Genomic DNA, 72089 nt, shown 5'->3' on the forward strand with positions numbered 1-72089 from the left:
TTATGTATGCAATGCCTTTGAAACGCAATAAATAAAATGGTATTATAAAAACACAGCTTTGTCAATGCAGTATGCAATTTTAGTTAAACAGCAGTCAACAAACCTTTGCCGTTTGCTTGACAACTCCAGTTGCTTGTTTTCTGGTTAACTGAGAGTCTACTGTACAATGATGAGACAGCAAGAAGGAATAGAAGACCCGGAGCTCCAAGGAAGAAAATACAATACCTTCTGCAACTGGACTGTTTCCACAATGGAATTTTTATATTTTATAGAAAATTCAAAACTAATATAAAATGAGGGAATTGTCCAATAACAGCTGAATGACCCTTTTCTTAATGTTTTATTAGAGAACTTTTGAAAACTGGTAGCTTCAGGTCATGACATGGGCTGGTCCATGAGGTCATGAAAAGTCGGAAGCGACTGAACAAATAAACAACAATAACCCACTGTGAAAAGCTTTGGCTTCCCATATCCAGTAAACAGAATATGGGGAAAATGAGATTGCCACAGGTCACTTTGCTAAAATTCATAATCCGTCATTCAGGGAGCATCACCCTTCTTTGTCCATTAATTCTGTATCCACGGATTCAACCTTCCACGTCTTTAAAAGGTTTTAATTCAAAAATCCAGAAAGCAAATGAGTGATCCAATACAACAGCCAGCAGAGTGATCTTGTCTGCTGTGGACTCTGGAATGTGTCCAGAGGAGGGAGACTAAAATGATCAAAGGTCTGAAGAACAAGCCCTATGAGGAGCGGCTTAAAGAGCTGGACATGTTTAGCCTGAAGAAGAGAAGGCTGAGATGAGAAATGATAGCCATGTATAAATATGTGAGAGGAACTCATAGGGAGGGAGCAACCTGGTTAACTCATGAATTTTAACTGGTTAACCAAATCCCCATGCTAAGTCTATGAAATTGCACCTGCAGAAAAACCATCAAATGCACTGGAAGCATATCTTGTCTGTGATTGAGAGTTTTTTTCCGAATGTGAAGAAACTTCTTTAAATGAAACATGCCAGTTACCCTTTGTAGTCTTTTACCTAAGTCATTGCTATCTTAAATGCTGGTTATAAGTTTTAATCCATGTTTAATCAGTTTTATCTGCTGGGTTGTTGTAGGTTTTTTTGGTCTATATGGCCATGGTCTAGAGGCATTCTCTTCTGACGTTTCGCCTGCATCTATGGCAAGCATCCTCATAGGTAGCGAGATCTGTTGGAACTAGGGAAAAGGGTTTATATATCTGTGGAATGACCAGGGTGGGACAAAGGACTCTTGTTTGCTGGGGCTAGTTTTATCTGCTGTTAATTCCACCCACGTCATGTGTTTTAATCCATTTTGGCTATTTTTGGCCTTACTAACTTTGCATACCTTTTACAGAGCAATAAGGGTCTTTGGATTGTATTAAAAATGTTGTTGTTGTGTTATCAAACTACTCTTCATGATTTGCTAAAAAAAAGTTTCAACACCCACCCCCACCCTGTAATGTGGTGTTCAAACTGCATTAGCCAGGGCTTAAAAGCTGGGACACAAACTCTGCCGCGCATGCGCGTCCCACCGGCTCGTCTGTTATGCAGCCCACGCGGAGGGGTGGGGAAGAGGGCTCGGGCCCCGTTGCGTCACCAGCGCCAGCGCGCGAAGCAGGAAGGGCGTGGCTTAAAACTTTCCATCGTCAGACCTGCGATGCCTTCCTCTCGCCTTGGTGCGGCTGTTCCTTTAAGGCAGCAGGGACGGAGCAGCAGCGGCGGCGCCGTGCGCCTGCGCAGCAGAGTCTTGACCTCGCGCTCCGTCCGCTGCGCTGCTCGTGACTACTTCTTCGTGTTGTTGTTGTTTTTTTGAAAAAGAGGGGGAGGGGAGGAAAGAGGGGGGGGAGCTGCCGTTTGGCATTCGGTTCTTATCGCTGAGGCGGCCGTTGCCATAGCGACCCCGCGTCGGACGGGCCCGGCCTAGGAGGCCATGGAGGAAGACCCTGGAGCAGCTGCCGCCGCTTCGGCTTCTGAAGTGACGGAGATCCGGGTCCCCGGCCCGCAGCCTCTGCGGCTCCTCGAGTGGAAAGTCTCAGCCGGGGCGGCGGTGAAAATCGGCTCGGTGCTGGCGGTGTGCGCGCCTATCGCGGCCTCTGAGGCGCGGGGCCCGGAGCGGAAGGTCAAAGCGGAGCGGCCTGGCGTGGTGCGGGAGCTGTGCGCGCGGCCGGGACAAGTCATCCCGCCCGGGTGAGTCCGGAGGAGAGGAGCGGAGGGAGGGAGGGAGGGCAGCCGGGGCGGGACTAGGCCTCGCCGCGCAGCTCATCTGAGCAAGCACCACAGCACTCGCCCCATCCCTGGCGCAGGAAGGAGGAGGAGGAGGAGGGAGGGAGGGCGCCAAGAACGGCATCAGCCCGCCCCTCCTCCCCCGCCCTCTCGCGCTCGCCCTGACTCTGGAGAAGGAAGCCAGCTTCCTTCCCCCTACCTCCGCCTTTCGCAGCCTGGGAGGGATCACGAGGGGGTGTCAGAGGGGGCGCCGAAGACTATCAGAAAACAGTATTTCATGCGGGTTCTGTGGGAGAATTTTGGTCCAATTCTATCCTTGGTGAAGTTCACAATGCTCATTGATTGTAGGTGAACTATAAATCCCAGCAACTACAACTTCCAGTATCCGCTGGGTAATGGAGAAAGGCAGGGAGTTTCAGGAAAAACATCTATTTCTGTTTTATTGACTATTCTAAAGCCTTTGACTGTGTGGATCATAATAAATTGTGGCAAGTTCTTGGTGGTATAGGTATACCAAATCACCTTGTCTTTCTCCTGAGGAATCTGTATAAGGACCAAGTAGCAACAGTAAGAACTGAGCATGGAACAACGGACTGGTTCAAGATTGGGAAAGGCGTATGGCAGGGTTGTATACTCTCACCCAACCTATTTCTGTTTTATTGACTATTCTAAAGCCTTTGACTGTGTGGATCATAATAAATTGTGGCAAGTTCTCCGTAGTATGGGGATCCCAAGCCACCTTGTCTCGCTCCTGAGGAATCTGTACAAGGACCAAGTAGCAACAGACTGGTTCAAGATTGGGAAAGGCGTACGGCAGGGTTGTATACTCTCACCCAACCTATTCAACTTGTATGCAGATCACATCATGCGATGTGCAGGGCTTGAAGCATGCAAGGCTGGGGTGAAAGTTGCTGGAAGAAACATTAACAACCTTAGATATGTAGATGATACCACTTTGATGGCTGGAAGTGAAGAGGAGCTGAGGAGCCTTCTAATCAAGGTGAAAGAAGAAAGTGCAAAAGCTGGGCTGCAGCTAAACATCAATAAAACCAAGATTATGACAACAAGAATGATTCATAACTGGCAAATAGAGGAAGAAAACATGGAAGCAGTGACAGACTTTGTATTTCTAGGTCCAAAGATTATTGCAGGTGCAGACTGCAGCCAGGAAATCAGAAGACGCTTACTTCTTGGGAGGAGAGCAATGACCAATCTCGATAAAATACTGAAGAGTAGAGACATCACATTGGCAATGAAGATCCGCATAGTAAAAGCAATTGTATTCTCCATAGTCACCTACGGATGTGAGAGTTGGACCATAGGGAAGGCTGAGCAAAGGAAGATAGATGCTTTTGAATTGTGGTGTTGGAGGAAAATTCTGAGAGTGCCTTGGACCCCAAGAAGATCCAACAAGTCCATACTTCAGGAAATAAAGCCCAACTGCTCACTGGAGGGAAGGATATTGGAGGCAAAGATGAAGTATTTTGGACAGATAATGAGAACACAGGAAAGCTTAGAGAATACAATTATGCTGGGGGAAATGGAAGGAAAAAGGAAGAGGGGCCAACCAAAGGCAAGATGGATGGATGGCATCCTTGAAGTGACTGGCTTGACCTTGAAGGAGCTGGGGGTGGTGACAGCCGACAGGGAGCTCTGTCGTGGGCTGGTTCGTGAAGTCACAAAGAGTCAGAAGCGACTGAATGAATGAACAGCAACCATGCAACTTCCAAATGACAATATCAGCCCTCCCCCCAATCAAAGAGCATTCTGAACTCCACCAACGATGGAATTGAACCAAATGTGGTACACAGAACTCCCCTGACCAACAGAAAATACTGAAAGACTTTAGTGGCCATTGACATTGAGTTTTGGTTGTAGTTCACCTACATCCAGAGAGCACTGTGCACTCAAACAATGATGGATCGGGACCAAACTTGGCACAAATACTTAATATGCCTAAATGTGAACACTGGTAGAGTTTGAGTGAAATAGATCTTGACATTTGGGAGTTGTAGTTGCTGGGATTTATAGTTCACCTACAATCAAAAAGCATTCTGAACCCAGCCCACAATGGATGTTTACTAAAATTGGCACACTACCTACATGGCCACCATTGAATGTTGGTGGGGTTGGAGGGGGCTGTTTTTGAATACTGGGAATTGTAGTTCCCCAACACCAAAAAAAGAAGAGGACAGGTGGAGATATTTTCAGTCTTTTCTGTCAAAGGGGTTCCTAAGACCATCAGAAATATATGTTTCGGATGGTCTGTGGAGCCCCCTCTGAAACCCCCCTCACAACTCCCCCAGAGGTCCCAACCCCCAGGTTGAGAAACACTGTGTTAGACTCAAAAATAACTCAGGTGGGGTGATTCCACCATAAATACTTTATAGCAGAGTACCAGAATTAAACTCTTTAACCAGCAGAAACTTACATGTAGTCACATGTAAGTTTCTGCTGGTTAAGGAGTTTACATGCTGGAATAGGCTTCTATTCTTCAGGATGGCTTGGGATTGCAGAGTCAGATCTTAGGTTCAAAAGTATTTTATGAAGTAATGCTAAGTGTCCATTGACCAGAAGCTGGTCACTTGGAGTGCCTGTGGTGTCGCTGTGAGAAGGTCCTCCATTGTGCATATGGCAGGGCTCATGATGCATTGTAGTAGATGCATAGTCTGTGGTTTGCTCTTCTCCACACTCACATGTTGTGGACTCCACTTTGTTGCCCCATTTCTTATGATTAGTTCTGCATCTTGTGATGTCACAGCACAGCCAGCTCAGTGCCTTCCAGATCGTCCACTCTTCTGTGTGCCCAGGAGGGAGTTTCTCATCTGGTCTCAGCAACTGATTGAAGTGCTGGTTTTTAGCCTGCCACTTTTGGACTCTTGCTTGCTTAGGTTTTCCTGCGAGTTTCTCTAGATCCTAGGAAGCATTTTTTTTGGTTTAAGGCATTGGCATGCTGGCTGATATCCAAACAGATGATGGGCCAAAGATGTCAATGCCCTGGTCCTTTCATTGTTGGCTGCTACTTCCTGGCAGATATCAAGTGGTGCGATGCCAGCTAAACAGTGTAAGTTCTCCAGTGGTGTGGGGCGCAGACATCCTATGATAATGTGGCATGTCTAATTAAGGGCCACATCCACTGTTTTAACATGGTGAGATGTTTTCCGCACTGGATATGTATATTCAGCACCAGAGTAGCCAAACACAAGGGCCTTGAAGTGAAAAGAAATACATTCTTGATATAAAAGTTCTTGGAGATAACTAGGTTACTACATCTTCTCTTTTAAAGGAGGTAAAAGGTAAAAAGTCCATACATTTTGCCTAGAGAGAGATAAAAATGTGTCCTTACTGGAGGGAAGAAAAAGGCAGAAGAGACTGAAAAGGGGGGGGGGGACACGCATATTGGAGTATACGCCCCCCCCCTCTTGTGGGAAAGCTTGATTCCACAACCCCTGTTATAATGAGCCCTCCTCTGCAAATAACGTGCTTCTCCTTTATCTCACCCGAGTTTTTAATTAGTGTTTAATCAGTTTTCTTTTAATTATTACATGTAGCCCACCCATTGTCGCTGTGTTTGTGCTTATTGTAATTTTATATTGTTATGTATTCACGTGTTTTATGTAATTTTGATGTTGTTTATTGTTTGTGTTTGCGTTTTACTCTGTTGTAATTTGTTGTTTGGGCTTGGCCTCATGTAAGACACCCCGAGTCCCCAACGGGGAGATGGTAGGGGGTATAAAGTTTATTATTATAAAAATGGTGTAGAGACCACATTGTTAACCCAGTGCAATAACACTTAAAAGAGGAAGTTCCCTCACAGAATTCCATTACTGTATCATCAGAGTGGGAGAAGACAGTAGCTAGCAGGAAGAGTAAAGACAAAGCCCTTTTTGGGAAACTTGCATAGGAATGTGTCGGGAGGAATCCCTCAGCTTAGTCCTGTCTCTAGCCTAGCTACTCATTGACATCTAGAAAGTTGATGACACAACAAACTTGTACAGTCCAGGAATGAAACCCAACACAGAGATATGCTGGACCACTCTAACAACTACCATGTCTGACTACACAGAGAAGCCATGAAATCCACAAGCATGTGGACAGTTTCAATAGAAAGGAGGAAACCATGAAAATGAACACAATCTGGCTACTACTATATATAAAAAGCCCCTCTAAAACCTGGACAGTAAATCAAAAGCAACAGGGGAATTCCAGACAAGAAACAATCAGGGCCAGTTAACACCTCCCAACAAAGAATTTCCCGAGGCAGGAAGCAACCAGGCTTTGAAGCTGCAAGGCTATTCAATGCGAATCAAGCTGGCCAATTGCAACATTCACACTTGCCTCAAGCAGACAAGAGTTCTTTCTCCCTCCCAGGACATTTCACAGATATATAAACCTCACTTGCCTAGTTTCAACAAACCCCTCAACCTCTGAAGATGCCTGCCATAGATTTGGGCAAAATGTCAGGAGATCATGTTTCTGGAACATGACCATACAGCCTGGAAAACTCACAGCAACCCGACCACAGTATTATAGTAATCATAATAATAAGATTTATTTGTATCCCACCCTATCTCCCCATTGGGGACTCAGGGCGGTTAACAATATACAGCCGCAAGTGTTCAGTGCCTTTAGTAAATTAAATAATGACACATTAAACATTGACCTCAGACAATAAAAAAAACATTACAGCAAGTTAGACAGCACATGATGGTAGAGGTTGAGCATCCCTTTCCCTGAAGTTGTTGGGATTGGAAGTGTATTAGGTTTTTTACAAACAAATTACAAACACCAAACTTACAAACGACTCCTAGTTAAGTACAGGGCTGAGACAGCACCAAGTGAGAGAAATCTGCCCCTCGGAAGGGAAATTCATAGCATCGGCCCAGACTGCTTGCTACAGCGGGTCCCACAGTACACTCGAGCGAGAACTCTCAGATCTAGTGGGGAAAGGTTGGTGTTGAGTTAAGGTCCGTGGTTCCCTTAGGTTAAAGATTTCCAGAGAGGCATTTTTTTCAGGAGTAGCACCCCTCCTTGGGAATGCTCTCCCAGAGGAAATTAGAGCAGTGCCCTCTCTGTTGGAGTTTAGGAGGAGCCTTAAAACATATATGTTTAAGGAAGCCTTTGACTGAACTCAGGACTTAGAAAATTGAGAAAGAACCTGATATATTTAGGGTTGGTTTAAAAGTTTTAATGTTTTATTATAGTTTAATGTATGTATTATGACATGTGGCAGAAACTACTATTTGGTTTTAAATGTTTTACCTTTTATTATGCATGATTTTATCTAAATTTCTTAAATTATTATTATTGTTATTATTCACTCCTGAAAGAGTTACCGTGTGTGTGTGTGTGTGTGTGTGTGTGTGTGTGTGTGGAGTTACACCTAAAAAGTGCCTGTTCCGAATTACAAACAAATTCAACTTAAAAACAAACCTACAGAACCTATCTTGTTCATAACTTGTAGCTTGTATTTGCATGTATAGATATAAATTTGGAAATGGAACACAAACCTAAACATGGGCTTCATTTGTGTTACATCTTTCTACACACTATATGCACATAGCCTGAAGATAAATTATATTTGTGTATATGATTATCTTCATGCTATGTGCATACAGTGTGTAGAAAGATTTTTTAAAAAAATCATGTGCATGAAACAGAGTTTGTGAAAAGAGAACCACTGGAAAGCGAAAGGGTCACTATCTCAATCATCCATATGGATAATTTTGGAATATTTCGGAATTGTAGATAAAGCATGCTCAGTTTGCATTATCACTCCACTGTAACTGTATGGTTTTGTCATATGGAATTATGGCAAGTATTGCACTTTGTTGTTGTTTAGTGCCTTCAAGTTGTTTCTGACTTAATGGTGACTCTTAAGAGAACCTGTCACTTGGCAAAATTGGCCCAAGAGGAGTTTGCTGTTCTCTTGGTTTTAGAGAGTGTAGCTTGCCTAAGGCCACCCAGTGGGTTTCCCTAGCCAAGCAGGGATTTGAACTATGGTCTCCAGAGATATAGTTCACTATTCAAACCACAATGCAGTCTATTGTAGTCCAGGGAATGGCATTTCTCAGCCAGAGAATTCTAGTACTTAACCAAACTACAACCTTTGGTATTACATAGGAAGAAGCCAGGGTAATTAAAGTGGAATCATGGTGCTGTGATTGCATTATTTGAATGGGATTCATTTACCTGGAATTTCTTTTGGCTTTGCACAATGCTTATGATATCCTTTTGTCTCCTCTTACATGAATATGCCACAGTGAGAAAAAAGGTTGGGTAGCATGAGAAAAACAAAACTGAAAATGGCAGTCAGCTATCTCCAGAGAGATGACAAAGCAAACCCCTGTCTATCACAGTGGCTGCATTCTGGTAAAAGGGATGGGGTTTGGACTGGGATTCACTGCATAGCACTGTACCTATAGTACTGAAGCATCTAAAATCTGACATAAGAATCCAACCATTATTTATTAATATAACCTAAACATATAAATTGCTCATCTTTTGCATCTTAATCATTTTTCATTTCTGTATTTGTAATGACTTAGTCTCTTTTACATCATGGAAAGCTTCTTGTTAACAGTCAATCCTGTTGCAAGTATTTTCCAATTGTATTTTTCAATCTGTTCTAATTGAATTAAACTGATTGTAGCTCTCACGGTGTTGTCTACACAAAGTTTTTTCTGATTGCAAATTTCTGTAAGGGATGATTAGCTAAGTGTACTTTAACTATTTGGCCAAGCAGGTAAAATACTCTAAAAACATATGTCTATATGTTAACTGGTTCTATATGATAATGTTACTGGTAATGTTACTTTTGTTTTAATAATTCTATGGTCCCTTCTACACATGCCAGAAATCTGAGAGGAATTGGGATTTTAAATCCCACTTCCTCTCAGGATGGAGGCCACATAGCTGCCCCAAACCCTGGGATTTTGCAATGAGGGTGGTGGCTAGATGCTCTTTAGTGCTGATCTGTGATCAGCTCAGGTAGTCAGGGGCACTGCTGGCCTGCCCCTCCCTGGTTACCAGCAGAAGAGTCCAAAAAGACCTGAAGCCTTTCTCTCTCCTTCCCCACTCCTTTGTAAGAGCCAAAATACAACTGGGAGGGGAGGGGGATTCATCCTCCAAGACCCTCTGAGTAAATTTGGTTCATTCCAGTTTGAAGTGGCTTAACCTGAATCTTCATCTGGTTGCCTCAGGCTCATCCAACTTCATTTGGATGCCTCAGGCTCATCATGCCCAAGTTTTAGGGCAGTGTAGAAAGGCTCTATATTTGGGGAAAGGATGATTTGCACCAAGGGAGCAAGGAAACACACACTGAGGCCGAGCTTAACTATCCCACCAATTTGGTTTCCTCACAGCAACTCTGGTGTCCATGAAATCCCTGTTAAAATGGCATAGAGCAGTAGTGGCGGTGGTAGCAAATGTAGTAATCTTTGAATAATAAGCTACAAGAATGCTTTATTCTCAAATATGGAGAGCTGACTGTATCACTATTGTGCTGTGAATGTAATATAACATTTTATGAAACCAGTTTTTATCTAAATCAGATTTCTGCTTTCCCTTCCAGGGGTGTTCTGGTGAGATTGGAAGCATGCAGCCATCCTGTTGTTATGAAAGGCTTATGTGCAGAATGTGGCCAGGATCTGACACAGTGAGTACTGCTTCTTGGCATTGGACATGATTTGATCATATTTTAAAACTGAGGACTGTGACCATTATTCCCTCCTCTAGAATGAAGATGGAGTTAAGCCTATTCAAACTCCATTAGAGCTAGAAATAACTGGTCAAGATAGTGACCTGTATATGTATTAAAAACATTGATTGGTATCTGTTTCAGCAACACAACACTGCAAAATGCAAGAGTTTGAGCATAAGCGGTAGGGAATACATGGACATTAGGAAGTGCTTCCTAATGTTCAGGTGAAATCTCCTTTCCTGTACTTTGAACCCATTGCTCTGAGTGGTAGTTTCCAGGGCAGAAGAAAAGAAGCCTGCTTCCTCTCCCTTATGATAGCCTTTCAGATATTTATACATTGGTTTCATCAAGAGAAGACCAAGAACATGATAAATATTTAAGCATAAGCATATTGCCTTATATTTTCCATGACTTACATGTGAGCGACTCTGGGAACTTTTTAGGTCAAAGAGAATGAAATAAATGTCACAGGACTGACGTAGTATCTAAAATAAATCTTGGGGTACAGATCTTGTGTTATATATTCTAGTACAGAGGTTTCAAAACTGTGTCGCAACACGTAGTGTATCGACTGCAGACTATAGATGTGTCACATGAACATAAAGCTGGACATTCATCAGTTGATAGCAGCACATCATGTTCATCCTTCTTGTTTAGCCTTATTGTAATTAAAGAAAATTGTTCCCAAAAGCCTCTATGTCAGGGGTCCCCAAACTAAGACCGGATCCGGTCCCCCAAGGTCATTTGCCTGCCCCCTCTCTAAACGTTATACTTAGGGTCACCCTAAGTCTGAAACGACTTGAAGACATGCAACAACAACAATCCTAATTCACTTGATTATCTCATCAGCCAAAAGCAGGCCCATACTTCCAATTGAAATACTGGTAATTTTATGTTGGTTAAAATTGTTCTTCATTTAAATATTGTACTTTAAATACTGTAATATGGTTTTGCACTACAAATAAAATATGTACAGTGTGTACAGGAATTCATTCATTTTTTTTAAAAATGTAGTCTGACATCCCCCCCCCCCCCCATTTAAAAGGTTGAGGACCCCTAATCTATGTGAAATAATCAATAAACCATATGTTTTCATGAGATATTTTGTATCCCCATAGATTTCATTATTACAATTCATGTATCTGTCCCTATCTCTGGTTTAACTTTTGGTTTGCTAGTAAAACTAAATTACCATGTTGCAAAATGATGCAACTGTAAAAACATGTCAACAACATAAAAAGTTTAGAAACCCCTGTTTTAATACAATGTTGATTCACTGATCTTCTCTGAACAATCTCAATTTTGCTTACTAAATTTTGTTTTGTGTTTTTTTTTTAATCAAGTTTCTACAGCAAAATACATTTTGCTTGGCTTTACATAATGCTTATTGAACTTTCCCCATAGTGAGCAGAGAAACCGATCCTAACTCTTCCTTCTTTACTGCTTCCCATTTACAGTGTAGCATTCTGGACATTGAAACATTCATATGTAATTCAGAGATCATAGTATAAGTAACATTTAAGCATGAATACTTCTCATTTGCTTTGAAGCATACAAAACCGATGGTATGCTGTTTATCTGGTTCTTCGGTCTTTCAATTAAGTATGATGTGCATTTATGCACTTCAGTTCGCTTGACCTATATGTTAAATAAAGTGGTTATGAAAATTAATACCACAGTAAATCAATTAACCTTCTTAGGTTTTTAGAAATTTTATTATTACATTTGTCTAATATATTTCTTTCCTTCATTGATTTTAGGTTACAAAGCAAGAATGGAAAACAGAATATGCCAGTATCCACAGCAACTGTATCAATGGTTCATAGTGTCCCAGAACTGATGGTTAGCTCTGAGGCAAGTACACTCCCACTGTTTTTCTCTCATTTTCAACAGATGTCCAAAGGTCAGCTGATTTAACTGGAAGAATTTCTTGTGCAGCATGCATGTATATGATGCACCAATTTGTTTAAGCCAGGTTTTAATTAGAAAGCAACTCTAGAATTTCAAAGCATATATATTCTGTTGAGCTACTGACAAGTTTTTTGAAAATACTGTCAGTCTGATGTTTTTAGAAAAGGTACTTAGAAAGCCTTATTAGATATCAGACAACTTAAGCCACTTCCTTCATAGAAAACTGTACTGAACATACTAGTTGAATTTGAGATTAAACTTTTATAGGATTGGTTTGATAGAATTCTATGAATAAACTACAAGACGGTTTACAGGTCAAAATCACTCAAATCCATACTGATTTTGATGCTGTAGTTGCTATACATCCAGCAGATTTATCTTTGTTTCTCCTTATCCTGTATTATTAGATACATTTGTGCAGCCTGAGATTGTGGACAGGATCCTTGAAGAGATGAGAACTACCATGTAAATACTGGACTCATTCCAGAGGAGGGCTGAGTGGGGATTCCTCACTGCAGAAAAGTTTCCTTTGTGCCTGAAATAGGCACAAAGGAAACTTTACTGGGGGGAGGGGGGAATATCAACCATGATATCCTTCTGACCTGCCTTTCTAGGGTGGGACTTGGTTTACAATGGGTTCTGCTCTTCTTTGAGGGATACACTGACATATTGATATCTGATTCCCTAGTTTTTGTGTCTCTTAAAGTTCAGTTTTGACTCCCATGCTGTTTAACATACACTTGAAACTGCTGAGACAGATTATGCGAGAGTTCCTGTGTTTAATAGCATTAGTATGTTGATCATGTTCTAATTTATCTCTACTTTCTGCCAGATTCAAGGGAAACTGTTTCTGTAGATATTAGGGCTATGCAGAAAATGGTTTCTGTTTCAGATGCCAGGTCTATTTTATAAGATTTGTCTATATGAACACAGAGAGAGCACCGCATTCTGGGAAATGTAGTCTGGGAAGGTGAGGACCACTGTGGCAGAGAATTCAAGAGGCTCTGCTCAAAACCACATTTCCCAGAATTCTGTTCAGCATCAGAAAGCCCCAATTAGGATAGGGGAGAGCTATTTTCTCTCCAAAGCATTAGCCACACAGCCAGTCGCACAATTTACAATTCCAATACATTATTAAATCTGGAAAGAGGACTGATAGTAAGCAAATCTGTGCTATTTATTTACTGTGTCAGGAGCAAACCAAGCAGTTGTATTGCATTACAATGAAAAAAACCCCCACAAAATTTGCAAACTTGGCATTCTATTAAATGTCCTTTGACCAGTAGCTGGCTACTTGGAGTGCCTCTGGTGTTGCTATAAGAAGGTCCTCCATTGTGCATGTGGCAGAGTTCAGGTTGCATTGTAGTAGGTGGTCTGTGGTTTGCTCTTCTCCACACTCATGTGTCGTGGACTCCACTTTGTAGCCCTATTTCTTAAGGTTGGCTCTGCATTTCGTGATGCCCCAGAACGCAGTCTGTTCAGTGCATTCCAAGTCTCCCAATATTCTGTGTGCCCAGGAGGGAATCTCTCATTTGGTATAAGCCATTGATTGATGTTCTGGGTTTTAGCCTGCCACTTTTGGACTCTCACTTGCTGAGGTGTTCTGAACTGGAAGGAAATCTCTAAGTTGAAGTTCTTTGGTTATGTTGTGTTATGTGTCATTTGGAGACATTCAAGGGGATTTCTTTTCTGTGTCAGGAGCAACTTGAGAAACTGCAAGTCAGTTCTGGTGTGAGAGAATTGGCCATCTGCAAGGATGTTGCCCAGGAGACACCCGGATGTTTGATGTTTTATCATCCTTGTGGAAGGCTTCTCTCATGTCCCCGCATGGGGAGCTGGAGCTGACAGAAGGAGCTCAACCCGCTCTCCCCAGATTCAAACTGCTGACCTGTTTATCCCATTGTGCCACTGGTGGCTCTAAAGTGGTAGCTGTTGTGGCTTTTAAAAAAAAGGGGGGGAACAGCTGTTGTAGCTTTTTAAAAAAATTATCAAAACTTTTAAAAATTCTCAAAAATCAGTAGATGTACAAATCTTTCTGAAACTTGGGGGGGGGATTATTCCCTGTTATCTTGTGTCATTGTATAGAAAATTCAAGGAGATAGCTCTTGTGGTTTTTTAAAAATGTAGACTACAAAAACTTCAAAAATTTCCCAAAAGTCCGTGGTTGAGTGAAACATTCTGAAACTTGGTGGGCTAACAGTGGTAAATCTTTGCTTCGATTATTGCATGTTTCAACCCGATAATTCTAAAAATGAGGGAGAAAGGAGCCCCAGAAGCTTACCCGTTTATGCAATTACTTAACAAAAAAAGTAACCAAAAAGTAGTTACCTCATTATAGTTCTGACACAAACCCCATCCAATTTTGGAAATATTTTAGAAATGATTCCCCCACCCCCAATTTAGTAATGAATACTGAAACTTTTTTTCATTGATCACACAGTCCTAGTAGGGTCTGTTGTCAATAATGGGCTAGGAGAGAACAAACAAATTTAAATGTAATCCAGAGAAGACAGGTCTTCTCAGTAAGTCAGAAGACAGATCAGAAAATCAAAGTTCAACATGTGGTGAATGAGGTGGCACTTCCCCTAAAATTTCAGTTTCTGAGCTTGGATTTACTCCTGAACTAAGTACACTAAGCCTTGTTTTAGGTGGTTGCCATGATTGCATTTGCACATCTAAAACTCATTCAGTGACTGCATCATTTGGAGGTGTCAGGTTGTGACACATGCCTTGTTTACATTCCATTTGGATTACTGTAATGCATTCCAAATGGGCCTGGATTTGGAAACACTTCGGAAATTTGTATTGTTGTGTTTTTCTTTTCTTTTCTTTTGTATGTTTGGAGATCTCTGCAGCCCTTCCAGGATCTTGTGAGCAGAAAATTTGCCCAAAATCTAATGTAAAGTCACCTACCTAAGAGTACATAGAGAATTACAAAAATAGCTTAGAGCAGAGGTTTTCATACTGAGGGGCTCTGCAGTTCCCTCCTCCCTTCCCCTCCCCCTTTCCAGGCTTCCCCTCTTTTTTCCTGCTCCTCGTCCTCCCTCCTGCCCCAACTTCCTTGTTGCCAAAAGCCTTTTTCCCTCCCACCGCTCTGGAGGTGTTTTAATTGTGCTTTTCCTGCAAGGCAAATGGGAGTTGAACTAGATGGTCCCTGGGATTGCTCCTATTATTATTGACACAAAAGCACAGTACTTCACAGCAAACGAGATCTATATGCTGGATTTCATATTACAAAATCACAAGTCGGACGCTTCCCAAGCGTCTAGGACCGTGTGATGTATTTTCGAATGATGCGCGCAGATCCAAGTAAGGTGGCCTTTTGCAGCTGACAGATTGTGATTTTATCGATGTTTATTGTTTCCAAATGCCGGCTAAGATCTTTTGGCATGACACCCAGTGCGCCAATGACCACTGAGACCACCAGTACAGGTTTATGCCAGAGCCTTTGGAGTTCGATTTTGAGGTATTGATAGGGGCTGAGTTTTTTCTATTGTTTTTCCTCAGTGCAACTGTCACCTGGAATGGCGACATCAGTAATCCAGACTTTTCTTTTCCACAATCGTGATGTCTGGTGTATTGTGTTCGAAAACTTTGTCAGTTTGGATTCGAAAGTCCCACAGTATTTTTGCATGTTCGTTTTCTACAACCTTTGCGGGTTTATGATCCCACCAATTCTTTACTGCTGGCAGGTGGTACTTGTGACATAAGTTCCAGTGAATCATCTGGTCCACAGAGTTGTGCCTCTGTTTGTAATCCATCTCTGTTGTTGTTGTTGTTGTTGTTGTTGTTGTTGTTATTACAAAGGCTGGGTGGCTATCTATTGGGGGTACTTTGATTTTGTTTTTCCTGCATGGCAGACTGAATGAAATACTGTTAAGTTTATGTTGGTTAAAATTGTTCTTAATTTTAAACATCATACTGTTCTTTCTTTCCTTTTTTGCACTACAAACAAGATATGTGCAGTGTGCATAGGAGTTCGTTCATTTTTTTTACTTTTTCAATTAGTTTTGATTAGCTCTTCATCCATTTGCCTCTGGCCCGGCCCATCTATCAAACTTTTAAAAAATGCATCAAAAAGTTTGCCCATGCCTGATACATATATAAAGTTGCCTTTACCTCTGTTTGTGTCTGTCTGTTCTTGTTAATTGTATAATCGACATTGAATGTTTGCCGTATGTGTGTTCTGTACGCTGCTCTGAGTCCCCTTCGAGTTGAAAAGAGCGGGGTATAAAAACTATCTGTATATATATATATACAGACACACACATACACACACTTTATATAATATAATATATAATATAATAGATTAAAATATCTTGGGGTTCCATGAGAAGCTTTTGCTTCAAAAAGGGCTCCGTAGTTAAAAACATTTGCTAACCCCTGGCCTAGAGTATTGTTGCATGGAAAAATAAATAATAAATAAATAAAAATGATCATGTAGAAAAATAATATCTTGCTCTTCTGCATGTCGCATCTACTAGGTGATAGCAGTAAAATACTTGCCAGAAATGCCACAGTTTAGATATGCAAATATAATGAAGTCTTTTTTCATAAATGGCTAGGAGATCCTGATGGCAGCTTTAAGATACCATTCTTTTTTCTCAATCAGTTCCTTGGTTTGACTAGGAGAAGCTACTTTTTCTGTGTCAGCACATTCATTTTGTGATTATTTTTTCTCTTTCAAATTAGTTTCTAGTGAGGAATTTTCATCAATTTTATCAATTTTGTTAATTTTTTTCTTGAATGTACTTAACACACCCTTTTTTTCTTTTTACTGTAGCAAGCTGAACAGTTGGGAAGAGAAGATCAGGAGAGGCTACGTCGAAATCGAAAACTTGTGCTAATGGTAGATTTGGACCAGACATTGATCCATACCACAGAGCAGCATTGCCAACAGATGTCTAACAAAGTAAGGCAATATTATTTTTTATCACTCTTAATGCACTCAGCAGTGTTTTGTATAAATATTTTATGAAAAGTCCTTTTAAGTGCAATTGACATTTGGAAATATGTTTTTAATTTTTTTAAAAAATAAAACACATTGTGTTATGTTCCAAGATATTTTTTTAAAGCCAATACATTGCCTATAGGTTGGCCTTCTTTATGAATTTGTGCATTTTTCCTGGTTCTCTTACAACTTCTCATTCACAAGTGAGAAATTTTTCCAACCATAATTGAGGAGGATAACTTCTAGGACTTCCCTATAGGTCTTCGTCTATTTCCAGTTCACTTCACATTTCAAAACAGCTCCTCCTGGGTTAAAAAAAATGCCAAACAGTCCAAAATTTTTCAAAGAGAGTTGTTATATTTGGAATTCAAAAATGTGAAACATTTTTGAAGGTTCTGTCCCCCTTGTGTTTCACAGAAATGGCCACCTACATAGGACCGTTTGCATCATATAGATTGCACTTTAGAATCACCTAAATAACCCCTTAATAAACATAATAAATAGATCTTTACACTTGCATCATTTTAAAAGAAAGTGGAATCTATCCTACCACAGCCTTTGGAAACTGCTTTTGAGGATACAATGGCTGTGGCCTAAATCCAGTTGCTAATCCCAGTTAAAGTTGATTCATTGAATCAGGTGTTGAATAGGAAGTCAGCAAATACATAAGTCCCATTGATTCAGATGGTTTACTTTAGCAATTGGATTTAAACCATCTGGCTCTGAGCCAGGGTTTTTCCTTCTCTGTGCAGGTCTCTCTTTGTTAGAGATAGTAAGGAAATAGTAGCTAGCCAGATGTCTTCCAAATTGTTTTCATTGTGTTTCTTATTAAAACCCACACAATTCCTTTGTGTGATACATTGTGTATAGAAAAAAACATATTAGTATATAGTGTTCAAAATTTATTGCTATTAAAACTTACTATTGTTTAAGGTTTTCAGGGCTGGAATCACTGGGGTGTTGTGTGGTTCCGGGCTGTATGCCCATGTTCTAGCATCATTTTCTCATGACGTTTCACCTGCATCTGTGGCTGGCATCTTCAGAGGATTCTGTGATGATGCCAGCCACAGATGCAGGGGAAAATGCTGCTAGAACACAGACATACAGCCCGGAAACCACACATCACCCTTATACTATGTCTTGTCGAAGGCTTTCATGGCCAGAATCACTGGGTTGTTGTGGGTTTTCTGGGTAGTATGGCCAAGTTCCAGAAGTATTCTCCCCTGACATTTTGCCTGCTTCTATGGCAGGCATCCTCAGAGGTTGTGAGGCCTGTAAGAAACTAGAAAAATGGGAGGTGATTTCCCCCAACCTCCCAACAAAGGATTCCCCAGGCAGTAAGAAGCCAAACCTTGAAACTGCTCTGCCATTAAATTCTAATCAAGGTGGCCAGTTGGCAACATTCACACCTACCTCAAACAGGCAAGAGTTCTTTCTCCCACCCTGAATATTCCACAGATATATAAACCCCATTTTCCTAGTTTCCAACAGATCTCACAAGCTCTGAGGATGCCTGCCATAGATACAGACGAAACGTCAGGAGAGAATACTTCTGGAATATGGCCATACAGCCCGGAAAATTCACAACAACCTTACTATGTCCGTTTAGAACTTTTTCCAGTGCAGATTTAAAAATTAAATCTGTCATGGTTGATCTCATTCCATGGTTGATCTCATTCCATATAAGCTGAAAAGTGCATTTTACTTACATAACATTAGTAAATCTTACCTGTGTATTCTTTCTCATTTAGGGAATATTTCATTATCAGTTAGGTCGAGGGGAACCTATGCTACATACCCGTTTACGTCCTCATTGCAAGGAGTTCCTAGAAAAAATTGCCAAGCTGTATGAACTACATGTTTTTACCTTTGGGAGCAGACTATATGCACATACTATTGCAGGTAAAGATCATGTTGTGGCATATTTGATGTTAAGGACTTTTCCAAAGTAATTTTCAAATCTACATGTACAAGAACTTTTAAAAGTATTATGATACAGCAGTCTTAAAAATCAGTTTAATGCTAATACCAAACAGCTGTGTTTTGTGATGCATTAGTGTAGAAGTGGTACGATCAGGTAATTTTTATTTCATGAGAAATCTGATGTCAAGATACCAAAGGGCAGTGCAAGTTGAGAATCCCTTATCTAGAATTCCAAAATCCAGAATACTTCAGAATCCAAAATTGTCCACATAGATGATTGAGATGGTGATACCTTTGCTTCCTAATGTGTTAGTGTACACCAGTTCTGTTTCATGCGCCAAAGTATTAAAATATTTTTTAAAATTGACTTCAGGGTATGAAACATAAATGAATTTTGTGTTTAGACCTGAATCCCATCTCCACAATATCTTGTTATGTTTGTATAGGAAAATACAGATATTCAAAAATCTGAAAAAATCCCCAAAACTTGTGGTTCGAAACCATTTAAAATAAGAAATACTCAGCCTGCATCACTAAATTATTTTATATTATATAGAGATATATATTGATAGATATAGTCGCCTAAAGGCTGAGAAGAGCGGTATACAAATAAAGTAAATAGATAGATAGATAGATAGATAGATGGATGGATGGATGGATGGATGGATCTCCTGCCCTATATCATGAGAGCTCAGGGCAGCAAACAATTTAAATAATCTAAAGCATTTCCAGAAATATAAATTTTGTCCCAATTTGGGGAAAAGTTGTATAAATACAGTTAATAACAAGAATAAATGACATGAAATCATATTACACACATTAAGCAAGCAAAACCACATTAAAAGCCCCAACCATTAAAAACCATGTACATGTCCTCTTTGAAGTCAATTAGTTCCTAAAGGCTTCATTTATTTTATTTTTTAAAAAATGTTTTGGCTTGGTGCTGGAAAGAAACCAATGTGGACCCCATTTGGACCAAGGGCAAGGCATTCCACAGTATGGATTCCACAACCAAGAAGGCCTGTAGTAAAGCTTATGTATCATTTATTGTGCCTGTCTTACATGGTTATGATTTGTTGTTGGAAACGTCCTTATATATACCATTGCATTCCTGCATCTTGTTTTTTACTTTGGCTAGACTAAAACACTACTTTTTTTACTAATGATTCTTAACAGAAGACTGGAAAACTATAGCAAATATATGAGCATGTAGAACCTTTATTACTTGAACAATTATTTCTTCTTACTAGCCTCACCTCTAGGTTTACTGTAAATGCAAACTATGCTGACCCTAGCATAAATTATAGCAAAATTAGATCTTATGTGATCCAGTAACACTATAGAACACAATTTTTGTTCCTGGGTTATAAATGTCATTTCCTTATTGGTTCTATCAAACATGGAAGAAGTTTATAAACTTGCAAATACTTTTCACAAAAGGTTAAAATGGTGTATGAAAAGTTAAAAATTGCACATTGAAAGGATGAGAATGGCAGCCACAAAAATGAAATTTCTGGAATATAAAAACTACTTTCAAAGTGAGCACTGCACAGTTTAACAAGAACACTTTCAAACCAGGAACAGAAAACTTCACTTTTTATACCAACAGAGCACAAAACTGCATGTGTCTACTTAACTTCACTAGTTCTTCCTCCTAGTTACAGAGTTGTTTTTGCAGCATGAAATCTGCTATCCATAGTTCTGCTAGTTACTTTGTTAACTTGCCGCTCTTTTCTTAAGTTACTGTTGCATATTTAAATACATGGTGAACTATTTAAATACCCTTAACTCTTGGAGAAAGAATCTTGTTATACTATAACCCATACTATACCATAACATACACTCTGAATTAGCTTGATATTAACACTGAAATATAATAATTAAAATCAAATTAAGATAAATTGATAGCACAATATAACATTTAGACTAAGGAGGTTGTGTTTAGAAAGGGAGCATAGAAATAATAAAAATAAACATAAATCATTCATTATCCCAAGAATACACACATATACACCAGCTTCATAAATGTGTAACCTTTTGACCAACAACGCATAGAGTGAGAAGGCAGGCGTAGCATTTTTTTTTCAAAAACTAAAAGGAAGTCTCTACCCATCAAGTAACTGCTAGTACCTATCACCCAGAAAAGGTATGACTTTGCCTTCCTCTTATGAGAAGTCTAGAATACCAACAGTTGTGATTATCTTGAAAAGTGATGGGAACATGTCATCTGTGAGTAAAGAGTCTCCTGTTTTCTTCTCCCTTCGCTTCAATATTTTGGGAAATGTCGTTATTTATTTTTAATGCTCTAGAGGAGAAAAGTACTTTCCATTGAATATATGGTAGAGAGAGGCTTTTGCTTAAAGCACTGCATGCATACTTGAAACAGTAGATGGCAGTACTTTACAGATAATTGTTTTATTAAAACATTTAAAAACATGCTGCTTTCTTGTAATTTTAGATTCAGCTGCTGGTTGAATCTAAAATTACAAAAGGTTCCCATTTTCTAATAAAACAAAAATTGAGATTTCATAAAGTTCAGCAAAAATTCTTTTAAATTGATTGGAGATGATGACAATGAAAGTTTGAGAAACTGAAATCTTTATTCAATTTGTTGGAAAAGAAATATCTTCCTTGTGGTGAAGTACAGATATATGTATATGTGTTGTGTTACAGTGGTGGGAGGTTACATAAAGTTGTAAAGTGTCCAGGAGCACTTCAAGCAAGTCTTGCTCCTACAAGCATGTCGCCATCTACAACCAGCGTATCTTATGACAGCAGCGAACACTATAGAAGTATTAGTCTTAAAGGGGAAAAAATGTTATGCTTTTATTCAGGTTCAGGTCATGTGGTGTTAGGGTGTCAAGTCTATATATTCAGTTTTCTTTTCTTTCTAAAATTCTTGAACTAAACAAGAAAATAATATATATGTTCCTATTATTTACTCAGGCTTTGTTTATCTGAACTGGAGTGCTTTACAGCTTTTCTTTTCAGTGTCTTCATAAAGATTGCAGATTTATGGTTCCTAAAGCAAATTTGTTTTGCCAACTAAGAGTGCATTAATTCATATGTGCTGACATTTGGTAGTATAAATTACATTGAAGGACCTAGAGGTGACATTTTTGTATTTGATGAAGTAAGATGGAAATCTGAAGTTGAAAACACATGTTATAGGAACATGGGATTTGAGAAGCATAAATATGTGGAAGCTAGATGTATAAAACAAGAAATGGAATGTATAAGCATTGCAGTACTTGGGATGAGCAAGCTAAGGTGGGCAGGAATTGGACATTTTTAGTCAGTTAATTAGAGTGTTTTACTCAAGGAATGAAAATTTTAGAAGAAATTGAATAAGAAAAGATGTAGAAAAAGCAGCCAAATAATATAATGCAAAGTCTTCACCAAATCATATCAATAAGATGTCAGGGAAACCATCAATATAACCATATTCAAGGTTATGCTTCTACTACAGAAGCAAGAAAATGAAAAAATATATGCTGAAGTCCAAAAGTATATTGATCATACACCAAAGCATGACTTCTTGTTAACCATGGGCAATTGGAACACAGAAGTAAGAGACAATAATATCAAAAATTGCAGGAAAATTGGTCTAGGATTACGAAATGAAGCAGGAGACCAAATGACTGAATTTTGGGAAGCAAAGTTTGTTAATCACAAACACGTTCTTGAAACAACAAAATAGGTGACTAATAGCCAATGTAGACATCAAGTAGTAATGATCCAGAGTGGCCCAAACCTGCCAGTTATCCACATTGTGTGACACAAAGTTGGCCTAGTGGCTGACACTAAGTTGGCCCAAATAGGAAGCAGTCCAAATGTTTACACTGACTCAAAACATGAGCAAACTGCAGGCATCCCATTAGTTTCTTGAATGTGGAACAAAGATATGTTAAAGCAAATGGACTCCATGTGTTGTGTGTAGAGTGTGGAGACCATTCACCTCTGAGCCAACTCATGGTCTATGTAAATGTACCCCAAGTAGACATATAAGATGATGGAAACAATACAATGAAAACTCTATAAAAAGATGAAAGGATAATGAGAAGACCATTTAAAGACAAATGTATTTTCGAAGGCTTTCATTTGAAGATGCACTTACAAGTTTAGAAGTTGAAATGGAAGTTGCACTCAACTTTTGGAAGAAATAAATCACCAAGAACAGATGGTATACCAGTCGAGGTGCTTCAACCTACAGAGACAGAATCTACTCCAGATCTAATTGATTTTTATCCAGCTGGTTCCTAACTTACATCAGCAAACATCTTAGCTACTAATGAAAAGGAGATAGAGTTAACCTCAGATATATTGAACAAAAAGTAAAGATTATTATACATAATCTTTACTTGGACGTCCTCGTGTTCTGAAGTCTTTAAAATGACATTTCAGTTTGAGAAGAAAAATGCATATCTTTCATTTTGATTAATTACCCATTAAATAACCAGTACATACTACTGTTACCTGTAGCTGAAAAACCACATGTGATGCATAGAAATGTAAGTTGCCCACATGTGAGGCCCATTCTTAGGGAAATCTCAGTTGCAAATTATTTCAGCAGTACTACACTATTTAATGCCTAGCACCAAAAATAAAATATTTCCATTCCACAAATGTGTTGATTTTTGCATCTAATCTGTTTTTCCTGCAGATTGGTCTTTTAAGTAGAAAGACTTGCAACTGTTAAAATAATAAAAATGTTTAATTATTTTCATTTTCTGTTTATTTCTAATCATAGTAATGTAAGCAAATATGTATTGTTAATACATGCAGAGATATTTCATTGTCAACTCTTAGATTGCTATCAGGTATTCTTAATCGAGACCTCCTGTAGGAAGGAAGTCTAGATTATTGCTTCTTAAACAGTGTGTCCTGGCCTCAAGTGGGGTTCCCTGAACTCAATGTTGGGGTCACGAAAAGGCTTCTGAATGCCACTCATGTCCACAAAATTGTTAACAGCAACTTGCAGTGTTTACAGAAGACTGCAGAAAATGCTTCAGTTATACTTGGTTAAAAGGAAAATTAGCCTGTTTCACAAGCCATTCAAATGCTGAATTATCCTCAGTAAATGTTTGAATTTTTATACCTATTTTATATACCATATATCTGGGATTACACAAAAAATTATTGGCCAGAAGAGGTCACAGGTGGGAAAAGTTTGAGAAGCCCTGGTTTAGATTAACCATGGACCAATGTAGCTGAAAAGCTTATTTGATTAATTACGTTATGGAAGAATAATAGACTGTATTTGGACATATTTTGTTAAAGTAGTTTATTTTTATCCATCTCCCCTCACCCCCAGACTATGTGGGTTGTTTCACTTCAGCAAACTAATGTATCTTTCTACATTTACTTGGTGATGGTTCTCTCTAGCTAATGCTTTCACTTCATTATGCCTAGGTACTGCAAGGGTCTCACAACAGGGATGATTCTACATGAATTTGCTGAAATTCTTAAGCAAAATCGGGTGAGTTAAGGTTGAATTTCTATCCTTAACTCTCAAATTTTCTTGCTGTCATGGGTTTTAAGTTATTCGTGTAAGATAAAATAGTTTGGCTTACTTGCACAAATTTTAGTGAGTGACCAGTGCTATTAGGAGTTTTGTCATTAAAAGTATTTTACCAAGACTTGCAGAATGTACTATGTAGTCACTCCTGTATATAAAGTTCGTTCAAAGTGGGAATAACCCCCTGAATCACCACTAACTATGGAAATGGAATCTGCACATTAGAAGACATGTGACAGTTTTATGTTTCTTAGAAACTTTGACAGCACCTGTTTTTGTACAAGTTTGCAGTGGTCATATTTGGGATACATAATAAAGCATTTTATGACCAACAGAACTGAATTTAGCCTATGACATTAAATCCTAACTTGCCAGCTCTTCAAATTTTGTAATGCTAGCCAGAGAACAAAGTCAGGAATTTTATCAAACTGCCATATATGCTACGCTGGCCATATGTTGTGCAGGCCTTTATTAAAATTAATGATTTCCCTCCAAGCTTGGCTTAAACTGTGATTTCTTTACATAAAGAAATCAGGTGCATAATTTTTGCTGTTTTAACAAATGCCCAGATGCTTTTTGGTGTCAATTGATAATAGCCTATATCAAGGTAGCTTAGAAGTATTTTTTATAAATCTTACAAGTATAACTTAAAACCTGCAAATGCAAGAACTTCTGTTCCAATCTTCCCTTTAACTTGTCCATTTTGCTTAAGCATTATCACACATTTTCCACTGTTTTAATTACCTGCAGTCTCAAGGCATAGGGCTGAACAAATAAGGGACATGGTCCAGTCCTAGCACTTGTTATTAAAGCATTAATATTTACAGCCAAATTTACAAAAGACAAAGAGTTGGATCCACCTTTACATGCATGTAACTGAACTGATAGAAGAATTTCCCATCTTCTTCCCACAGCAATTATAGAACTAGGGAATATCAGCTAAATAGGATGGGCAGAAGTCCCCAAAATTAGAAATAGGAAACTTTGTGATGAGAGTTTTTAAGCTAGCAAAAACCAGGTTTTGGATCCAACACATTATGATGCTTACTAAGCCTATATCATTGTTCAAAAGTTAAGTATCTGAATATTTCCTTATATCATTAATTTTTAAAATATGTTTTTGTTTTCAAAACATTCTGACATTCTATAATGTTGATCAGAATTAAACAACTTTTAGTCTCTTCGAACCAATGTCTTGAAGTTTGTGGTTACTTAATTCACATTATTTAATATTTACCATATATTAGTGAGTTGATATGTTTGAGAGTCTCGGTAATGATTTTTATACATGCAGAATAATTCAGATTAAAATAGTTCAAAGAGAATTGTGTGTTATATTAGGATCATTCTGAGAAATAAAATAAAATACATAACATACTATTGACATTAACTTCAGGTTTTTTTCCCTTGAAAGCATTCTTAGACTCTGAAAAGAAGCTATTTTCTCATCGAATATTATCAAGGGATGAATGTATTGATCCATTTTCTAAAACTGGGAATCTTAGGTATGTATTGGAAGCCTAATGTTTCTTGTGTGATACTTGATGGGATATTACTTGAGGAAAAAAATGAACAATAAAGATAACATAAGAATGTAGTACTTGCTTAACTCTATTCATGCAAAAAAAAAATTATCTCAATACCTTTTTATTCTGAATAAATCCCATATTAGCTAGGTTGCTTACTCAGCATCCTGAAAGTCATTATGCTCTCCCATCTTTAATTTAGTGTTCGTGCATTTTGATTTACCAATGAGTATTTTAGTATTCAAGATTAGTTAACCTTGGTAAACTTGATATGTTATCGGCAATTAAAAATATGGTTATATGTGGAATTCAAACTAAAGGGCTTGGTGTTTCTATTGCTTTTGATATATTACTGTCATTATTATTGCTTATTTTGGCACCTGAAAGGTTTTAAGCAAAGCTAATATTAATAACTGTGAATATATAGATGGCATGGCAGGTGTCTCACAAAAACAAACATCATCTGAAAGCAATGGTAAAAGAGTGAAATTAAAATATATTCCTGTTATTATGTATTTGCCAAATAATATTTCTACATGGTCACCTGCTTTATGGACTTCCTTTTCTTTGTCTAGAAATTTATTTCCTTGTGGAGATTCCATGGTTTGTATTATTGATGACAGAGAGGATGTCTGGAAGTTTGCACCTAATTTGATAACTGTGAAGAAGTATGTATACTTTCAGGGCACAGGAGATATTAATGCACCACCTGGGTCAAAGGAAGCCCAAATAAGAAAGAAAGGTAAGTGTTAATATGAACACAAGTTATTAAATAATAAATAATCCAAAAGCAGTTTTTAAAAATCAATATAATAAGGAAATTATAATTTATCCTGTCATCTATCTAGTAAATATGGGCATTGTTTACTTTTCAGAATATACATGAGAGTGTGCAACTTCCTGGTAGATCTATACTATGCATTTGTATGGTTACATTGCAGATAGGAGGTTCTTCCAGTTATCCTTCAAATTCAGGATAAGCAAATAATTCAAGGGTACATACATCTTGATAATGTTCCAAGAAATGTTGAGTGCAGAATCAAACTAATATTCAATTCATTGAAAAAAATATTATAATTTAAAGTTGACAGTGTCTCTTATTTGCTACATCTGATGGTTAGTCACAACCAAAGTAGACCCACTGAAGCATTGGGAAATCTTTAAGTCAGAATTTCACTGATTTGCGGGGAGGGGGTCTAAAAAGTGAAAAGCAGTCAAATATGCAAGTAAAATCAAAATGGTATTGAGTTTAGAGGTGTCTCATGTTCTCAGCAAGAATGAAGAGTATGTGCTGCAGGTGGCTCATTAGGAATTCTTCCCCCCCCCCCCCCCCCTACTTCTATACCAGGATATAAGTGTGCCTTTGGGCTTTTTTGCTCCTTTATCCAGCCTTTAAGGTTTGTGGAAGATAGTGTATTAAAAAATCATGGAAGTAATAATATCCAGTGAATTACCTGGTGGTCATAATGGATTAGTACTCTCTAGTTAAGGACAATTAAGAACCATTTTTGCTGTTCTTACTTGTTGTGAACCGCTGTGAGTTGCCTTCGGGCTGAGAACAGCGGTATATAAGTAAAGTAAATAAATAAATAAATTATGGTTCTCTTTCCATTAACTATATGGTCCCCGACTCATTATTTATTTGGGGGGCGGGATTCAGTTGATGGCAAAATAATATTTCCATTCAGTATAAATACATACATTACAATCCCAAATCTTCCTTATATGCTCATGTTGACATATTGCAAGGAAGAATAAGTCTAGTAATAACCCTTGCTTCTGGCATAAATTAGAATAAATATTAAGTTGTTTAACTCTAAGGGGATATAATTATACACATTTGCTTGTTTGTTCAAAACACTTTAGCTGACTTTTCAAGATTGGAAAATAACCGTTGTTCATGTATCTGTTTAATACAGCAAATCATTCCTCAAAATTAAATGAGACATCTGATCCGATAACAAAAGACGCAGAAGAAGTAAAGAATGCTGCAAATATAGAAGAACAAAGCAATGGTGTTAGAAAATCTACAAAGGAAATAAATGGCAATAACTCTATCAGTAGTGAAGCCTCGTCGTGGGATTTAAATTCCATTGACAAAGTTAAAGATTGCTTAAGTGATCCTGATCACATAGCAGATGTTAAAAGTGCAAATGATGATCTGATGAATGCCAAGGAATCTCATGTGTCTTCACACCAGGATAAGAGGACAGTTACAGAGAAGCAGCAGGCTGCAAACAAGACAACAAATTATTTGGACTTTGAATTGTCTACTGATAGTGACAGTGACAGTGGATTGGATGCTAGGAAATCATCTTCCTCTTCTGCCTCAGATAGTGAAAATGAAGGGAAAAGAAGCTGGAGAAAATCGAAGCAGTCTCTACAGGAAGAGAGAAAAGTGCCTCTTTTGGAAACAGATACTAATGTAGAAAAAGATGGACAGGAAAACCATTCTGGAGACACTGTATCCTCAACTAGTAACAATCCCCATCCCAAGCCATTTGATTTGGAAGTACATGAAGAGAGTGAACAAGATAGCCTTTGCAGTCTAGGAAATGGATGTGTAGACAAGAAAGAGGCTGAGACAGAATCACAAAATAGTGAGCAATCTGGGATAACTGTGGGAGAATCATTAGATCAAAGCATGGAGGAAGAGGAAGATGATGATACAGATCAGGACGACCATTTAATATACCTGGAAGAGATTCTTGTGCGGGTCCACGCAGATTATTATGCAAAATATGATAAATACGTCAGGAAAGAAACAGATGAAATTCCAGATATAAGAAAAATAGTTCCAGAACTGAAGCGAAAAGTATTGGCAGGGGTTACTATTTTATTTAGTGGACTGTACCCAACAAATTTTGCTATAGAAAGAACCCGGGAAAATTACCATGCTACTGCACTCGGAGCCAAGATTACAAAAAATCTAGTATTGGATGAAAATGACCCCAATAAGACAACCCATCTTATAGCAGCAAGAGCTGGTAAGTACAACGTATCATGGGGCCAAACCAAGGATTTAAATGATGGGTCCATGTGAATAGATTGGGACAATGGCAGTGGAATCAGCCAAAAATTGTAACTGGGAGTAATTTCCAATTACAGTTTCTGGATTTGGCAGAGATTGAAGGGATCCTAGTGTTAACACACCACTCCAGGAGTAACGTGGATGCATTTTGAAGTGGAAAATGTATTTTAAAAAACAGTTTAGTGTATCCAGAGGATTTTAGATGCCTAGGGAGAACCTCAAGTGGAAAAAAAGCTCTCGGAAGGCTTGAGCTCAGCAATTTCAATTTCTGGAGTGAGTGGCCATCTGAGGCTTCCAATATGGAGTAGGTTTTCAGAATTGATGTTCAGATATTTCTGAACACAAATACATTAAGAAATACCTTAAGGAGCTTTATTCTTTTATACTGAGTTGTTGTTCTTGAGTAAGTTTCTGTCTAAAAATAAACAGGCAATTATTTGAACTTTTGTTGAATCTCATGTTACTTTTACAACTGTATTTTGACTTGCAAAACATTTAACACAAGTGAGGCTCCAAATCTTAGTTACTCCCATTATTAAAACTTTCTGAATTAGTTTTAAATGGTTTTGTTACAATTAAGAGTATAGCCCTTGTAAATTTAAAAACATTGTTAATGGATTGAAATGGATGTTGTTTGACTTATCTTCCACATCAATCGAATTTGCTTTCCCTTTAAGAAGTATTCTTAATACATGTGCATCTTGATTTTTTCATATTTTTGTGCTAAAACTAATAATTGTAATGAATTTAATTGACATTGTTACTTTTTATGCACACAAGATATTCAGGACTGTGAAGGTGAAAAATATTTTTTATTGTGGCCTTGTAGGGTAGCACTGCTTCTGACAAATTGCATCCATAAACTGACTTATTACAAAAATGTTTCTTTTACAAACACTTACAGTCAGTTGTTTATATAGGCACTGAAAAAGTCCGGCAAGGTCAGAACTGTAAAAATCTCCATATTGTAAATCCAGACTGGTTGTGGAGCTGCTTAGAGCGTTGGGACAAAGTGGAAGAACAACTGTTTCCTTTGAAGGATGATTACCTTAAAACGCAAAGGTAAAAAAGTAATACCTTAACCCTGACCATGCCAAACTTTACAGAGAGCCAGCTTGTACATTCTTTATCCTGTTTGAATAATCTGACTGTACCTAAAATGTAATCTTTGCCATTCAAAGGGAAAAATAGAGAAATATTTATGAAGCCCAACAAAAACAAACATAAGAATGAATAAAGTGTTTTTCTTCCCATGTGTTTGATTTTTTTAAATTACCGCATAATATGATACAGTAGTTCTTCAAAAGATTTATCAGTAAAAATAATATCATGTGGGCAGTCCCTTTCAAGAGAAACCTGGGATGACCTCACCTTCCAGACCATTCCCGTAGAAGAAGAAAAATGCTTTTGAGGCTAACTTCTTCTCCTGGAAGTTCAGGTCAGACTATAGAAATGTCTGATTCACTGACAGAACTCTTTGTGGGAAAGTTTGACCTTCTTCTACAGCCCCATGCGGCTCCAAAACCTGATCCGGAGGAAACCCATATATATGCTGAAGTGTGTTAACTTACAGATTACCCCTTGATTGAAAAGTGTATGCATTATACAGGGTTAGTCAAAATGAATAGGCCAATAAGAAAATTAATTGTACCCGAATTGGCCTATTCATTTTGACTAACCCTGTATTACATTTCATTTGGACTGCTGATAGAATGATTCTTCAAAGCCCCATGTTTATTTCAGTGCTGGAAGCATATGCCGCTGTAGTTTGAAAAATTGCTCTGGCCTCATTTAATGTAAACAACAGATTTTGTTTGATGCAAAGCAGTGTAAAACCTGATGGACAAAATTGAATTCTTCTAGAAATAAGTGTGATTCCACAACTGAGCATTTGAAAAAAATAAAGATTTATGCATAAGTGGCAAGAGGGAGTGTGCACTTTGGTTTACACATCAGTTAATTGTGTGACAGTTTATATCTTACTGATAAGAATATATAACAATGCTGTATATTGTTAGTAATAGTTCTAGTTAAAATAATACTGTATTTCTTCAGTTCTAAGACACACTTTTTCCCATATAACCATCTCTAAAAATGGAATGCATCTTAAAATTGTATTTTTGTTGATGATGGTGGTCTTACAAACAATGACAGTTTACAACGGAAGAAATGCAGTAATAAAACTTACAGTATAAAACCTTGCTATAAAAGTAATGAAATATTTCTATTGAATTCAATTCAGGGAAAACGTCAGTTTCTATAGGAAGATGATTTTTAAAAATAGAGTGTCACCTTCATTATTTTTACATGTCCAGCCTTCTTTTAAATATTGTGTGGCAGTGAGAGAAAGAGAAATATTTTATGTCTCTTCTGATACCATCCATGAAGTAATTGTGAATTCTGGTTGCAAACTTCTAATGAACAAAATTTAAGAATAAATTCATTATTTCCAAATATAAAATAAACTGTATAGATAGCTATGTTTAGATCACCTTACTTACATAGTCAGTTGCTGACTGACTAGGTATCATTTACAATTTTCTAAAGGCATGTAGAGATGACTGCTAATCTAGTAAATATTTTAAATATTTTAATAGGGAGAACAGTCCTGCCATGTTTCCAGATATACACAGCGCTTTCCAAACTGCGCTTTTTCATCCAACTCCAATTCATCCGAAATGTCAGCCTAGTCCTGAAGTTCGGCTTTATGATCCCAACACGGGAAAATTAATTAGAAAGGGATCTCAGAATTCCAGTCAGTCTATGTATATTCAAGCACCATCTCCTTCCCTCAATCTACCAGTCCACGGAGAGCATTCCTTGTTCAGGTACCTACATAATAATACACATAAGCAATCTGGGAAGTTTGGGTGGTATTATGTCAACAGAGCTGCAAAAAAATAATTCCATGATTTTGCCCCCTTGCCATTGGTACTAGAAAATGTAAATTTGTTATTTTTGAATTTTTGTTTGCTTTAAATTTTCCACAATACCTGATTTACTGAAAACTTGAGAATGTAATTTTCTGCTTTTTATTTCTCTTCCAGTGCAAATAAACTTCATGTAAACACCAGTTTGAAATAAATACAATGCAATTTTTTCGTTTCTGTAAACAATTTAACAATTACAATTTTGTTTATCTGGATAATTATATATAATTTTACATTAAGTCAGGTTTCTCATTTACATTTTTATATGAATCTTAAGTGTTTACTGTAAATTTGGTTTTTATTTTTCCTTAATCAGTGATTTATTAAAGATTTAACAGTATTAGAATTTTGTGCTACCTATTTTTATCTCAAAGGGTGCAAGCACCACCTATTCCACAACAAAGCATGAATTAGGTATAGCTCCAAGGCAGCCTTTGCTGCTCTAGAAGAATACAGTTTGGCACCAGTTTATTTGTCACAACTCAGTGCTATGAAACATGAGATTTGTGATTTGGTGAAGCACCAGCATTCTTTGGCAGTGAAGGTTAAAGATTTTGGTAAAATTACAACTCACATAATTATATAGCATTGAGCCATAGCAGTTAAAGTGGTACCAAACTACACTCATACTACAGTGTGCATGCACCCTAGCTCTTAGTAGCTACCATTAGTCAAGCTGGTGATAGGTGCACAGAAACAGAAAAACCTGGTACCAACAGTTGACAATGACAAACTATGTGCGTTACTATTACTGTGTCTTGTGGCATCATCCATGTTTTGCTTATCACTGGAATATCATATTGATGGCATCCAGTAAACAGCATTCTGAATTCACCAAATCCTCTCAATGCATAGGCACCCTAGATCTGCAGGCCAAGGTGTGTATTGTAAGCCAGGATCAAGATAGAGAAACAGGGATCTTGCCCACTATTTGATATCTTCCAATTTCTATTAAAAATTCTGTGCTTCAAAGGGAACTATCTATCAGTGGGAACTGTCCATCTAGAGGTCTTATTGAAGGGATCAAAATGATAGCTGAAGGAGGAAACTCTAGTTCTTGATGATTTGGGTGTAAATTGAATTAATATAGTGTCTGAACATGAAGAGAGAGACAACGAGAAAGTAAAACCAAGTTGATCACTGGTTTATAGTGAGCAGCTTCTTAGATGGCCATTTATCTTTATAGATTGATGTTTTTGGGACTTAGACTCTGGCTTCCAAATTGTCTACCTAGAGTGAGCAAAGTAAGGGCTGCATAGTTTTTGTTTTGTTTTGTTGTGTCAGGAGTGACTTGAGAAACTGCAAGTCGCATAGTCAAAGCAAAGAATGAACAGAGCTGTCAGACTAGAGGATTCTTTCTAAATTTTTATCCGACATACATAGATGTTTGATGGGATGGAAAGAAGGAGCATAGGATTTATATGAAATCTTCAGTGTTAAGCTAGTATTTTTTCAGTGTACACGGCACTCAGAAAGAAGAATTGTCCAAAGAAGAGTATTTTCAAGAATATTTTGAGAACATATTATATTATTATTCAAAACATAAATATGAGTCTAACATTCTAAACATTTTTTGGATTTTTAAGTGATGCTGTGGGAAAATTGTGTCGATTTTAGTGACAAGAATTTTACTGTAAACTAGATAAGACATGTTGTATCATCTCACTGGATAAGAGTCAGTTATGCCCAGGTGCATTATATAGAAACAAAAAACTTAAACACGCACATATGTCATATTATTCTTCAAGGGACTTTTGTTCTGAGTTGCCTAGATTAATGTGTTCCCCAAATTAGACTGTTCCCAAATTTTGTTTCACTGTGGTTTATGTCCTTGATAAGACAAATAGAAAGGATCAAGGTCATGAGTGAATCTTTTTCTAATTAACAGAGCTCTGGCGTTGTCTATGGAATTCTCTGAAATGGGGGAGAGAGAAATCTAGTAGCAACATAATTAATGAGGCACATATTTCCAACATAACAGTTTTGAAATAGATCTGTGCTAAATCTGACAATCTGACATTCTCCGCAGTTCAAGTCATAACATTTTTATAATATAGAGCTTCTGAAATGTTTCAGAATTGTTCAACCACATCAGCAGCTATTTGACGAAGATGGGATGCCAACAAGTGAGAATGAAGAGCCCGGCCCTTCCAAACGGAAACGCCAGCCAAGTATGTCTGAAACAATGCCACTATACACCATGTGTAAAGAGGATTTAGAAAGTATGGATAAAGAGGTGAGTTAAAGTGACAGTGTATTAGAATCCAGATATTACTGAGTACTATTTTTGGTGCTAGCTTCTTAGTGTAATATTGGTCACAATATAAAGAGGGGGGGGGGGTAAGATCACAGATGAGAAATTTAACTATTAAATGATAAAATTGAGCTTAATCCAGACAAGAAAGAGGTGCGCCTGGCCAGTCATAAGACAGATCTGGGAATAGGGAATCGGCCTGTGTTAGATGGGGTCACACTCACTTTGAAAACGTAGGTTCATAGTTTGGGAGTACTCCTGGATTCAGCTCTGAACCTTGGAGGCCCAAGTATCTGCAGTGACCAGGAGTGCTTTTGCACAGTTAAAGCTAGTGTGCCAATTTCGCCCATTCTGGAGAAGTCAGAACTGGCCACAGTGGTACATGCTTTGGTTACATCCTGGTTGGACTGGGGGTGAAGGGAGAGGGGGATTGTGAATTTTAAGGCTATTTTAAGGGTCTTTATTATATTTTAATCTGTTTAACCACATTGTACTATTTAATTGTTTTTTTTAAAAAACTTCTGTATTGTGCTTTTTAAAACTTTGACTAAAGTGTGGGGTTGTTAGCTGCCTTGAGTCCCCACAGGGAGAAAGGTGGGGTATAAATAAAATTAATAATAATTAGGCTACCACATGTTCCATGACTGCCTAAACATGGATTATTAAAGAATGACGAAAAATTATCCAGAATGGTGGGTTCCAGGAAGGCTTTTTAGAAATGCTTTTATCACAGCCTCCTACAGGCAAGTTGGAATTATATCTTGCTTTGGGGAGGCATTAACGCCTCAGTCCGCCCACTCAGCCAGCCCACCTCTAGGTTTCTTTAATGAGCCAGGAAGGGCAGGAATCTAACATGCCCATGGTGACTTACATCTCTCCAAAAATCCTATCCTCATAAAGTCATCTAGCTGGAGTGCTAATATTCAGCTTTATATTAGGCATTTATAACTTATTTAAGAGTATATAATATAAATTTCTCACACTGTTTTTCCTCAGGAAGGAAAGCCAACAGCAAAACCTCTCTTTCTCTCTCTCCCCCCCCCCCCTCTCTCTCTATATATATATATAATGTGTATGGAGCAATTAATAAAATCTGTAAGACAGAAAAAAAATGTCATAATTCAAACAACAGATTTATCCTTAAAATTCTGTCAGTTTTCTTACTGGGCTTCAGCAAGAAGTCATACTTTACTATAAGTTTCTTCCTTTGTTATTTTAACTAACATTGACTTTGTTGCGTGTACATTACTCAAAACTCCTTGCTTCAAAATTAATACCTTATTATAGTCTCCCTACTCAGCTTTTATTCCTTTTGCTGAATTGCAGAAATGCTAGGCCTTCCATAGGCAATTATGAGGCAATCTGTGTAAGCTTTTTTAATAAATAGGTTGAGGCTCAATTCCTACTGCAATAGTAGAACTGCAAGCAACCTATAATGTGAAGATGGATTGCTCACCAAGTGACCCCATTTAACAGTGGAATTCCCTGCAGATGACCATCTCTGCAAACCTTTGCATACTTTTACAGGAATGCATTCGTTCTAATACCAGTAATCAAGAGCACTTTTCAGTTGTGTTCAGCTGGAAAATGCTGGAAACTTGAATATTTGTTGGTCTCCTCCTGGTCTATCACTTGGCAACAGAATGGCTTAAAAACTGCATTGCTTGTGTTTCAGCATGAGTATAGCAATGTTCCAGTGAAAGAGTATCTGCCCTTTCTTAGAACATCTCTCATTCGTGTAGCGCTCTTATGGTTAGCATTAGGAGTGAAAGGAGGGAAGGATTTTGAAATGGAAGGAAAAAGATTGTTTTATAACTGGATCCCACAAAGATAGGAATTATTAGTGTGCTCTTATTCCTTTTAACCCTTTCCCCTATAATTAAAAATAATATATTCTGATTGTTAACTATACACACATTTTACTGGGAATAAATGTTCCTAACTTAACTTAAAACTTCCCCAGCAACTTCATGTTGTAAATTTTTCCTTTGATTTGGCTTTTTAATGATTTTGCCGTATTATCACATTATGATGCTCAGAATTGTTTCAGAAAAAAATGCATCAAAGGTTCCATTTTCTGAAAAACTGCCCTTTCTGTCATGGGAGGTGATTTCCAGAATGTGTGTGAGGATATACTTTTACTGGATTTGCATTTCATTCTTTATCTTAATGTTTGGATGGTTTTCATTCAGTTTTATGCTTATCTTTATAGAAAGAGCAATAAAATTTTCTCTAGAAATACTATCTGTTGATTGATCTGTCATCTCTGGGCTAAGCCATTATTCTGATAATGGCATGAGAGACAATAAAGTGGAGCAACTGCCTTATTTAAAGCCCTGCTGGGCACACTTGGACAGGGACTGATATATTAAAGTGACACAAGATACCATAAAGCCCAAGGGTTCTACAAATCTGAAAGCAAAGCAAGGATGATCTATGACGTGTTAGAAATGTTTAAAGTTGCTATAATTCAAAAGCTTTTGACTGAGGAGATGTTGTCTTTACTTATGCTTCATAGATATCTGTATCTATTTATTGCTTAATCCGTTCCCCACCTTGATCTAGAGTGAGAGCCAGGCAATAAGTGGTGTTGTTGTTGTAGACATAAGTTTGATGATTTTTTTATTCTCATAATTCATAATTTTGAAAACATACAAAGAGAACACACCCTAATTTATAGCACCATGTTATTTATCCTCAGGAGCTTTTAGTGGCGCAGTGGGTTAAACCCTTGTGCCAGCAGGACTGCTGACCCAAAGGTTGGTGGTTCAAATCCAGGGAGCATGGTGAGCTCCCATCTGTCAGCTCCAGCTTCTCATGCAGGGACACGAGAGAAGCCTCCCACAGGATGAGAAAACATCCAGGTGTCCCCTGGGCAACATCCTTGTAGACAGCCAATTCTCTCACACCAGAAGCGACTTGTAATTTCTCAAGTCGCTCTTGACAGAAAAAAAAATATCCTCAGATATATAGAACTGTAGCATTTCTTCATATAGTGAGAGTTTATGCAGATATATTGTATGAAGCGATACAGAACACACAAAAGGGCACATATTTTATTTATAAATAGATATACTTCAGGGAAGTTAATAGTTGTGTTCAGTTATTTTTGTACTTGCATTTCAAGTGGTTCAAGTATTAGAGGGACACATTGGGCGCCAGCTTGTCTTGCTGCTAGTTTGTAAAGCCATGACTCAGTTATGTACCCCCATTATTATTACATTTGTCTCTCTTGGTAGCAAATACTTTTGCAATATTGTTTATTCAATGAAAGGCATAAGATATAGAACTTTATACAGTTGTTTAGCTTGTATTTTTCCACTGCATCCTGTCTTTTTGGTACACTGCTGAGATAATTTTGTCTGTTAATAGTGTTAAAAAGAAAATAATAAAGAAAATAATTATTTTACGTAATTATTAATGACCACAATAATTTGGATTCAGTTACAGCAAAAATTATTACGATGTGGCTTTCTGTTCTACAGTATGAGAAGATTATTAGCCATTCTCTCTAAAGAACACATTATTTCAGGTGCTCAGCAGATATATATCCACCATAGCTAAACTGGCTAAATTGAAACTTTGTACTGTGGTCACATCGTAAGATGACATGACTCATTAGAAAAGATGGCAATGCTGACAAAATTGAGGGCAATGAGGAAAAAAGGAGGAATAGGTAGACAAACTTGATTAAGTAAACCAAGCAATGAATTTGCAAGACCTAAGCAGGACTGTTAAGAACATGGTCTCATAAACTGAAGCACACAATAACAAACATAACCCGCCTTTCAGGATCACATCCTCCCAGAGCACTAAATATAATAGAGGTAGTACCTAGGTAAGTAAAGTAAAGGGTAAAGGTTTGCCCTGACCTTAAGTCTAGTCATTTCCAACTCGGGGGGAGGGGGTGCTCATCTCCATTTCTAAGCCGAAGAGCCGGTGTTGTTTGTAGACACCTCCAAGGTCATGTGGCCAGCAATACTGCATGGAACGCCATTACCTTCCTGCAGAAGTGGTACCTATTGATCTACTCACAATTGCATGTTTTCGAACTTCTAGGTTGGCAGAAGCTGGGGCTAACCATAGGACCTCACCCCGCTCCCCAGATTCAAACCGCCAGTCTTTCGGTCAGCAAGTTCAACAGCTCAGTAGTTTAACACACTTCACCACCAGGGGCACTCATAAGGGGTACATGGATAAGATGTACATAGATAAGATGCCAAATTATCATGCAATAATACCTAGGGTCTTTACCGGCCTAAAAAACAAGCATGCCACCCTTCAATCTTCTCTCCATCAAGTAGTACATTCCCAGTTTCTTCAACCTTATATGTTTTGTTCTCCATAACTCATCATCCTTGTCACCCTTCTCATAACCTGCTCCTTATTAAAATGAAATGGTCAAAACTAAACACAGTACATCACAGGCCTAACCAATGCAGAATATAGTGGGACTGTTTCTTCCTTTGATTTAGAAAGTGGGCAGTAAATCTCAACAGCTGGGGCCTCAGAGGGATATTAATGTGGACAAATGTCCATTATTTATCGCTTTGTTAGTTTGCCTTATTTGTCCAAAAAGGCGGTACTTTGAAGATCCCGTGGCTATCTGATTTCAAGCATTTCTAAAACATGAAAGAAGTGCATGCTTTAGAAGTAGTGAAAGATCAACTTTTTCAGCACCTTGACAGCCTTATTTCTGCTTTCACTGAAGAGATGAAAGAGGCTGCATATGTTTGCCTCTATTTTGTACCAAATGTATTTCTCCTTCTCTGTGTATGCACTTTGCCCTTTGAAGTTTGTTTTACATGACTTTTTATGATTTGAGACTATTGGGGGGGGGGGCAACAAATTAACATAAATATGGGCAGGGTTCTTCTATAGTTTACCCATTTTGTTCAATTTATGAGATGAACAAAACTTGATTTGATATGAATTTAATTTAACGTAATGCACAAATGGAAATACAGTTATTCTTTAAGCACAGAAATGTGACATTTGAATCATACAGATGTTTTTGAACAGCCAAATATTTTCATTTGCACTTTGCATTAATGTATCTTCTTCAGTAAATAGCAGTAATTATATGCTTCAGATCAAGTCGGTAAATACTAAATACTGAACAATTAATTTGAAATGCTCATGGGACTTGTTTTCTGCAGGTGGCTTTGGTTTCTTGTTTCGCTGATTTCATTTAGAAAACCACGTTACTTGCAGAGTGAATTAGATAATGACATCAAAAAGCCAGAGTGATCTCTGTTACTGTTTTTTTTTCCTGGATTATTATGTCATTATGTCACTCATGCTCACTTGGCAGGTTGATGACATATTAGGAGAAGGCAGTGACGACAGTGATAGTGAAAAAAAGAAGGGAAGAGGAAGAAAGGAAAAGGCACCACAGAATAATAAAAAAGATGCTATAAGTATAAAAACAGAAGAGAGGCCTGTATCAACATCATCCAGTGAAAGAAGTTTTACCGGCAGCTTACCCAGGTAAGCACTTCAACTTTTAAAAATACATAGTGCCCATGTTCATTTGTTTTATTAAATTTACCAGCCAAAACTTTTAAATGGTCAAAGGTTTGTCAGTAATATTAATGTGTGAGAGCGACAGGAGCATTTGTGTAGACAGATACAGTACCTTACAGAAATAGCCCCTTTTGACCTTTCTGTATTTTGTTGTGTTACATTCTAGATGTATTACCCCTTGATGCACACAAGATTCACAATACTATAAAGGTGGAAAATAGTTTTATTCAGTCAAAGAAAGTAAACAAAAACAAAGTGATAACCATACGTCTCCATCCTGTTAGTCAGTTCTTGGTAAAATCACCTTTGGCTACAGTTACAGCTGCCAGTCATCTTGAATAAATTATTAGGATAAAGTATTAGGACACCTTAGAAAATAAAAAATATTCTTTAAATCAATTTTGAAATGGTTGGTGGTACCCTAATATTGGGGAAAAATAGCATGTGACTGCCAGCATGAGTGAGACTAACAATTGTTGTGCAACCTCAAAGATGGCACTTGATACTGAGAACTCACCAATAGAAATCTCATAAATCTATAAGTAAAGGTAGCACCTCCTAAACCATCTAGCGACTTTATACTAATGTTACTGTGGACTTCACAAGTAGGACCTATATCTATATCTGAATATAAAACAAAAATATTTAAAACAGCAGTTTGACTTACAGACAAATCCAGTTGCAAACAACTAGTAGCTTTTGGCAAATGACTGAATAGTCATTTGAAAGAGTAGTATGGAGATGTGTAGCTACTGTTGGTCCAGTGAGCAACCCTCCCACACATATACACAAGATAACAGAGACCCATGCTACTCTAAAACAATGCTAAACAAAATACTTCTAATTATTAATTTAAAAATGCTCGAAAATCCTTTTTCTTTTTATGGTCAAATATTTTTATTTCTCTCTTTCACATTCTTTCTAATTCTAGCTTCTTTGATTTAATTGTATTTAGAGTGGACTAATTTATTTACTAGTTAAACCATGGCTTTGGTATTGACTAACAAAATAAGAAAAGAATAACTTCCAATAGATTCCCCTCATGGAATTTAAGTCTAGTATTAGCCCCAATGAGATTGGTTTTATATTTTTATTTTTAGCATGTTTTATCAGGTTTTTATATTTTATGATGGGTTTTTTTGCTATTTTGTTTATTAAGTTATAGTTGGTTGTTCTATTGTCACTCCCTTCAGGGGTGAGAAGGGTGAGGTATAAGTACAGTAAATAAATGTGTCATGTCTTGTTGTAAGTTGTTTGTATGGTTTTCCTTTTGGCATTGAATATTTGGCATATTTGTTGAAAACTGCCCTGAGTCCCTTTGGGGAGATAGGACAGTCTATAAATAAAGTTTTATTATTTTATTATTATTATGTTAATCAAGTTTACTCAAACCACTGAAACTATGTTTTCTGTGATTAACAGTAGTGTTAAAAAAGTCTCTGAGTTGGTGCCATTGTCCATTAATTTGAATTTCTGAAAGTTCAAAAGTGAAGGTTATCTTTGTCTGAGCTAGAACAATAGGGTTCCTTTGTGGAATCCAAAACTACATTCTCTTCCCTGAACAATATCATAGAAATACATCATTTCAGTTGTTCTCCCAGGATAAAGAGAACATGTTTTAAAATTACAATAAATAACAACTCCTTAGTCACACATTAAAACAAACATTTTTGTTCCAGAAAGATCAGTGAATGTTTTTTAAAAAGAAAACATAAGCATAGTACAAATAGGATTCTTCTACACATTACTTTGCCAATGTTCTTCTCCAAAGGGAATACTTATCCTCTGAAGGACACTGCTAAGAAGATAGATGCCTTCTGTCAGAACAATTTATTAACTTCACCATATTTGTTATCTGTCTGTTTTTCTTTCTACTGCTTGACAGTTTTCACAGTTATATGAGAACCTGATGGGAAAAAAGCTCATGATTTTTTTGATTTACTAAGCATCACACTACAATAACTCAATTTGACAAAATGTTTTATAGCACCACCCTCAGAATGAAAAATTATATCAAGTTATTGTTCTACATACAGTACTGCACCAGATTTCTTTTGATTTCATATACATCCACAGGATAGCCTGAAGGCAATTTGATATCTAACATTTCTTTAAAAATGTGCATGAAACAAAGTTTGTGCATATTGAACTGTCAGAAAGCCAAAGTTTTACTATCTCAGTCAGTTATATGTATAGTTTCAAATTTTAGATTTGGAAATTCTCGTCATCTGATACTTAACCTGTACTATGCACTTTTTACACTTATACCACATAATATTTATATATTAATTACATTTATACCCTTTTCTTCCATAAAACCTTTTATTTTTTTCAAGTCCCATTTAAGAGCAACATTGTGATCACTATATCATACACATTAAAATATCTGAACCAGTTGACTCTGTCCTTCATTCTCTGCAGAGACAGAACCATACTTTCAATTCCTGAACAAAGCTTCATTTAATTAGTTACTTTTTGTAGCTGGTAGCTTCATACATTGGGCCATTCATATCCACTAGGGTTTGGTTCCAGGAACTTTCCACCACCCCTCCTGACACAAAATCCATCACTGCTTAAGTCCCATTATATACAATGGCATAGTAAAATGGAATCCCATATATAAAATGTCAAAGTCAGGATTAGTTTTTAGGATTTTTGAAAATCTTTTCGTGCTGTGGATAGTTGAATCTGAGGATACAGATTCCTTGGACAACTATGTGTTAGTATAGCACACATCAGTGTAATACCAGTTAAAACCTGACTCATATGATGGAATTACCGGTATGTATTTTCTATTCTCTCTTTGAAATTATGTTGGATTTTAAGATGATTTCTATTGACCTATATTTAAACAATGATTTACATTTAGTAGTATTGTAGATTGTATAAAATTAAAATAATTTATTTCATCTTACTTTTTGGAAAATATGCTTTTTTTCTTATATCATTGGGATTTATCATGTCTATTTTGCTTGAGAATTTGATACAACTAGATAAGAATCTGATCATGGCCAGTTTACTTGCTTTTGAAAAGAAAAATTAGGCTTCAGGCTCTGCTGGTAGAAATGTTGCACCAGGAAATTAAAGATACTGTATATACAAGTCCATACAAGAAAGGCAATAGACATATTATAGAAACTCTCACTATGATTTGGACTCTCTATGAAATTTTAATAGGTTCAGATAGTTCATTTGGTAATGGAAAAGATGCTTCCAAACTTTCCAATTTGATTCAGTTGTGGTCACTGTATTTACTGGCCTCATTCACTCATTCATTTCTCTGTGTTGTTTGAATATTTAAAGGATTTATATTCACACAAAATGTATTTCATCTAATTTTTTGAAATATATGTGTTGGTTCTTCTACTCTATCATTGGGATTCAATTATGTCTATTTTGCTTGAGAGTTGGATACAGTTAGATAAGAATCTAAAAGGTATCATATCCTGGATGATCTTGGAAGTTAAATAGGGTCAGCTATGGTTAGAATATGGAAAGGAAGCTTCCAAGAAATACCAGGTACAGTATGCTGTATTTCTCAAGAGGGAACTGGTGAGACCACAACCATTCCTTGCTCCAGAAAACTCTCTTAAATTCAAGATGACAGGTCACTTGAAGGCCCATACATGCACACATGCAATTAGCCTATACATTTACAGGTTTAACTTTGCAAATATGAATTTGTGAATTTGATTAATATGTTCTCTCTCCAGCAATCTGTAGGCCTTCCAGTATGACTCTGTGTTCACTCTCCAGAATATAGAGATTTCTAGAGATGAGTAATTTCAGGTTTTTTAAAAAGTATGGGTGGGTTTTTTAATTTGTGGGTATCCTCTACCTCTAACCGCCATAAAAGTGTATTTACTGTATAAATAACTTTCTTGTATATATAAAGATAGCTAGGATAATGAAAAATATCCTGGCAGTTTAATTCTTCATTAAATTGTTTACAATCTTTAAAAAAATATTGCATTGGTTTATTCTTTTAAACCTATGTGGGTTTGGCAATTTGGGCTAACTTACCCACCTTTTGATAGTTTTATTTTTAGATTAACTCTCAATTTAGGTGCTATCACAATTTCCTGTGCAAGCTTGTTGTTTCCAGTTACAGTTGTTCTTGACGATGCTCTAGCTTGCCTCCCTGAGGTTCATTAAAATAGTTTTCTGGCTGATGGAGGCAGATATGTGTATAAAATTCCTGTATATATTTTAAGTCTCCAACCAGTTGAACTCTGGGGATTATGTAGCAATTGTAGGAAGAACAAGTAGCTGAAATCTTTACAATAGCATAGCTATTTTCCCCATTCTATAGAATTAAATTAGATATAATTATTGCTACTTGAATGCTGAGTAGGATTGAGTGGGTTCGTCAGACTTTCATATGCTGATTCCCACCAGAACCTTGATTTTAAAATTGTTAGAATTATCCCAGGCGTAACAACAAGCTGTTTGGTTGTGACTGTTGACTGAAGTATTATCAAAGCACATTGTAGCATTGACAATCAAATGTCAGAGGTATTTTACATGATGTATTCACAATAAAAATATAACAGACTCTGTCTTGACTTCTTTCAAATCAAGCTATTATACACTGTTTAGAAGTATTGATACACTATATAGAAAATCCAGCTGAGATAGTCGCATAGTCTCCTTGAATGTAGAGCTAATCCATAATGCCTGTTTCTTTAACCATGATCCTAATGAATAATTCATTATCAACCTCCTTTTAACAAGTTCAAACTAATAGTAGTTTGTTCAAGGCTACCTAAACAATTCAAGGCAAGCTGGAGTGCAGTTCTAGTCACTTTCTTTCTAGGAACACTTCAGTAAAGAATACAAACGCTTGGAGTTACAGTCACAAAAATGTATATAGGGATGTTTATTACATTTATTGCAGTTATATGAAAGCATAGTTAAGACTTACAGAAGTGTATGCCAGGAAGATTTTTCCTTCTTGTTAGCAGCTTGCACTTTCCATTCTAATGCACTGTCTAATCGGCACAGTGGCTCTTCGGATTAATTATATTTCAGGAAACCTCAGAAAGATATATTGTAGCAGTAGACATCCATTAAACACATCCTGGGCTTCTGATAAAAGTATGTCATTTGGGGGCAATAACACAAAAACTAAAAACTAAAAAAGTTCTTTTTTGCTGTTTGGAATAGTAATCCAAATATAATTCTATTAAATGTGTTAAGATTGTTTTGCATACAATCCATGGCAACTTAAATGTAATTATCATACAGTGTTCCCTTGGTCCTTCACTTACCATGGACTCACTGTTTCGCAGTTTTCCCTGCATGGCCCTCCTCACCTTCCCTCCCTCCCTCTCACACACCTTGCCTTCTCTTATCTTTCCCCTCTCTTTCTCCCTCCCTTGGGTGCTCATGCCACCCTCCCCTGGCAAGAGGGACACTTTCACCTGCACAGCCCTCCTCCTCCGCGCCTTCCCTCCCTCCTTCACTTTCCTTCCTCCTCTGCTTTCCCTCCTGAGGCTGTGGGAGAAAGAAGAGGAGGAAGAAGAAGATGCTGGGGAGGAAACAGAGGGAGCTGCTGGAGCCTCTGCCCCTTCAGCCAAGTCTACTCTGGTGGCAGCTCCTGCAGAAGCAATATGAGCCGAGTGAAAGGGAGAAGCGGCAGGAAAGCAGAGGAGCAAATTTCTTTCTCCTCGGCTTTCCCTCCTCTTCTCCCTCTCACTCGGCTCATACTGCTTCTGCAGGAACTGCTGCCCCTTCAGCAAAGTTTCCAGCGGCAGCTCCTGCAGAAGCAGTACGAGCCAAGTGAGAGGGAACAAAGTTTGCCCATATCGGCCCTAAAAGAAGCACTGACCCCTTCTGCTCTCTCCAGCATCATGCCAGTTCTGGCCTTTTTGAATACCTGGGCAGGGAAATGGTGGCTGGCCTCCTGAGTCAATATTGATGCTTTCCCCTCTGCAAAATGTCTCTCAACTTGTCCACATGTCATATCAAAATCCATAATTTTGCCCTTGACTTACACATTACATGAATATATATGGTAATATTAAAAGATTGCTGTTCCGGCATTAATTGCACTTCTCACAGCAATGTTTGAGATGTGTGATAGCATTAATTCCTTCATAGTGTTAAAGGAACAGATTTAAAAGCATACACGCCACAGGTATGTATACATGTTGGGTTTCTTTTTAAAAGCATCTAGCTAATTTCCTGACATTGTTATAAGTACAGCAATTTTCAGAACACATCAGGAGATACTGTTTTCTCCTTGGCTTTTAAAAAAAGGTTTAACTGAAACCATATTAAACCTCCCCTAATTAATTAGTGTCACCAGTTTTAATATTCATAGCATAAAGAGAATATATATAGAAAAAGAGGGCAAGCTTTCTATTCTCACTTTCCCATTTATTTTCTGTAATTGCATAGATCTTAGTGCTTACATAGAAATTATATACAGCTTAGTATAGATAGAACTCTGAAAAGCAAATACAGTACATTGCCTTTGCTGCCATTGATTGGAAAAGCAAGCACCATGGAGAGAGGGAGTTACATTAATTCAGGATGCCATATAGTAAAGGAACTTTTAAAGACAGCTTTCAGCATATCCTGCCTTCAAGCTATTTTGAAGCTTTCAGATTTAATCAAATATTACTCCATATTCAAGATTAAATGGATTCCCCATGGACGCAAATAGAATAAGCCATTTTGCTATATGGTTTTGTGGTGTTCCGTTTTTATCTTAGGTACTGTGTAATGTGTGCAACACAAATTGTGATCCTTTAGAACAAATGCCAGAAAATATTTTGCCCTCTATTTGCCACCAGTTTTGACTATTGTTATATAATTCCACTTTTTTAGTCATAGTAACCACATGCAATTTTAAAATTGGGAATGTAATTTTTAAAATTCATTTTTATTAATAAAGAATTGACTTTACACTAGCTATATCTATGGAATGGTAACATGTGCATCAAATTTATTTCATTTCTAATAGTTCCATGAAATGAAAATCCATCACAGAGCTTATATTCTTTGAAAATTAATTTCACATGCTGTATCAAAAACTAAGAAACTATTTCCAGTACCTCTCAAATTGTATCTGAAATATCTGTGAGTTCTCAGGAGGGCTTAAAAATAAAGAAGGGGAGAGGAAATAATAATGGAGAAAGAAAAGTTTACCTGTCTGAACCTATCTCCCCCTATGAACCTCAGGAGATTTAAATCTTCTGAGGAGGCCCTGCTCTTAATCCCACCTTCTTCACAAACGTGACTGGTGGGGACGGGAGACAGGGCTTTCTCAGTGGTGGCCCTTCAGCTGTGGAACTCCCTCCCTAGTGACATTAAATCAGCCCCCTCGCTCCTAGCTTTCAGAAGGAGAGAAAGTAAAAACTTGGCTCTAGAACCAGGTTTAGAACCCTTAGGAGCAGCAGTGCAATAATATAATATAATGGAATATGTGCAATTACTATGGAATGGCCTCAGACTACAATTTTTGGATGGTGTGATTTTAATATTGAATGTAATTTTAAATTTTTTAATGTAATAATTTTAATTCAATGGATTTTAAACTTAATGTTGTATGTGCTTAAGACATTGAATAATTGCCATATGTAAGCCGTCTTGAGTCCCCCTTGGGGTATAAATAGGATAAATAAATAAATAAATAAATAAATAAAAATGTGGCCAGTGATACAGCACTGGTGACCAGTATAACTTGTCTAGATGCACATAACACAACTTTTGTGCAACTTTTCTTTGAAGTTTAGCAGTTTAAAGCCTTTCAGGGAAATCAGATAGGTAATACTGTTAGCAAAGGACCCTCATCTTGAAAGGAGACACTGTGGGAAGTCAACATAGGAGGGTAGAGCTGAGATGCGAGGCAGAGGAAATGAAGAAGAAACTATATGAGTGAGAAAGGTAGAAGTGGGGCTCTGCAACTCTTAATGATGAAAATTAGCTTTACATGCAAGTAATTGTAAGGCACTATAAATTAAACATCTGATGAGAAATTCTGGAGTAATTTTGAAACAGAATAACACAGTAGCTATCTCAAATTGAAATAATGAAGTCCCCTCAGAAAGCATTTGGATTTAAGCATTTGATTTTTCCAGAGACTCATGACCTAAAGGAATTAAATTATGCTGTAGGAATAGTGGCATGTACTGCTGGCTGTTTAGACATTGACCATTTTTATAAGATTCTATGGCCACAAAAATGAAAAGGCATGGGTACTATGCCTTCAAACCAGTGGGGAAGGTCCCTAGAGTCCATGATGGATATCTACTGGTTGAGTTTCTTTCATCAGCAGAATTGAGAGCAGGGTTCTGTCCCCAAAAACATATCTCAGCATCTAAAATACCTGTTCCAAAAGACAGGGATGACTTTCAGAACTGAGGCTTGCAAGAATCATCCTGGCACTATAATGCAAGACTGGCTATAGGTGTATTACAGTGTGTGTGTTTAGTGATAACTGTTCTGTGCTTGGCAGTACTTTGACCTAACTTTTGTTGGACATTATTAAGACATAAATCCTGTTGTTATTTCTGGCTAGATTTTTAGTCCAACTAGAGTGGAGCATCTGAATCTGTTGGATTTTCCTACTCGTTGACTCACAATTCAACAATTGACAGAATTAATCAGCATTATTTGGTACTAAACTGTAGAATTTCAGACTACATTTCTAGATCTCCTAGTGTCTATGAATAGTTGAATCATGAGCAGAAGTACTAATCTGTATAAATAAAAATGTAATGTTCGTGTGTGGGATTAACAGAACTTAAAAACCACTGGACGAATTGACACCAAATTTGGACGCAAGACACCTAAGAACCCAATGAATGTCCTTCACTCAAAAAATTGATTTTGTCATTTGGGAGTTGTAGTTGCTGGGATTTTTAGTTCACCTACAATCAAAAAGCATTCTGAACCCCACCGACAATAGAATTGGACCAAACTTGGCACACAGTTCTCCCATGACCAACAGAAAATACTGGAAGGGTTTGGTGGGCAGTGTCCTTTCGTTTTGGAGTTGTAGTTCACCTACATCCAGAGATCACTGTGGACTCAAACAATGATGGATATGGACCAAATTCTACACGAATACTCAATATGTCCAAATGTGAACACTGGTGGAGTTTGGGGAAAATAGAATCTTGACATTTGGGAGTTGTAGTTTCTGGGATTTATAGTTCACCCACAATCACAGAGCATTCAGAATCCCATAAACGATAGAATTGGGCCAAACCTCCCCCACACAACCCCCATGTAGTCCACAGCAACGCATGGCAGCGGATGGCTAGTTCAAATGTATAAAAGGAACAGTCCAGGGTCACAGCTTTCTGTAGTGGAGCATACTGATTATCCAATATAGGGCAAGATCTGACAATAAAATGCCTTACTTTGAAATTTTTAGGAAAGTCTGCCTAAAGGTAGAATTAATCACACTGTGTAAAAAAAAAATCCTTTTGGAATTTGATTCCAAGCACATCACTTGCCAATCTTGAATGCACTATTGTCTTTCAATCTGTTACATCGAAAACTAGGAATGTATGCAGATGACTTACACAAAGTAATGGGACTAGAGTAAAACATTCCTGTAAATCCCACCTTTTTTCACATATCCATCTGTGGGTCATCCCAAAGGCTGCAGACTCCATAGAAGAAGGGCTGCAGGTGAATTACATCTGCCAACAGTAGTAGAAATCTGTACTGCATCAGGCCATTATTGTTGATGCTTTAGCATGGCAGGAAGAAGTGAGAACTTGCAAGAAACAGGTCAAGAGAAGTTGTGGATTCCCTCTACCTTCCCCCCAAGTGAACTAGAAACCACAACGCCTGTGGGACTTGCATAGTTGTCTCCCCACATTGTTATCAATGGGAGAGAACAACCTTTTCTGGGAAGAACTCCCTTCCTCAAAATCTATTCTTGTTTCTAGTTTTTCTTTCTTTTTGAATGATGATACTGAGAGGTGGTAAGAACAATGTTTTAATCACTATCATTGTCTTTATTTGCAGGGGCCACAAGCGGAAACTGGTTGAAGATGATATTGCCAGTGAATCCAGTAAAGGATCCAGCAATGAAGATGAGGAGGGCAGCAGTTCAGAAGCAGATGAAATGGCCGCAGCATTGGAAGCTGAACTGAATGATTTCATGTAGCCTGCATATGGGAGGGAATTTGTATTTATCTGATTTCGTTTCTTCAACCACTCTAAGTTCCAGTGGGGGAACTTCCAGTCTCCTTCGAAATGTTATGTATATTTTGCAAAGTGGCATAGGAGGTGATAACACATTATTTTACAAAACCTGAAATAGAAGTTTTTAAGGTGTTTTACTAAAGGAATATATTCTTTTTTAAAAAAGGAAAAGTATTAAAGAGGGACTTGGTGTGATATGCCAAAGACATGTTATGAGCTCTGCCGAACCTTCTTATGCAAGAGAATATTGCAAAGATTTGCAGCTAAACATTTTAAAACTTTTGCCACGAAGGCTTTGTGTACCAGGCCTCATAAAGAAAGAAGATGTAAGGAATATATTGCATGGATAAAATACTGACTGGGATATGTTTTCTTCTAAAATACAAAGTTTTTTTTAAGGAAAGAACAATTTATATTTGTATAGGAAATGAGAATGCTATATGCAAGCTTTCAAACTCTGCATTTGATCTACCTGCCACTTGCATCTAAGAAAATATATGATGATTGGCTTCCATGTGTTCAAGTTACTTTGTGGATTAGTTGTATCCTTTAGGAAATTTTAGATTTTTTCTGATTTATTTTTCTGTAACTGCAGTTCTTTCACAGGCTTCCCTGTGGATTGTTGTACTGCCCACAAAAATTCATTTTCTGTTGTGTTTTGAAGGAATGGCTGTAAGCTAATTCTAGGTAGAATTTTATTTCTTGGAAAGAACAGATGTAAAGTTTTTGTACATTCTATTTCATATTTGATCTACAAGAAATTCTTTTCGTTTAATAAAATACATTTTGTAAGCTCTGTTCTCAGTTCATGAGTTGCAGTGCTAATCATTCTATTTTGGTTGTTTCCATAAGATGTACCTTTTTAAAGATTGTAGCTATTATGAAATTAGAAACATACTTTGCAATGGGACCAAAGTGTTTTTGATGGAAATTCTCTTCAGGGCTTATAAAACTATCCCTTCTTATGGGTTTATTAATTGAATTGTCAAGCAGTTTGATCACAGGATTCTTATTTAATGTGCTTCATCAAGTTACATTTTAATGTTTTCACTCCTGTGATTCAAATTGAATTTTGGTGGTGAAATGACTTGGTGTTATTATCATTTTAGTTCAGCGAATGGATTAATTATAAACTTTGTCTTTGAAACCTATGGTTAGGGGCCAAATTATATTTTGCCTTTGCACACTGGATCTATGTTAGTCCAGCGGCATGTAAACTTTGACCTTTGAACTATAGCTTCCATAAACTCTCCATCGGTCAGCTGTCTAGGCTGATGGGGTGGAGACATAGGTTGTCCGGACTGGGTTTAGCCCTTGAACCTTGAACTTCTGCAGCAATAATCCATCAAAAGTTGTATTTGCATCTGCTTGCCTTCATTCCTTGTGACCCTTTTGCCTTCCATACCTCTGTCTAAACTTAGATTGTAAGCACTTCAGGGCAGGGATCAATATGCTGCTTATGTTATCTTGTAAAACACTGTGTATGTTAATGATACTATTTAAATAATTACAATGTTGCTTTATCAGCATGTATAGAAATAATAGTTCTCCTTTGTATTTTTAAACACAGGCATGGGGTTCGGTGCACATATAGTTCATCTGTGCAGACAAGAAACACTTGTAAAACAAGCATAGTCTCTGTAGGAGAAGTACTTGACATATTTTGATTTTAGGTATGTTCCACAACAGACATGGTATTTACTTCATTACTCCTGAGTACTTCACAGAGGTTACAGAAGATTCAAGTACACACTAGTAAATGCACCAATGACTTACAGTTAAATAAACTGTAAGGGAAAAGGCAAGGTAAATATAGACTGTTCAGAAGTTCAAAGATTTTTTTAAAATATGGTATCACTTAGCATAGAAATGTTTCCCCTGCTCCTGTCATATGTATTTGCTCTTTGTTTTATTTAAATCCTGACAGAAAGAGATAAAGTATGTGGGCCGATTATTCCCGTTCGATTATAGATTGCCATTTATTTGTTTTTTAAAATACTTATGTGTCTATAAATTTGATCCAACAATTGACTCGCTGTCTCCCTTTATAAAGAGACATTATGCTTCTGCTTCAATACCAAGGTCATGGAAATCAACCTAGATCAGGAACCAGGCCAACCTATTAACTGAAAAGGAATTTTAAGTAGATTTGGAAAAGTTATGAAGAATTGTATTTACAGATAAGTAACCAGTCAGTCCCTTGCCCCTGCAAGTTGGTTACATGTTGCAAGTCACTTCTGATGTGAAAAAAATCAGAAGTCTACAAAGACGTTGCCCAGGGGCCGCCCAGATTTGTTCCAATCCTGCAAGGAGGCTTCTCTTGTGTCCCCTTGTGTTTTTAAATGCATGATAACTTACCCTCAATTCACCTCTGACACGATAAAGTCCCTTGCCCACCAACACCCCATATTTTGCTGGGAAAGCTCAACCCCTTAGAAAATCTTTCTGTACCATTGGTTATATAGCGTAAGAAACTTGCATCACACTGTATATTCTATGGATCCTAAAGATACCAATTCTCATCTGACCTTGAAAGATAAGCAAAGCCAGACTAGGTTAATACTTGGATGGGAGACTGCCAAAGAATACTAAGTGATGTAGGATATTTTTTCAGAGGAAGAAACTGACAAAATCACCTCTGATCATTTCTTACCTTCAAAAAAACTGAAATTCATGGGATTGCTATAAATCAACAAATGATTTGAAGGCACATACATAAAGTCTATAATAATACTAAAAGGGATATTTTGTGCAATCACTGTTAGATGAGTAACCATGTCTTAGAGTGAAAACATACCCTTGGGTTGCCTAATAATATTGCCATGATGTAATAATTTTCCAATCTGTAGCAATGGTGACTCAACATATACACAGAGGAGAAGCTAAGTTTACACTGGTGGGGTGTGGCAGGAGTTTTCTGTATCTTCCAGCCCAGATCAGTCACCAGATGTCATGGTAATGGTAATATGTAAAATCTTCCCTTCTTGCCCACAGTTGCTCAATAAAATATGTGTAGTTAAAAGGTAAACAATTAGCAAAAGCTGCAGTTGAATTAACAAGATTACTGAACAAAGGTAAAAGAAACTGTAAAATAATGATGAAAATACAATTCAAGGGAAGAAGTAATTAAGACAAGGAAAAATGTGAAGTTTCAAGACACTTTATCTTCAGTTTACTTGGTTGTTGTATTAGCACTTCACTGATTGATTTTTTTAAATTACATATCTTGGTGTGACCTACATTAAACTATGTGCTGCCAAACTTAGTTATTCCACTGAATTCTGTGCGTTGCAGACCTGTGATGTAGTCTGAACTGTTGTGTAGAACAGGAATTTGATTTAGAAATCAAATAAGTCAGTTATCAAAATAATGCTTCCTCTTAGATCATTTGTGTAGGGTAGGTAGGTAGGCATTCAAATATTTTGTTTTATTCAGTAAGAGACATTTAAAATTGATTTAAGGAATATCCATCCAGAGCATTCTTGTCCCTGGGAAAGTTTAAATCTTTTGCTATGTTTCTCAGGAAAAGGTGAATTATTTGGTCAAAGTAGTAAAATTATGCCCTGATTTTTTTTAAAAAAAAACAAGCATGTACGCATCAAGGCTCTCTGGTGATGGAGCTTGTCTTTCACAATATTGGAGGTATTGTCATAATTCAGTCACAAAATGGCACTGAACTTAGGATGCAGCTGGAAGTTTCTCCAGCTGTTCTTTTCTTGGAGAGAAATAAAATACTTGTCTTAAGTTATTAACTGCATCCTCCAGGTTTTCCATGACAATAAGAGAAAGAAATTCTACCATGACTAGCCAAAGTAGACCATTTTATTTATTTATTTATTTGACTTGTATACCGCTACTCCCAATTTGGCTCGGAGCGGTTTACAGCAGTAGATTAAAACAATACAACCAACTTTAAAATACAATAAAAACAAGAACAGACATAGTCCCGAGTTATTCACCCATCGAAAGCTTGTCGGAAAATAATTATTATATATAAAACTATTTATCAACTATATTGGTAAGGAAATGAAGAGAGTGAGGTAGGTAGATGGAAAGATATGCAACCTAGCTAGAAAAACAGTGTAAGAGGAGATGCTGAGCCATATCCATATATGAGGATAGCAGTCAGGCCCTATTAGCCTGGCTCCTCTTAGGGTGGTCATTCTCCTTGACTTTTCTTCAGTAAGCTTCTTGCTAAATCTATACTTCACTCATCCAATGCAAATGAAGTTACAGTTGTCTTACTTTTGGGTGTTCCTCAAAATCCTTTTTGATCTTCCGCTTACAGAAAATGTGCAACAGCTAAAAAAAATATGCTTTGGCATTTTTTTGTTGTTTGTCTATATCTAATGCAGCACTTCTCAACCTGGAGGTCAGGACACCGGGGGAGGGGGAGTTGCTAGGGGTTTCGTAAGGGTTGCCAAAGACCATAAGAAAACATAAATTTCTGATGGTCTTCAGACCCCTTTGACAGAGAAGGCGGAAGATTTCCCCGCCTGTCCTCTTCCTTTTGGGAAACAGACAGCGAATCCTCCCACCAACATCCCTCCCCCTGCAGTGATTGGCCAGCCTCAGCTGGCCTCTCAGCCAAGGATGGTTGTTTTTGAGACTCCCAACGAGGAGGGGAGGTGTGCATGTGAGAGCAAGAGAGAGCGTGCGAGGCTGGGGATTCTGTGTGGGATTTTTGGCCCAATACTATTGTTGATAGGGTTCAGAATGCTCTTTGATTGTAGGTGAACTATAAATCCCAGCAACTACAACTCCCAAATGTCAAGGTCTATTTTCCTCTAAACTCCACTAGTGTTCATATTTGGGCATATTGAGTATTTGTGCCAAGTTTGGTCCAGATCTATCATTGTTTGAATCCACAGTGCTCTTTGGGTGTAGGTGAACTACAACTCCAATACTCAAAGCCAATGCCCACCAAACCCTGCCAGTATATTCTATTGGTCATGGAAGTACTGTGAGACAAGTTTGGTTCCATTCCATTGTTGGTGGAGTTCAGAATGCCCTCCAGTCCCACCAGTATTCAAATTTGGGTGTTTTGGGTATTTGTGCCAAATTTGGTCCAGTGAATGAAAATACATCCTATATATCAGATACTTTCATGACGATTCATAATAGTAGCAAAATTACATTTATGAAGTAACAACGAAAATAACGTTATGGTTGGGGGTCACCACAATATGAGGAACTGTATTAAGTGGTTATGGCCTTAGGAAGGTTGAGAAACACTGATCTAATGGAAACTCTTTTGTTACATCTAATATTTGTATCCACACACTTGTTTCTGGGTTTAATTTAGTATCTGAAACCATCTTTGACTCTGTTGGGTCAACATACTTTAAAGTGATCCATATCTGGTAAGATACTTTAGGTGGTGTCAAAAGGAAGACCCGAATAGGACCTGCATTTGGTACTGTTCCTTTGCTGGGGAGCAGGGCAATTATTCCCAGCATGGTCCCTGGCTGATAGAGTTTGGAAGATAGTTGAAAAGTAACATGTTCAAGATTTGAATGCAACTATGTTCACATACAAAGTGGAGATAATATTTTTAACAGTGCTTATTATGTATTTAATGCTAATGAGGCTAAAATAATGGTGTATTTCAGAAGAGCATTAGAACAAATATAAACATCTGCAAATGAATTTACTTTGGGAGACTATTCAACAGTTTGGTGTGCATTTGAATAGGGATGGGAGTCTGAAACTGCTTCAGGTCTTCACTTCCTCCTCGGAATCAGCCTGCCTCCTGGTCTTCCTTGGCAAGACCTTCTTCTGCATTCTCAACCTGCTGGCTTCCAGACGTATTGAACTGAAACTGATGGAAAACATTGTGCCATTCCCTTTTCATAGTCTCTTTTTGGTCAGGGTGCAGGGAGCTATTCTTAAGCCCTTTGTGATTTGTGCAAACATCCCTCCAAGGCAGCTATCAAACCCCAGGAGGGGCCACGGCTACAGCTCCTTACTGTAGGAAGCAATTCAGCTCCTTATTAAAAGAAGCAACTCAGAAATGAAGGCGAGACAACTCTGAGCTCCCATGGGAAGGATGAACTTCTTGTGATGACATTCTTGCTTCTTTCCCCTCTGAGTTGAGTCCAGTTGCTTCATCACCTCCACTTTTTCATCCTATCTCCTCTACCTGTCTGAAGGGAGCAGCAGGGCATGGAAGTGCACAAGCAGGCCATTTCAATCCTCAGTTCAGTGTAGGATCTTAGTCTGATATATCTGAAGGACGTCTAGTTGGGCCAGGCTGCATTATCTCACTTATCTACCAGAGTGCAGATGGTTAATGCTCAATATGCAATTAATGTTTTTCAAACCATCTCTGCGCTTAATTTTGCAAAGACTTTATGGTATCAACTGTTGTCCCACTGTGGTCTGTATGTGTGATGGTTTCCTCAATATATCTACAGTGGTGGATTAGAGATGTTTGGGACACTTGTGATGGTTTTCTCTGTATTTTTGGACTCATGGGTGTCCTTTGAAACCTTCAGGACCTTATTTTTTCCCCACTCGATCAAACTCAGCATATAATCCCTGTTCCCGTGAGATAATCTCTATAGTACCTCCTTTGAACATGTTCCATAGTTTGCAGTCCTAGATTTTATATGGACCTGGATAAAATGGGATATTATTTATTTTATTCTTCTGTCACCAGTGTGTTTCTAAGTCATGCTTAGCATCATAGCAGCTTTTTTGAGTCAGCTGTTTATAGAAAAATGGTGACTTGCTCAGGGCCACCTAGTGAGCTAGCTTCCAAGTTTGTCCTCATTCTGAAATACCATATATAGGGCACTTGCTCATTCAGAGGACGCTTACTCTTTATAATACAAAACATTTTCTATCTTCCGCTAAAATGTGTCACTGGCTTTTAAAAAATAGCTACTTTCTTTTCCCCTTTTACATAACATTTGCAATCCCTACCTGGCAGACTGTTGGAATTCAGCTTCTGAGTTTTCTTAAAAGACAGATGTTCAGCATGTTCTTCCATCCATTAGTAATAGCTCAAGCAAATTTACCAGTCTTTTGAGCACACTCACAGGGGACAATGTAGCAGTGATGGATCTGTTTCCTTGTAATTATACAGAACTCTCAACATACTCAGATATTACTGGCTTAGCTCTGAACAAAAAATATATATATAAGTGCATCACAGAAGATAAGACAAATAAGACCAACTGTGTGATTCCGAACAATCATGAGCAGGAGCAAGACTACTTCTCAAAGTCTACAAAGGCTGAAATCAAAGGTAATGTGAAATGTAACAGTTGCACTGAGCTTCAGTTTTCTGTGAGGAAAGCACTGTTATCTCTTTGGCACTTTGCTGCTTCCCACTGAATCTTGCCAGCTCAAAATTCAATTGATAGACAAGAAATCTACAGTTCCCTCAGTTCCCATCATCCCAGGCCATTACCAAACTTGAGACAAACAGATGAGTGTTATTTATTTATTTATTTATTTATTTATTTATTTTCTTATCAAAAGCGTTGCATAATGTTTAAAATGTTTAAAAGCAATGCTTTTGTGTTTGGAAAGATTAGCTGTTTACAAAAAACGTTGCCCAGAGGACTCCCAACTGTATTTACTCAGTCTTCGAGGAGGCTCTTTCCATGTCCCCCAGATGAGTGTTGAAATTCAATAACAACTGGGATGCCATGTATTATTTATTTATTGCACTTTTAAACTGCAGACAGAATTTTCCAGATAATGTACACTCTATCAAAAATATAATCTATATAAATAAAAATGTAATGTTTGTTTGTGGGATTAACATAACTCAAAAACCACTGGACAAATTGACACCAAATTTGGACACAAGACACCTATCAGGCCAATGAGCGAACATCATTCATAAAACACTGAAAAACACAGCAGAAGAGAAAAAACAAAAAATTACATTACAATGCATGTGCAAAACCACATATATACACATACACAAATATATACACACACGTATACACACAGAAAACACACTCCTTTCCACCTGCTACTAAGGAGGCTGTCGAGGTCCTGAACCGGTGCTTGGCCGCTGTGACGGTCTGGATGAGGGCGAACAAATTGAAATTGAATCCAGACAAGACAGAGGTACTCCTGGTCAGTCGTAAGGCCGAACAGGGTATAGGGTTACAGCCTGTGTTGGATGGGGTCGCACTCCCCCTGAAGACGCAGGTTCGCAGTTTGGGTGTGATCCTGGACTCATCGCTGAGCCTGGAACCCCAGGTTTCGGCGGTGACCAGGGGAGCATTCGCACAGTTAAAACTCGTGCGCCAACTGCGCCCGTACCTTGGGAAGTCTGACTTGGCCACGGTAGTCCACGCTCTGGTTACATCCCGTTTAGACTACTGCAACGCTCTCTACGTGGGGTTGCCTTTGAAGACGGCCCGGAAGCTCCAATTAGTCCAACGTTCGGCGGCCATGATACTAACAGGAGCGGAGCGCAGGGAGCATACAACTCCTCTGCTGCACCAGCTCCACTGGCTGCCGATTTGCTACCGGGCTCAATTCAAAGTGCTGGCGTTGGCCTTTAAAGCCCTAAACGGTTCTGGCCCAACCTACCTATCCGAACGTATCTCGGCCTACCAGCCCACCAGGACCCTAAGATCTTCTGGGGAGGCCCTGCTCTCTATCCCACCTGCTTCACAGGTGCGGCTGGCGGGGACGAGAGACAGGGCCTTTTCTGTGGTGGCCCCTCGGCTATGGAACGCCCTTCCCATGGAGGTAAGATCAGCCCCCTCGCTGATGGTGTTCCGTAGAAGATTAAAAACCTGGATGTTCGAACAGGCATTTGGTTAATTCGGTGCAATGAATGTAATGATTAAAGGATTGGTAATATGGACGACGAAACTGGATCACGATTTTAGTCAGGAGATGCATTGGATTGTTATTGATGTGCGAATATTGTGTACCATGCTTTTATGGTTTTAAATTGTATACTGTTGATTGTCGTATTTTGTTGTAAACCGCGTTGAGTCGCCGGCTAGGCTGAGAAACAGCGGTATACAAGTATAGCAAAAAAATAAATAAATAAATATACACAGACTGGGCCACAGCAACACATGGCAGGGGACAGCAAGTATATAATAATAATAACAATAATAATAATAATAATAATAATAATAATAATAATAATAATAAAGTTTCACAGAGTTTTGGAGCACAATACTCCTGACCTCATGATTGTGGGGGGGGGGGGGAAACAAAGTATGGACCATCAATGTTGCAATCTCAGGTGACAGCAGAATTGATGAGAAGCAACTGGAAAAGCCTACCCAATATGAGGTTTTAAATATAGAACTGCAAAGACTCTGGCACAAGCCAGTAAAGATGGTCCCAGTGGTGATCGGACACTGGGTGCAGTACCTAAAAACCTTGGCCTGTACTTAAAAACAATTGGTGCTGACAAAATTACCATCTGTCAGCTGCGAAAAGATCACCCTACTTGGATTTGCACACATTATTCACCAATACATCACATAGTTTTAGACACTTGGGAAGGGTCTGACGTGTGATTGAATACAAAAACTAACATAGTGATCTTGTTTGCTCTGTACTAAATTTGTTGTGTATTTAATAATAATAATAATAATAATAATAATAATAATAATAAGCATTGATTACTTCAAAAGGGAGGAAAAGAGCAATAGAGAATTTGGAGGGGAGAGAAAACAAAAGCAACAGGAAAAATGGAAAGAATATAGCGATGGAGCCTTTCTTTCAATGCCTGGGAAAAGACAAATGTCTGTGCTTGGCATAACAAAGATCAGCATTTTTAGGGAGGCTATTCCACAGTGGGGTGCTAACCACAAAAAATCTCCCTCTTCCTCACAACCACTTGCCTTGCCTATTTGGTAGCAGCTCGTAAAGTGTTTCCATAAACACTGTTATTAGCATTATGTTTTGTTCCAGTACTTTTGAGTGCCATATAGTGGTTAATTCAACCCTTTCTACAATAATAGTATGGGCTTAGATTGACCACAGACTTGTTCCTTCCGGAAGACAAGTAATAAATGTGTCATTCAGGCATCTTTATCAATGTTGAACCAACAACTTAATTAAGAGACTGCAATTTGGAAGTCATCTGCTTGAGTGAATCAATGTTCAATAATTTATAGGCTGCCCTCTCCTCATTTCATGATTGCCAGGCACTGCAATATATGTTTTATGCCTGACTGCAAGTAGCAGCAATAGTAGAAAATGCTTCAGATTCTCTGGGTAATCTCCCCTTGCCTGTCCTTGCGCCTGGATGCACACTGCGCCTGATCACAAGGGATCCCTACTGTGTCCTCCCTTTATGCAGAAACTTTCTGCCAACTCAACAATATAAGGTCATTCAGATAACATCCTCTTGGCTGCAACTTGAGGTACTGTCCTAGAAAACAGTGGTGGGTTTGACTTTTCTATGTCGACAGGCGCCAGAGCTGTCGCCGCCAAATTAAAAAAAGGATTGTGCCTATTACTCAACCACCTTGCTCAGCAAAAAAACAAAAAAAAAACATGTTTTTTGTGGCTGAAGTACTATTTCAGGCTGAAAATGGTTCTGGCCAAAGTTCTTTACCTTTCCTTGGAGATTTAACACTTACATTTAAAAGGGGAGACTTCAAATATTTTGTCCATGGATGTAAGATAAAAGTTAGTGAACCAAATACCAGCATGTTAGATATTTCCTTCTATGTATGCAAAGGGAACTTGCAGTACTTTTGAGACTAACTGAGTCAGTCTAACTTTTCTCTCTCAGTCTAGAAGAGAATTCTTTTGTCTCAGTTAGTCTCAAAGGTGCTGCCAGATCCCTTTACATGCTAACCCAGACTAACGCAGCGTATCATTGAATTCTTTCTAAGTAGTTCATGTCATTTATATTCACATTTATACAAGACTGTGCCTTATGAATACTAAAATTCTGGTTACTTTCCTCTTAACTTGGCACCTTTGAGGATATCTCTGTTTTGCATGAAGAATGTTTGTGGGCTTTCTCCATGATGATTCTCCTATAGATTGAAAGGAGAGAGATTCTGATTTATTATTATTATAAGTAGTAGTAGTAGTAGTAGTAATAGTAGTAGTAGTTACATTGTTATTTGTAATGTAAGTTGCAAATATCACTTTTTTCTAGCAATAGTAGAGATAGAATTAATAAATTTTGTTCATTCAGACTAGACACAAATAATTTTACCATTGGGTTGCTGTGAGTTTTCCAAGCTGTATGACCACCTTTCAAAAGCATTCTTTTCTGACGTCAGAAAATAACGCTTCTGTAACATGGCCATACGGCCTGGAATACTCACAGCAACCCAGTGATTCCAGCCATGAAAGCCTTAGACAACACAATTTTACATGTTTCTACATTGCTTCAAAAAGTTATGGAAAACTGTACAATAATTGAAGACAATTGTTACATCTTGAATAGACTATTGTAATGCGCTCTACATGGGGTTGCCTTTGAAGACTGTTCACAAGCTCCAAGTAGTCCAATGGGCAGCAGCCATATTGCTCATTGGAGCGACGTACAGGGAGCATACTACCCCCATTACATCAGCTCCACCGTCTGTCAGTCTGCTACCGAGCACAAGTCAAAGTACTGGCTTTAGCCTATAAAGCCCTACATGACTCCAGTCCAACTTACCTGTCTGAACTTATCTCTCCCTATGAACTGGTTAGAGCATAAAGATCTGCCAGGGAGGCCCTGCTTTCCGTCCCACCCCTCTCACAAGTGCGATTGGTGGAGACGAAAGACAGGGCCTTCTCAGTGGTAGACCCTCAGCTGTGGAACTCCATCCCCAGTGATATTAAATTGGCCCCCTCCCTCCTGGTTCTCAGGAAAAAAGTAAAGACATGGCTTTAGAACAAGGCATTTAGGGAATAGTGCAATATGAAATCGGCATTATGTAGTAGCACAAATGACAGGTTCAGGACTAAGTCTCATGTTTTAACAGTTTTTATTGTGTTTATTGTATTTATACATTTCATCTGTTTATGTGTTGTATTGTATTGTATATTTTCTTGGTTTATGCGGCATTGAGTATTGCCATACTGTAAGCCGCTCTGAGTCCCCTTTGGGGTGAGATAGAATGGGACAGAAATATAGTAAATAAATAATATCCAATATTTAGTTTGTGTAAAATGGAATTTATATGCTCAAATATTCTTTATAGAAAATAATGTTTCAGCTTAGAAAGCCACATTGCTAAAATTTCATTATAAATGGCAATTTCTAATTGGTTCTGTCATAAAAATAGCCAATAACGAAATAATAATGGAATTTTGAAGGTTTTGTTAGAGTTCTGAAATTTTCACCATCAGAACTTTCGCAACACTTGAGAAGTAAAGCACCAGCTTTAGCAACACTTTAGGAACAAAGCACCAGTGCCCTCTAGTTTTGTAAGTACTTTAGAACCATTTAGAACCATGGAGTACCCATGCGTACTGAATAAAATGTTTGTCACCATCAGTGTCTTACTGAGGATGTACGCCCATTGGCTTTCCCCCATAAACAATTACTATGCCACCATGTTCTCTCCTTTCCCACGTTCTTCCTCATGTTATTTGTATGAAGTATGGAGTGATATGGAGGCAAGGGGGAATGGGAGGGAGGGAGATGGCAAAAACCACATACAGGACTTAACTGAAATAGGCAACCATTTTGTTGGCTATGGCTTCCATAGACATGGCATTTAACAGCCTCATCAGATGGGGTGAATTTGGTGGCATGCTCCACTTCACCTTCCCTTTAAGCACAGAGCCCACCGGCTCCTATTCCACAGTGTACAGCTACATGCTTAAAAGGGAAAGCAAAGTGGAGCATGCTGCCACAGCAGCAACATGGGAAGCTTCCTGTGTTGAGCCAGGAACAATAGGGGGAAGCTGGGAGGTCAACGCTTCCCTCCATGGGATGGGCAATGTGGGGCAATGCCATCCCACACTCCCTGATGGGCACCGCTGGAATTGACATGATGCATGACTATTCCAGCAGCCTTTGTGATGAGGTTGAGAGAGAAAGGGGCACACCAGTGTTCCTGGCAGCCTTCTAATGTCGCTAGTACAACTTGTCACAATGATCTCACAGCCACCCAGGAGAAAGAGTAGCCCAGTAGCAGATGGGGTGCAGATGTCAGTTCATTACTCTGTTGGGCTGTCCTGGTAGTGCCACTGTCACACGGCCCTTAAGTGGACCTCTCATAGAGCATTTTTAAATCCTTCCAAATACCCAAACAGCTGTATTTGGAGAAAATGTGAAAAACTGCACATCACTATGACAACAGCCGTGTAAGCAAAAGATGTGTCCTTTGCTAGGAGGAAGACTTTGTGTGATAGGTGCAACTACCAGCTACCAATCAGAGGGCTCTTTGAAAAATTATAAGGCATCACATTCTCTGCCCATTAGATAACAATCTATCAAAGTTCACACCAAAGGGACAAAATGTACCTGCAAGTTAAATTTATATTGGAAAATAGAAAGGAAAGTTTGGAAAAAACTTCTGATGCTTTCAATCTATAATCCTTTGGGTGCTGCTGAAAGGAAGCCATTCTCTCTGGTCCTGGTTTGTTGCGTGCCTTGGTCATTTCAGACCTATGGAGAGCATACGACAACCCTGTCACATGGTTTTCTTGGTAAGATTCTTTCAGAAAAGGTTTGTCCTTGCCTTCTGAGGAGTGAGCATGCTTTGCCCAAGGTCACTCAGTGAAGTTCGTGGCCAAGAGAGGATGTGAGCCCTCATTGTCAGAGTCAAAGTCCAATGTCCAAACCACTGTACTACACTAACTCTTAGTCCTGGTATCTCACCCTTAATCCTACTAAGCTAGTCAGCAGCAGGCACTAAGCTATTTGGGTCTTTTGTCAACAAATAGTGCATCCAGCCTACAGATTCCCAATAAGGCAGCCACCTCCTCTCCTTAGCCTGACACACATACCAGTGCCAGGCACAAATGGCTGGCAGCAGAAGTCTTTCTGAATATTTTCTGGTTCATCTCAGAAAAGCATCTTTCCATTGTAAATACTGATCTCATACTATGCATTTTTGTTTGGCAATTCATATGTACTTGTTCTCTCTCACTTTTTCTACACACACAAATTATGCTGTTATCCTTCACTGCAGTTCCTAAAGGACATTTGGAAAGCAGGAAACACAGAGTTACTTATAATTCTCATAAGCAACCTTCCCTCATGTCTACTTTCTCGGGCTTTAATGTTTTTAGTATCTTGGCAGACCTTTTCTTAGAAGAAAAAGAAAACTGGTCTCCACATGCTTATTGATGGACTAAATTTATTCTTTAAAAAAAATCTAATGCATTTCAGCCTGTACATAAACTGATTGGCCTTCTTCTGGGGCTACACTAAATATTAGCACAAACATAAATATTAGCTTAAATTTTTAAAGGGGACACTTATATATTGTACTTCTAAAATACCATAATAAAATAGTTTAGTTTAGACTGTATGCATGCAATCTTTTACATACATGCAGTCTATTAGCTGAAGTGATAAGCAATTGTGGCCAGAGACTTAGCAAAAGCCTCTGGCCATAAGAAAAAGAAGGAAAAGATGGAGGAAGAGACACCTCCAAAGCAGGGAAATGGAACCGTTCTGGAGACGGGTTCTATCAAGAACAAGCCTGCAATTGGTTCTGCAAGCAAGGAGCCATCAGAACCAAACATTCCCACCCACAGGAAGAAGAAAAAAAAAAGAAGATGAAGGAGGAGGAGGAGGATGAAGGGATAAAACAGATTGAAGGAACTGTGTTGATGGAAAACAGCTCCTTAAAGGAAGAGATGCAGGATTTGGAAGAGCCATTGAAACATTGAGCCAAAAACAGGAGGAGGAGGAGGAGGAGGAGGAGGAGGAGGAGGAGGAGCGGTGCAAGAAAGAAGAGTCCTAAAAGGACCATGTTTTCCAGAAATGTTGGTTTTCCAGAAATTATCTGGAGCGTGATACTTTGCATGAGAGACACTCTACAAAGCAGGCTGCCTTTGCTTCTGTTTGCAGTGCTTTTGAACCCTCATTTTATTGATATTGTTTTTACTTGTTATTATTACTTTCTCATATGATTTGTATGATTGTTGAATTGTTGATTGTTGAACAATTTGAATTTGTTTAATTTATTGTTTTATTTTTTATGGCACTGAATGTTTGCCTTTTATGTTGTGAGCTGCCCTGAGTCCCCTTGGGGAGATAGGGAGGGATAGAAATAAAGTCTTTCTTACTTACTTATGCTAATCTCAAAAATGTTGTATTATTTATACATGTTGTCAAATGGTCAGCAATAGGGAAGGCCTAAAGAATGTGATGTTATCAGTTTTAAGGACATCTGCTGCAATCCAACTGAAACATTTAATGTCTGCCGTTTGAATGGCCTTACCATAATGAAAAGAGATACAGCTCTTCATTGAAACCTACTGGTATCAAAGATGTCAACGTCAAAATCCGTTCCTTTCCCATCAGAACATTTCCATCCTTGTTAACTATCTTTTCTAGCACCCAACTATCAGATCTCCTGCTTCTCCCTACTTCTCAGGTTTTGGGTATTGGAAAAGATTGCTAACAATGAAAAAGTCCAGCTGTGTTGATTGCTTATTAATATTTGTATTTATTTATTTTCATGATAGCCCCTAAAGAAGATCAGTCAATTTACGAACAGGCTGAAATGTGTTCAGTCTTAAAGTAATAAATTTAGACCATAAATATGCACAGGGAGACTCTTTTTCTACAGACTTTTTCCTTTGCCTTAAAACTAGGTTTCTGTAAGTACAAGATGAGGTCGTATAAGAAATCCAGCTTCTCCCTACTTCAAAGCTAATGGTCCAGCTTCAAAAGTAACAGTGGCAGAAAATGAAACATTAACACTACATAATTCCCTTCATCTTGATTTGTTATACCATCCAGGCAGATAAAAATGTACAGTGAGTGATTTCTGGAGTTTGCATTCATAATTCAGGTTCAGAAAAGCCATGGAGTATGATATCTGGGTTATTGCCTCTCCCTGTGGGAATTCCAATGCATTGCAAGGATGTAAAATCTTCTCTGTCCATGAAGTTTATGGGTTCACAATGAAGGGCATTCCACAAAATCCAAAGACGTGGAACCAGAAAATACATCTTTCCGTGAAGTAGAACATTTAATCTGAGTAGCTGTCAGCCATAATCGACGTAATGCTGCTAATATCATTTCTAAACTGAAATAACATTTTTTCATGTTCCTCTAAAATAAAGATGGAAAAGCAGTGAAAGAAAACGTATCATGATATTTATTGTTAACAGCATAATAGGACAATCTTCTATCTAAATAGAAAATAATTTAGGTGGAGGTTTCTTCTTTGGAAGCTTTTAAACAGAGGCTGGATGGCCATCTGTCAGGGGTGCTTTGAATGCAGAAGTTTGGACTGGATGGCCCATGGCCTATGAGGTCTCTTCCAACTCTATGATTCTAATTTCTACTGGAAGAAATATCTTCCAATGAAGCACTGCTATTTGTATTAGCCATTCAACAGAACACCAGTTGGATTCCAGGGCTACAATTATTTATTTATTTATTTATTTATTATTTACTTTACTTATATACCGCTGTTCTCAGCCCGAAGGCGACTCAAGCAAATTTCCCACATATTGTACATTACTGATTTTTCTTCTCACTGTCCCATTGTAGTAACAGTGATGACAAGGTCAAATAATGCCAATAAATGCTAAGATTTTGGTTGGAAAGTTTTCCTCCAATTGAAAAAAATTGTCTCCCACCACATTCTGTCCAGGGCGGAAATATGAATGAATCTATGTTCTCACCATACTGTAACCAATCTGGGCTTCCTGTGGTGATTCAGGCTGACTGTCTAGTTAAATTTCTCTTTTCAGAGGATATGATGCCTTAATATTGCACCATCGCCACATAATGGCCTACAAGGCTTATGCTACTGCCATGGGCATTACTTCTGGACTCAACCAACTATCCATCACTTGTTATATCCAATCCTGGTCTATATAATATCAAAAGCTGCTCAACAAATATTCTTGTGTCCTAAAAGGCTGGCAGTTTCAAGATTACTCTACATGTTGCTTTCCTTGTTGTAGAACTTCAAGTACGTTGTGAGCTCACCAAATCTCCTTAAACACGTCCGTTTATATTTCAGCTTCCCCCAAAATACAACATTGTCTGATGTGGCAACGTGAGATTGGATGCCACAGTTCTTCCAAAATATCTGTGCATGAAGCATGAAGCATTTTGTTTCTGTTGTGCCTTCAGCTCAACAGAAACAAAAGACTATGATTTGTGTAGGGCTTCTCTTGTTCTTTTTCCTCAATGGTGTTTCTGCTGAATTCAATTTGTTAATCCCAACTAAAATAGAGCCATCAAATCAATTCCTAGTTGGGCTAGTTGGGACTAACAATGGGGTTGAAACTGCCTTCAAGCTCTGAGCATCTTTAAGCAAGTAGCACAGCATCTTCGTTGAAGGATTCTAGGAGATTAAAATTCTTCATCTTTCTAGATGTATGTTGACCATGACTCGTTACTAAACATCTTTAAACAGGCATGGAAGTGTTACTCTCCCTGAGAATTGTTACATTTTAACTATAAGCATGTGGTTATAGCAGGCACTCATTATACTCATATTTGAACATATACTGACTTCTGCATAGTATAGAAGTTGCTCCTCCAATTAAGAAGTAACTTAGGGTGGAGGACACTGCAAGATGAAGGGCTAACTTTATCAACAGATTTAGGGTGTCAAGAATGGCATAAATTTTGCTATCTCTTTTACTGTCAGGAAGAGGTGCTCCTAGGATTTTCCAATTCTTGCGCCAAATTAAAATGGATCATTTTGAGAACTATGCTACTTGTCTTGGGTGGGACTTGATGCTCTGTTTCAGACTTGAACTCACTCTGACAAGATGCAACCCTAATCCTAACCTTAACAGATGTGAGGGATTTTTCCCTGACTATTACAGCACCAGGTTCTACATTTCAAACTGATCTATGAAGATATAGAACACTAATAGAACAGCATACATCATAGGATTAAAATTGCATAAGGTATTCATGTGTAAATCAGTAAAAAAAAAAGTAGCATGTATAAGTACAGTTCTCAAGAAATATAATGTATTTTTGCTTTTCTTGTTGCCGCTCGGGGTTGGGCAGAAATCAGAGTTCCTCTTCTAAACCTGGCTATATGTCTGATGCACTGAAGTCAATTAAACCAAGCAGATTGGAACCTACATTCTGAAATGTAAAAATAGAATTTTTCAGCAGCCGATGTGACAGAGAAGGAAATCATGTGGGCAGACTGTTCTTGAAAATTATTGTGGAATGATTTATTTAAGTGCTACACACTTACTGAGGAGATGTCATTTTAAAGACTTTCAAGCAGCATTCATTTCTTACCTTATTGGGGTTTTATTGTGAGTAACAACTTAATCACATGTAACAGTTGCTCTTCAGTTAAGGACCATTATTCTTTCCAAATTTTGTAGACCCCTACTTTCTTGTGTGAAGAGAAAAAAGTGACATAGAAATATTTATGAAAAAAAAAAGATCAACTGTGAAATTTGTACTTTGTTGTTTGTCTTTCTTTGTTTCTTTCTATAGGGGCTGGAGGTGGTGCAATGGGTTAAATCTGTGGGATGGGGTAAGCTTATGCCTTTAGCTCTAGCTCCTGCCAACCTAGCTGCTTGAAAACATGCAAAAGTGAGTAGATCAATAGGTACCGCTTTGGCGGGAAAAGGCAAAAAGATGCTCTATGCAGTCATGCCAGCCACATGACCAGGAGGTGTCTCTCAGCTTGGAAATGGAGACGAAACACCTCATCCAGAGCCAGAGATGAGCACAACCTCCAGAGCCGGAAATGAAAGCCTTTGCCTTTGTCTGTGTATTTGTGTCTCATGTTATTTCATTGTAAGAAGGCACTGAATAAACACCTGTGTGTTTATATGCTGTAATCTATTCTGAGACCCCTTGGGAAGGAGGAAGGAATATAAATAAATTATTATTATTATTATTATTATTATTATTATCCCAATTTTCTAACTCAAAGTGACTTACTGTATAAATTAAAACAGTGCTGTTTTTTTCAAAAAGTGTAAACTACAAAAGTTAAAAGAGAATTAAATAGATACAAATAAATGAAAACACCATTTAAACATATTACAATTGAAAACAATTAGATTCAGTCAATGCATATTAAAACAGCCAAAGTTGAAGCTCTGTTCAAGCAAAAAGGTTCACCATGTCAAGTGTAGTTATTCTACTTCTAATACTATTGTTGTGCATGGGTTTTTTTCCACAATACATCAACTGCAGCCTGCTAGAAGCTTATTTTTCTCTGTTTGAATTTCTTATAAGTCTTAAAGGGGCATGAGAAAAAAGCTGTGCAAAACAAAGACAGGATGCATGCATATGTGCCTTCAAGATATCTGTCAACTTGTGTCGGAGACAATGAATTTCATTGGATTTTCTAAGGCGAGGAATACTCAGAAGTGGTTTAGGCAGTTCCTTCCTTGGAAATATAGCCTACAATACCCAGAATACATCAGTAGTTTCCCATTCAAGTACTAACTCAAGCTGACTCAGTGTAGCTTTCACGATCAGGTAGAATAGGGTATCTTTAGGGCAGTGGTTCTCAACCTGTGGGCCCCTAGATGTTTTGGCCTTCAAATCCCAGAAATCTTAACAGCTGGTAAACTGGCCGGGATTTCTGGGAGTTGTAGGCCAAAACACCTGGGGACCCACAGGTTGAGAACCACTGCTTTAGGGTATTTTAGGCCAAGAAGAAAGATGGAATAAACCAAATACCTGGGCAACTAGAGCTAGTCTAATCTAGCCTCTTTACCAATAAGTCTGCTTCTTCCTATGTGTGTACTTGTATGACGGAGGATGTACTGGATGGCTCTTGTGGTCTCGTCCAACTTTATGATTCTGTGATTCTATGATTCCTGAAACCAGTGATGTCTTCCTTTTCTCTGCTCCCCAACCTATAAGCATCACCATACCTTCTAAAAAGCCAATCCTGTTGGAGTATAAAATCTTCACTTAGGGTATGTTGTGATGTGGATACAAGAAAGAGGAATGCTGTGTCCCTATCTAGAAGATATAGCTGACTACACAGGACTTCCTAGAGAGAGAAATAACTAAATCAAATCTGCAATAATCATAGAATTGTAGCATTGACCACAAGGGCCATCCAGTCCAAGCCCCTGTCATGCAGAAACCTCCAATCAAAGCCCTTTTGTCAGATAGTCATCTAGCTGATGCTTAAAATCCTCCAGAGAAAAAGACAGAAATCCGACTACTAATGTGGGGGATGGCTCTACTTTTATTTTTATTGCATCTTTTCCCCATGCATTTGCAATTAATAAAGCAATAGCTTGATAAGACCTGAGTGGATCAGTGCCTCCAGAATCTTACAAGGGAGGCTGCCTCTTGCACGTGAAGTGGACAAGTGAAACATATCTTTGCATATTCAACATTTCACTCCTATTGTTACGGTAACCTTGAAAGCTACCTGAAGGAGAAATTATATGGCAATTTAGGAATGACTGATGAACTGAATTCCAAGAGTGGTTTGTAATGGATTTTTCCTTGTATATTGTTATAACAGTATCTTCTTCCAGAAGTAATTAATTATACTTTAATCTATTAGGAGTCATTCAACAAACTACTGCTTTGCAATAATGTTTCACCCTCTGGGTCTTGCGCAAAAGATAGTTGCATCATAATCAGATTAGACTGAACAGCCCTTGACTTTGAACTACATAATTAATTTCAATTTCTTTTAAGTAGCCATTCTATTTTACTTAAAAGTCAAGACTCAGCAAAGAAATTGAGCATACGTTCAGAAGACTGACTTTCCCCAAAGTAACTCTGTTGCAAACTCACATTTTCTTTTTTAATTCCTCTTCACTCTCCCACAGATTAGCACTAGCTATATGATTAAGATCCAGCTACTTCCCAAAAAAACTGCATTCATTTGCTTGGAGGCGCATCATTTAACAAAAACATTAAATGTGTGGAGGCTGCTAGTACAGAACATCTCATAATGCCATAGAATGACAATCCAGTTCATTTCAAGCATCCATGCGTGCTACAGTTAGCCACCAATGGCATCTGGAGATTGAAAATAACTCCAGTACTAATAGCAAACAATGCAGGAGAGAAATTGTGGCATCTGCACTTTCAAATGAGTACAGTTTGATCCCATTTTAACTGCCATGGCTCAATGCTATGGGAAGCCTGGGAGTTCTAATTTGGTGAAGCACTATCCCACTTAGTAGTGAAGCTAAAGTATTTGTGAAGCTTCAACTCCTAGGATTCCATGGCATGGAGCTACGGCAGTCAAAGTGGTGTTGAGCTGCATTAATTCTGCAGTGCAGATTCACCTTGTCCATAGTGTAATCAAATGCTTTTGGACATTAACAAACTGTTACGAGGATGATATTCCAGTTACAAAACTCATAATTCATCAGCTCTAAGTGCTACTACCAGATTCATATTCACCAGGACAGAGGTGGCAGGAATGGGCTTCTTAAAGTTCTCCTCTCATTCCTTCCAGTGAGAGGGAAAATGGACTGGCAAAATATCATCCCCACAATAACCTTGTTGGTTTAATTTATTTTTTGCAGTTTTGAGGAAAAACAGCATACTTTGTTTTAGATATGTCAAATCTATTGTAGCAAGAAATGAAAGGCATCAAAAGAAATGTGTCTCTCTTACAAAATCGAAAAAGGAAAGTACTTCTGCTTTTAAGGTACAGAAAAAAAACTTAATTGTTTTAGATACGATGATCAATTATGCAGAGAGTGATGTTTAACTGCGCAATGGGATCTTAATTGCTTGATGCCCATTCTAATTCATTAGTCATCTTTTGCTTCCTCACACTTGCATATTAATATGTTTTATTTGAGTATGTACACTAAATTACATGTTGGGAAAGTGCCATTATCCAACATGTTTCTTCAGAATGGCATCCATTGAAACATTTCCAAAAATTTTCCTAAATTTTTTCTAATCAATGCACATAGTCAATGTTTCAAATCCCATTTTCTATTGGGAAGATAGAAATAAGAAATTGGTGCTCAAATGTATGCATCTACACACAAGGAGACACATACTTTTCAGGAGTTTTGTGGTCTAATAAAAATTATTTTGTTAGACTACAAATTCCACAAACAGCCCGGTGCACATATTTCAGAATACAAAGAAAACCTGATCATCATCATCCTGCTTTATATGTCTAGAACAGTGGTTCTTAACCTGTGGACCACGGGCCACCAGTGGGCCAAGAGGACAAAAATCTGGTCTGCGAGTCTCCTTCCTATTTATTTATTTTATTTTACTTTTTAATTTATTTCCACTCCTTCCATGCCGCCTGCCACTCCTTCCCTGTCACTGACCATAGCATATGTTCTATATCATAAACTAGAGCT

At 38.0% G+C, this 72089-nt stretch overlaps 1 protein-coding gene across 1 annotated transcript; it reads left to right on the plus strand.

The window, feature by feature from the left end:
- The first annotated feature begins 1613 nt into the window (after positions 1–1613).
- On the plus strand, positions 1614–50492 carry CTDP1 (CTD phosphatase subunit 1). Its single transcript, XM_060774941.2, has 13 exons — positions 1614–2210; positions 9820–9903; positions 11709–11802; positions 16643–16771; positions 18562–18712; positions 25666–25756; positions 26353–26519; positions 27697–28764; positions 29729–29870; positions 31406–31636; positions 33815–33974; positions 39307–39482; positions 49509–50492. The coding sequence occupies exons 1-13, from the start codon at positions 1954–1956 to the stop codon at positions 49648–49650; spliced, it is 2892 nt and encodes a 963-aa protein (XP_060630924.2). The 5' UTR covers positions 1614–1953; the 3' UTR covers positions 49651–50492.
- Positions 50493–72089: the final 21597 nt, after the last annotated feature.

Source organism: Anolis sagrei, chromosome 4 (assembly GCF_037176765.1).
Source record: "Anolis sagrei isolate rAnoSag1 chromosome 4, rAnoSag1.mat, whole genome shotgun sequence".
Taxonomy (NCBI): Eukaryota; Metazoa; Chordata; class Lepidosauria; order Squamata; family Dactyloidae; genus Anolis; species Anolis sagrei.

Excerpts from the sequence above, each read along its gene's own strand:
- CTDP1 (XM_060774941.2), top strand. The coding sequence starts at position 1,954 with ATGGAGGAAGACCCTGGAGCAGCTGCCGCCGCTTCGGCTTCTGAAGTG. Across the intron at positions 2,211-9,819 it reads GGACAAGTCATCCCGCCCGG|GGGTGTTCTGGTGAGATTGG; the intron begins GTGAGTCCGGAG and ends TTTCCCTTCCAG. Across the intron at positions 26,520-27,696 it reads AGCCCAAATAAGAAAGAAAG|CAAATCATTCCTCAAAATTA; the intron begins GTAAGTGTTAAT and ends TGTTTAATACAG.